General features: G+C 43.7%; 2 protein-coding genes and 1 long non-coding RNA gene across 4 annotated transcripts; all 3 read left to right on the forward strand.

The window, feature by feature from the left end:
• The first annotated feature begins 11,302 nt into the window (after positions 1–11,302).
• Positions 11,303–32,075, forward strand: LOC113017354 (uncharacterized). 2 transcript variants are annotated; one of them, XM_080296507.1, is made up of 4 exons: positions 11,303–13,068; positions 20,130–27,473; positions 30,020–30,616; positions 30,942–32,075. In XM_080296507.1, exon 2 carries the CDS (start codon positions 23,636–23,638, stop codon positions 26,129–26,131), a length of 2,496 nt encoding a protein of 831 aa, XP_080152633.1. In that variant the 5' UTR covers positions 11,303–13,068; positions 20,130–23,635; the 3' UTR covers positions 26,132–27,473; positions 30,020–30,616; positions 30,942–32,075. The 2 variants fall into 2 exon arrangements, with proteins under 2 accessions (XP_080152633.1, XP_080152639.1); XM_080296513.1 differs by having other exon boundaries at positions 31,278–32,075.
• An 8,688-nt stretch (positions 32,076–40,763) lies between these two features.
• LOC145423987 (uncharacterized) lies at positions 40,764–45,144 on the forward strand. The gene is made up of 3 exons (XR_013904931.1): positions 40,764–43,330; positions 44,288–44,408; positions 44,493–45,144. It is a non-coding gene; the product is annotated as an uncharacterized LOC145423987 (long non-coding RNA).
• A 1,965-nt stretch (positions 45,145–47,109) lies between these two features.
• On the forward strand, positions 47,110–66,672 carry LOC145423750 (protein NLRC3-like). The gene is made up of 5 exons (XM_080296500.1): positions 47,110–49,183; positions 50,111–50,284; positions 52,377–52,550; positions 62,651–62,697; positions 62,846–66,672. The coding sequence occupies exons 1-5, from the start codon at positions 47,292–47,294 to the stop codon at positions 63,385–63,387; spliced, it is 2,829 nt and encodes a 942-aa protein (XP_080152626.1). The 5' UTR covers positions 47,110–47,291; the 3' UTR covers positions 63,388–66,672.
• Positions 66,673–72,089: the final 5,417 nt, after the last annotated feature.

Here is a 72,089-nt window from a genome sequence, read left to right on the forward strand (position 1 = left end):
CAGTGACGGAGAGAAGAACTGAGACTGAGAGACATACAGCTGCAGGTCAAAGGTCAGAAACGCCCGCTCTTTGTACGGGTCAGGAGTTAGTACTGCAGAGGTCAGAGGTCAGCTTGCTGACAAACCATTTGAAACAGTTTGGAGCTAAAAGCACAACAGCAGAGGAAAGAAGAGACACTGCAGAGATGATGCAAAATATTGTGTTTTGTTCTCAGCTGTCAAAAAGTGTAACACACGTGTTCCAGCACAGCCTTTGTGTACTTTCACTTCTCCATACTGTCCATTGGAAATCCTGTTTGTTACTTTTTGATTTCAGTCCATGTGTCCAAAGCAAACTTCTGTCCCACACTTTCTCTGCTGACTCTTCACCGATGCTCAGATGATCTCAGATGATTTCACCAGAACTCATCAAAATTCGGGCTCCACAGAAACCCAGACGTCACTAAACAAGCGTAACAAGCAAAGTGAAAACTGGTCGTTCAGCTTTATTGACCAAAGATAAGCTCACATGTCACCTCATGACACAGACACTTATTTCCACAGCATGCACGAGGACTGACAATAAGTGTCTATAAAGCCACTTCTATCTGCCACACCTGTGCTTCTGTCATGGTTGCTCTCCTCTCACTCTGTCATTTATCCACAGTCTGCCTCCCTCTGCTCCGTCAGCTGACGTCCTCTCTACACCACCTGCTGTGTTTTATCCTGCAAAAACACATTTAAGAAGCGTTGCACCGAGTAACGGGAGGAACTGCTATAAAATCCATTTAAAGGAGGTGGTGCTGAGTGCTGTGACTGGGGTCCCACCACTGACATCACGGGTGGAGGACATGTTGGAAAACTGCTACAAAGTGCTGTGCAGCCAGCAGAGCTTACAGTCTGTCCTGTGTGTCATACAGGCTCTCACACTTAGTGTTTCTGTGACACATTGAAGAGAAGTTTGTGTTGTTCACAGTTGTGCTTGTACTGAGTGACAGCTGACATGACCTAACAGGAATAATGTGTCTGTGCTGAATGAGAAGTAACACACAATGAAGTCTTGATGCATCTCAATCATCCAGGAAAGTGAGTCTGTTGCTTCTGTTCATCTGGACGCAGCGTTTTGTGGGAGAAACGTGTCGTCATCATCAGGTGACGTCTTCAGTCTCAGCTGCAGGTTTCAGTCTTACAAACAGGACATTTGCATAAAGACTGAAAGCAGCTGCAGGAACGATGGGCTGGGAGCTCCGTTCCTTCATCTTAATTATGCAGATTCTCAGGACCATTGATCAACAACCACTGATCCATGTCCATGAGTCCCATTCACAGAGATGTGGGAATGGCTGCAGTCACAGCATGTAAGATGGAAATAAATGAGAAGTATTTAGCTGAAGTGGATTTGATTTATGTTACTTCTTTTTTAACTTGTAGTTCTACATTGGAAGATTATTGTGATATTGAAATATAAAAATACATTTATATTCTATTATTTTCTCAAAATAAGCATCACACTCGTGGAAGCCGGTGTAGCCGCCGAAACGCCTGCATTTATGGAGACTTTCAGCCCCAGGTAGGCCAGTTATGGATCTTGGGATCCACATTATGTCAGCAGCTGTTCTCCACCGTGAACTGTGTTCAAACAAACACGCTCACGCCTCACAGACGACAGCTTACAGTCCTGTAGAGATAAAGTGACTTCGTACAGCCCCGTCTTCAGTCTTGTGGAGATGATCTCGATGCTTTGGTGGATGTTACTAGCTCCTGTGCAGTATTTTGTAAAGACATGATTATACCCCGTAAGCGCGTTAAAATTTACGCTAACAATAAGCCATGGGTCACTAAAAGTGTCAAATCCTGTTTAAGGAAAAAGAGACAGGCCTTTAAAGAGGGGCTGTTACCGATTTTCAGACAGCTACCAAGGAAATGAAAATCGAGATCTTGAAAGCAAAACAGACAAAATCCTTCTTGAAAGCAAATTTGCTGCAAAAACTTTTGGGTCTGCCTGGACTTGTATGAAAACCATAGCAGGGTTTCAAAATCCCCAGAGCAGCAGTCAGGTCATTTTAGATGTTTTAATTCAGACAGAGATTTTCAAATGCTTTAAACATGTTTTATGCTCGTTTTAGTTCTTCTGATTTCAGCGAGGATATTTGGGAACTGAAACAGAAACTGAGAGATACTCAGCACTTTATCATTGAACTCAGCGATGTTAAAAAGGCCTTTCATACAGTCAATGTGAACAAGAGCCAGGTCCTGATAATATTAGTGGCCGCCTAATTAAACCTTGTGCTGATGAACTCAGGCCTATATTTCAGGTTATTTTTAACAAATCCTTGCAAACACAACATGTGCCCTCTCTTTGCAAAGAAGCAGTCGTGGTTCCTGTCCCTAAATCTAAACGACTTCAGGCCTGTTGCCTCACTTCAGTTGTCATGAAAGTCTTTGAAAAAATCATCAGAAATGTGATTATGAAATTGATCTGTTTCTTGACAACGTAACTCTTCCAAAATTACTAGACAGTCAAGCAATGGAATTGGATTCGCCACTGACGCCAAGTGAACTCCAGGAAGCCCTGATAAGTATGCCCAATAATAAGGCTCCAGGTCCAGACGGCTTCCCTGCAGAATTCTACAAAGAATTCTGGACAATTTTGGCACCAGTATTCCACAGCATGTTGCAGGAAATCGAGGAAAAGGGCAGACTACCACCAAATATGAATTCTGCCAACATTAGTCTCCTGCTAAAACCAGGCAAAGACCCTTTATTTCCCTCAAGCTATCGTCCAATTTCTCTTTTAAATGTAGACCTTAAAATAATCTGCAAAGCTCTCTCAAAGAGATTAGAGAAAATGACCCCCCTCTTAATTCATCCTGACCAAACTGGTTTCATAAAAGGTCGGCACTCCTCAACAAACACTCGTAGATTACTTAATTTAATAGACTACTCATACGATAAAAACATCGAAGCCATAATATTATCTCTAGATGCAGAAAAAGCATTTGACAGAGTTAATTGGAAATTTTTATTCGCAACTTTACACAAATTTGGTTTTGGAAACTCTTTCATAAACTGGATAAGAATATTATACAATTCCCCAACGGCTCGTATCAGAACAAATGACCAGACATCCTCCAGCTTCTATCTCCTGAGGGGCACCAGACAGGGATGCCCACTCTCCCCCTCACTTTTTGCAATTTTTATCGAACCTCTAGCAGCAGCATTTAGACAGGCTACAACAATTAAGGGCATAAAATGTAAGAACATATAACATAAAATCAGTCTCTATGCGGATGATGTGTTGCTTTTTCTGCAAAACACACAAACCAACCTCTCTGAGGTAATTACTTTAATAAACTGGTTTTCAAGAGTTTCAGATTATTCAATTAACTGGCCAAAATCTACAGTTCTCCCCATTAACTGCTCCTTCCATAATTCTTCCTCTGCCCCACTGCAATCCGGAAATATTAAATATTTAGGTATTAATGTCTCTCCTAAGCTTTCAGACTTAACTAAACTAAACCACATCCCACTTCTAAAGAAAGTAGAAGGCGATCTGACTAGATGGAAATCTTTACCCATATCACTCATGGGAAGGGTCGCCACTATAAAAATGATGATCTTGCAAAAAATAAATTACTTATTTTTGATGATCCCTAACAAACCATCACAAGATTGGTTCAGATCTCTGGATTCATATATTTCCAAATTCCTTTGGAAAGATAAACCCCCGCGTATTAGCTTAAAAACGCTACAAAGAACCAAGGATAGAGGAGGATTAGATCTGCCTAATTTTCACCAATACTTCTTAGCCAACAGGCTTCAGTTCATCTCAGAATGGTTAAAACATACCTTCTTAGTTGAGCCCTGGCTAGATGTTGAACAGGCACTATGCAAGGATCTAGAGATTTCAGACCTACCATTTATTAGCTCAAACATCAAAAGACATGAATGCTTTAAAAGTATCAACATCAGCTTTTCTCTAACAGCATGGTGGGAGTTTCTAAAAATAACGGAGTCTTCATTAATCCCATGCAAACGTACACCTATCTGGAATAACCCTGACATATTACAAAACAATAATATGATTAATTTCCCAGAATGGAGTTGTAAAGGAATTAAATACTTAGAACATATATTAGAGGGAACAGAATTTATTCCATTTGACAGACTAGTTGAACAATATGGGATCAACAAGACAAGGTTTTTAGAATATCAACAAATTAAATCCATAGTAAAAAAGAAATTTAACCTCAGTCAAGTTGAATTACAAACACCACTAAGTGCGGCACATTTTCTTACTCTTAAATCCCCCAAATTATTATCTAAAATATACAGAACACTTTCTAAATTAGATGAATCAATATCCCTTCCTACTGCAAAGTGGGAAGCAGATTTATCAGTCAACCTAGACCAAAACTTCTGGTCTCAGATTTGCTTAAAAACTTTTAAATTAATTAAAAATCCCAGTCTGCAATTAATACAATACAAAATACTTCATAGAGTGCACTATACAGGTCATCGGATGTTTAAGATGGGCTTTACATCTTCCAACAACTGCTCACACTGTCAAGGCAATACACCAGACAATTACATCCACGCTCTTTGGTTCTGTCCACCAGTGCAAAAGTTTTGGCGCGAGATATGTGAAGACTTATCAAAGTGTCTGAAATGTAACATTCCAACTTCCCCCTTAGTGTGTTTGTTGGGCAGCTTAGATAATGTCACTTCAGAAAAGAATATAGCCCATATGATCTTCACTGCCCTATGCATAGCCAAGAAAACAGTCCTCATGAACTGGAAAAATAAAAATAATCTTAATTCTAACCAATATAGAAATTATCTATTAGATTACATTAGTCTTGACACAGCCTCTGCCACCACATCAGATCAATTGCTCTGGGCCCCTTTTATCAGCTCCATCACCTAGTGGGGGTGGGGGGTCATAGTTTGGTCCCGCCTTCACTGTTGTGATTGGTGAGGGGGTAGGGACAGGCTTAGGGCGTCGGGGGGTTCCCCGGAGGCATCTTCCTTGGGGGGCTCAACCCGGGGTAGCGGTCACGTCCGGTTGAGGGCTCTGTTGGCTCTCAGGTGACTGTTTCCTCGCGGCTGCGTGCAGCGGGGCTAGGGGAGGGTCTGTGCTGACGGACGTGGGTTACTGACCTGGCAACCTGGCTGCCCCTGGGTGGGTCCGGGATGGGCGTGAGGTTCTGGGGGTGCTCCGTCTCTGGGCGGGGGCCCGGGCCGGACCTCGGGGGCTCGGGTCTTGGTTGGTGTGTTGCCGGGGTTGTGGGCGGGTGGGTGCATGGGGGCCCGGCCCTGGAGCAGGGTGCCGCCGGTGCATCGAGCCGCCTGGGGGGCTCTTCAACTGGTGGGGGGGATGGTCACATCTGGCAGGAGCTTTCTTCTCTCAGGAACTCTCTGCAGGAGGGGGAGATACAGGAGAGGTGGAGGAAGATCTCAGCCTGGGCGTTTACCGTCTTATGTAGTCTGGAAGATGTGTGGTTGGTGGGGTGGGTGCAGTTTTCTCTGTGGTGGGGTTGGGTGGACTGTCCAGGGCTCTGTGGAGCCGGGGGGCGCTACTGCACTGGGCCCCGGTCTGATGGGCCTGGGCCCCCCTTCCCTGGCGGGTCGCGGAGGGTGGGAGTGCCTACTGGGGTCAGCGGGGGAGCTGGCCCCAGGGAGGGGTTACCTGCCCCTCCCTTCCTTCCCTCCCCATCTCCAGCTGCCTCCCTCTTCCCGCTCCTCCACAACCACCCACACATGCAGGGCCTTGGAGTGGGGGTATGTCACCAGGGTGCAGAGGAGGCTACCCCCCCCCCCTGTCCCCTTCTGGCTGCCTCTGCCTCAATTTTATCCCACAACTTAGACATTCACATTATTCACACTCTCATTACACATACATATAGGATCTTGGGGGTGGGCACAATCACGGAGTCCAAATCACCATCAGGGTGTATACCTCACCCCTGACGTCGTTGCCCACCTCTCAATTTTAAATACACTTAGTCATTGAGGGCTAGCAGGAGGGACCATGCGCTTACCTGCTGCTCCTTGGCAGGTAGCTCCATGCCCTCCTGGGTTTTAATTGCACCTTAGAACACATATGCATCAACACTACAATGAGCGGGTGGAGGGAGGTTTGGAGTCTTCTCCCACCCCCATTCTCTGCGGCCTGCTGGAGCGGGGGGGCTAGTAGGAGGAGTTGGCCGTCCGACTGCGGTCTGGGGTGTGGGGCCTCCCTGCTGCTGCGGAGTTGGGGTGGTCTGCCTCTCCCCACCGCAGGGAAAAGGGTAACACCACCTGGGTCTGGGTGCAATTCCCCCCTCCAGGGGCAAGGGTACCTAGACCCGGTTTGTAGAGTACGCTTGGGGAGTGTGATTGTGTGTACAGCGTCTCTTTATGTCTGTCTCCACGTTGGTTGAGTGTGGAGTGAGTGCATATGAGAGCATGAGGGTGGGAATGGATGTTTGTGTCTGTGTGTGCCTGTATGTCTGTGTCTATATGTCAGGTTGGGTATCAGACGCCACCTCTCTGGGGACACCTCAGGCCCTCCAAGGTTTGGAGGCCTATCTCCACCCACCACCACTTCCCCTGCCGGTGGCGGACTCCCTCAGGTGTCGGTGTGTTGGTGGTTCTTTGTGTCTGGGGGTGGGCGTCCGGGTACACACCGGCTCACTCCTTGGCGGCCGCTTGTCGGGGCCTGGGGCCTGGGGCTCGCTCGGGCCCCTTTGGAGGTGGGGTGCCCCCGGCCTCTCGGCCTAGGGCTCGGTCACTCAGGCGCAGCTGGGGGCCGGCGGAGCTCACGGGCGCGTCACTGCAACCCCCCCTGGCTTCTGCTCCGCGGCTGCTGAGTGAGCCCTCATCTGGGACTCTCCTCAGCTCTTACTGGAACAGTGGCGCGGCTGCCCCTCTGTTGGTCTTCCATGGTCTCTTGTGTTCTGGGGGCCTCTGGATGTCTGGAGTTTTGATCTCCTCCATACCCGCTTCACACCCTGGAGGACGGGGCTGTGGCCCCCCCACACTCCCTAGCAGATCATTACATGGAGAAACCTTTGGAATGCAAGCATGCTGATCCACACAGGTATGCACACATGGGTATTCACAGACGCGGACTAAAGCTTTCTTGGCTGCTGCCTCAAAGCACACTGTGCGCTGTCTATCTTGCGTGCTGCACAATATCGTTTATTACTTAGTAAATACTGATATCTATGACTAGCTAGTTTATTGTGATGGTGCTTTGTTTTCTCTATTATTATGTTGCTCTTTGTTGTTTGCTGTCTCCTCTGTTTGTTTGTTTGTTTGTTTGTTTGTTTTTTCTCCATACAGGTGACCCAGGAGTTTTTTTTTTTTTTTTTTTGTCTCTCTTCCCCCCCCTTCTCACCGTCTCTTCTCCCCTTGGGTTTTCTTTCTTTCTCTCCCCCTCTCTCTCTCATTCATTCCCCCTGTCCTATTTATTAAAAAAAAAAAAAAAAAAAATGACAAAGGATGAACTGAAGCTCTGCCATCACGTAATGTCGCATACTGCTGTTTCTGATGTCATTTAAAAAAAAAAAAAAAAAAAAAAAAAAAAAAAAAGAAATGTGATTATGAAGAGACTGAAGGTCAGCTGGATCCAATGCAGTTTGCATACAGGCCCAACAGAGGAGTGGAGGACGCACTTTTGACTTTACTAAATCTGATTCTTAAACATGTAGAGAGTAAAGGGACTTTTGCAAGACTTCTTTTCATTGATTTTTCTTCGGCTTTTAATACAACACAGCCCCATATTTTAATTAAAAGACTTTTAGAACAGTTTGAAATCAGGAAAAACCTGGTGGGCTGGATTTTAGATTTTCTAACTGACAGGTCACAAAGAGTGAGAATAAATGGGGTTCTGTCTGACCCAGTGTTCTCCTCCACAGGTTCTCCTCAAGGCTGCGTCCTATCGCCCTTATTATTCACTCTCTATACAAACATGTGTCAGGGCAGACATGAAAACAGGGTCATTATTAAATATGCAGATGACTCTGTTATTGTCAGCTTACTGAAAGAGGGTGAAACTAACCACGGCCCAGTCATTGATGACTTTGTTCAGTGGTGGGAGGAGTCTTATCTCCAGCTGAACATATCTAAAACAAAAGACATGGTTGTTGATTTTAGGAAACAACAAAATGGGCAAGCAGTCACTTTAATTAAAGGTCAGAAAATAGAGCAAGTACAATCATATAAATATCTTGGGACCATAATCAATGAAAAACTGAACTTTGATCAAAATTGCAAATCAGTTTGTAAAAAGGGTCACCAGCACCTTTATTGCCTTAGGAAACTTGTTCATTTCCACATTGACCAAAAATTTTAACTTTGTTTTATCGTTCTTTTATTGAGTCTGTTTTATCCTTTTGTTTGGTGGCATGGTTCGGTCAGACCTCTGTCACAGAGAAAAACTCTCTGAATCAGATAGTGAGATGGTCCAGTCGTCTGATAGCTGAGCCACAGTCTTGTTTAGCCTCCCTGTACTCTGAGCAGGTACAGAGGATGGCTTTATCAATCCTTAAAAATGGTTCCCATCCTCTAAGGGGTGAATTTCAGCTTCTTCCCTCAGGACGGAGGTTTCTATTTCCGAGATGCAGGACAAAGCGTTATAAAAACAGCTTTGTCCCCGTTGCTGTCACTGAATTAAATAAGAACTGTTTTTGATTCGAAATATTAAAGTATGTGTCACAGTGAGTTTTATATATTTACTAGGTATGTGTGTTTTTAAAGGGATGTCAAATGCTGCCATTTTTCTGTAAAGCAAATTTACCTTGCCTTTGGGTATAAATAAAGTTACCTTACCTGCAGACGCTGTGCGCAGAGGTTCAGGAGCAGAAGTCCCGTTGTAAACATATCACGGCAGACCCGACGATGTTTGCATGAACGCGCTTTTTTTAAAAGTCAGGTCAAGGCTCCAAAAGCCCAAAGGCGATATAACAGTTTGTGTTTGCTACATGGATCATTGTAGTTCAGCTTTCCTTTGTTATATTTCTTTAAGAGCTCAAAATGTGTTCATTACATAAATCAAATGTAATTTTCTCTGTAGCACTTCATGGATTTCATAAGCAACACACTGTAGTTGTTCACACAAAGCATAAAGGTAAAAACAATATACACAGTGTTATCTTCATTTTAGATGTCACAAAGTATTTGCGGCTCCCAGTGTTTTCCCGAACCCTGACCCTTTGCGTGGAAACCGGGTCCAAAAGGCTCTTTGGGTGTTAAAGGTTGCTGACCCCTGCACTAGGCCCAACTGACACATATATTTGATTCCAAATACAAAAAATAATGTGTAACCTGCTGGAAGAATGTAGGAGGTTGAGACAGGATCTCAACACTTGGTGTCTGCAACAAAAGACAACAATATGTGGGCCGATCGTGGCTCAAGAGTTGGCAGCTTGTCTTGTAATCGGAAGGTTGCCGGTTCGAGCCCCGGCTTGGACATGTTGTGTCCTTGGGCAAAAAAGCACTTTGGGGTCCTTAGGGACGAGTAAAGCGCTCTACAAATACAGGCCATGTAATGGCAGAAACATTCTCTAGTGTAAATCCTGACTAGTTCATTAACTACAGATCAGTTTCAGTGAACATTATTCACAGAGGGATCTGAGTTCCTTATACCAGACTCTACAGAAACTGTAACACTGTACAGCTCTGCGACTCAACAATATGACAACAATGTAACACACACTAGAATCATCAAATAAAGCCCCACTAACCACTAGAACTAACTAACTAGCACTGGACACTTGCATATTAGAGATTTCTACCACCATAGGAGGCGAGATATCATCCTTGAACCAGAGCATCCAGCCCTCGGACATAAAAAGCGACGTGGCCAGGCATGATAACACTTTGACTGAACTGCAGGACTGTGCCTCGAACCACTCTGACACCATCGCCACTCTCCAGGCCACTGTGGAGCGTTTGTCTGCGGAGGTAAAGAAGTTAGATGAGAGATGTGGAGCTCTTGAGGCACTCCAGGAGGAATCATTTAAGAACTGCAGGAATACCAGAAGGCACAGAGGGACCCAAGATGACTGAGTTGGTTCACACCTGTTGGCGGAGGCGCTATCTCTCGAGGAGAAGCCACTCATCGATCGAGCACATAGAGTGAATCGCCAGCGTCCCAAACAAAGTCATCTTCCTCGGCCCATCATCTTGAGATTGCACTACTACCACATTGGTGAGGAAATTCTGCTGAAAGCTGCAGAGAACAAGAACCTGATGTATAAGGGTTTTTAAAATAAACATCCTCCCAGATTTCCCTCCTCTGTTGGAAACGCAGAGCCGCATTTGCAAATATGAGAGGAAGACTACGTGGGATGACCGGCGTCAGGTACAGACTGCTATACCCTGCAAAGCTGTTAGTGACCCATGGTGATGTGAGGAAAAGCTTTAGCGATCCCAAAGAGACCGTAGACTACGCGGAGAAGCACCTCTCCCACCCACCTTCAAATGTATTAAAAGCAAGGATATATCTATATGTCTAACGCTGACACAGCACTGTGTTTCTTCTTTTCCCTTTATATTCCATGTAAAGGTGAATATGGAGCGTTTATGGAGCTCGTTTATTGACCAGCTGTCAGTTAGAAGGTAAGAGTTACTAGGTTAACAGAGGTTAGCAGTAACAGTACGGGGAAGTATATTGTGTTGTTCTTTTGTTGTTTTTTATTTTATCGTACTTTACTTTGTTATTTTGATTTTACCTGTTGTGAGTGCTTCCCGTAATTCTCCTTTTTCTTGCGCCGCTGCGGACAGAGTTCACAACATTACATATTTTTGTATCTATAAACAGGAAGCTGACACTCTCCAGACTTTATCAAAGGTGTGAGCGTCACAGCAGAGGCCTTTGTGTCAACGTAGCTGAAGACAAAACACAGAAACACATGAAGGAGATTTTCCTGGCCTGGATTTTATACAAATATTCTGCAGTACATCAAAAATGAAAGAAAACCATTAGTCAACATATGAACATCACCTCTGAAGTTACAGAGCTTTGATTGGAGACACAGCTGAGCGTTTTGCATTTTGCATAATTAATTACATAATTAATTATGTAACCATAATTAAATGGTTACATCATCTTTAAAGTCCCCAGAGATCAGGAAAAGGGCCTGAGGGTGCTGTGTTTGGAGTCTGCTGGTTACAGTGTGCAGGACCTCACAGGCTGCTGCAGCGTTAGCAGAGGGCGGGACATACACAGCTATCATAATCACGTGTGTAAACTCTCGTGGTAGATAGTACGGTCTCATGCTAACCGCTAGCAGCTCAATGTCCTTACAGCGTAGCGTCTCTTTGATAGAGAAATGCCCAGAGTTACACCATCTATCGTTCACAAACACAGCCAGACCCCCTCCTCCCTTCTTACCACTCTCCGCTGTTCTGTCATAAGAGGCTCAGCAGCTAAAGCAGCACACCTGGGTCTCCCAGCCTATTAAAAGCAGCCCTTTGCTTCACCTGCTTCACTAAACATTATTATTTTAAGCAGAGTGGTGTGATTTATGTAGGCATTGCTGTGTGACAGGATGACTTTTCTTGCACACCCACCAAATGAGGGCGCACATGCTTCCACGCCCACTGGTGACTGCACACATCCTTTCAAGGAAGCATTTCATTCATCCCTAACAAATGGAAGAAAACACTGTGCAGCGTGTTCAGGTTTGAACGTGGCCCTGGCCTCTCTCTGCATCCACCTGGCACATGCAACACACATCCACTCCCTGCTGAACTGCTTGTATTTGATGTGTTGAAGTTTTGGTAAAGTTTGAATAAATTCCACTTTATTTATAGGAACATTTCATCTGTGGACTCCTGCTTCCCCTCTCCTTGAGCCAGTTTGTGACGGGAACATGACATAAGAAAAGTAATTTATCCCTTTTTGATTCTGTGTATCTGGCGCTCATCCAGTGAGTTCACACTTGGCAGAAACAGACTGAATTTGTCTGGAGAACTTTGGCTTCAGCCAAGTTAGATAAACACACTGTGTCTCTGTCAAAACAGCAGTGTAGTTGTGGCACCCCTGTGAGGGAATGAGCACATGAATATTATTTTGTGTAAAACACTCATGTAACGGGACATTTTTCATTGCTATATGTATTTATTTTCAGTTTCTTTAAGAGGATAGAAAATCCATGTAACAGGGATTCATTTTATGTTAGAAAGCAGTGAGGGCGGAACTTTGGTGCTTGCTCCGGGGTTTCGGGGAGCAGTAAGTGGAGCCCACCTTCCGCTGCTTCCTCAGACACGTTCTGGAGGAAAGCAGAGATGCATCGTGTCTTCCTTACTCTGCTCTTCACCTGCTTTTACAGGTCGGTACACGGTGCTCGCACCGAAAATGTTGTTTATTGTCACCATGGTTACCCACGTTAATGTGAATGGGAGAGTTAAGGCGGTCCGCCAAAGTTATTTATATGTAAACACGGGAGAAAACCAGAGGAGTGTCCCGCGCGACCGCACCGCGAGCCCGCTCGTTAGGTGGAGCGCTCGTGAAGCAGAGTCAGTGCGCTCCTATGCTCTGTGCAAACGTGTTGTAATGCTCCAATCAAATCAGTTCTGTGAGATGTGAATGTTAATAGTTCTGTTAAAGTGACTGAGTAGATTAGCTAGTGTAACACAAGCACTCTGAGCAACTCTGTGTAGCTAACAGAGGCATTCATGGGTTGATTCAACAAGCTGTGTTTCATGATGCACTAAATAGTGATTTTGCCAGTAAATTACTGGAGGGAACAAATGTAATGTATTTACCAATGCTGTTATTGAATAGAACTGTTTAGCCAGTAAGACACTGCAGAAGACAATGTGATGTGTTTATTGATATGATAAAAGGATGTAGCTGTTATGGAAAGAAGTGTGAACTTGAGAAACTGAACCAGTTAAAAAGAGTATATTTCACTGATGTTGTGAAATAAGTAAATGTAATTGATGTGAATGAGGAACCAGCTGAACAGTATATTGAAAGCTCATGTTTAGTCTTTTATAGCATTTATTTGTGTGAAATAAATCAGACTCAGACACGTTCTGGAGGAAAGCAGAGACGCATCGTGTCTTCCTTACTCTGCTCTTCACCTGCTTTTACAGGTAACATGTTTGTCATCGAGGTCTTCATCCTTGGGACCCGTAACATAGTAACTTCTTCATTGTTATACTTCTATAGTTTTCCCATTTTGTGAGCTGTGGATGTGGAAAGTGTCTCAGTGACACATCCACATGAAAACGGCGTTACCTTCGTTCATTTGCACGTCAAATGAACGAGCTGTTTGGACTTTAACGTCACAGCTGATGCTTCGATACTCGAACTCAAGAGTTCAGCTTCCACTCAGAGGTACAAGTACACACAGCAAAGATAAACGTGTACACAAGGTGGAACCCACAAGTGCACAGCTCCAACCAGAGATGGGCAGTAATCCGATTACTTTTTTAAAGAAACGAGTAAAGTGAGGGATTACTATTGCAAAAAAGGTAATTAGATTACTGTTACTTTGCCGTAAGCACGCTGCGTTACTGCGTTACTAAAACCGCAGCTGTGTGCAGATGAACAATGGATAATCTATCGAGTGTGGAGAGAGTGTGAGCGTGCAGCGTTTAAAGCGTGGAAGCACTGACCTTACTTTGAGTTTGACTCTGTAAAAAGTGACAAAAACATTAGCATCCGCTGTTCACTGCGTGGGAAGACAACATGCTCACTCACTATGTGTTAATGGGCATGCTTATTTATAACTTTGATAAAATGTCATAAAAATAATTCCATGCCAGCTCACCATTGGTGATCAGGTAGTTTCTGTTCCAGTTCCAGTCCCATAAATCATGAAGCTTGCTGCCAGAAAAGCTTCAAATCTCCTTTGAAAGCTGTTTGTGGTCTTGATTGTGGGAGCTTCAGTTGTCTGACTCCAGCTGCCACACAGTGCTCACTGATATCATTTGCAAAAACCCCAGTGTGACAATATTTATCAGTGAAGCAGAAATCAGGAAGTGACGACTTTTCTTTGAACATTTGCTAAGGCTAAGCTGTGCTTTCTACCACAGTTGGGAATTTCCTGGTTTACAACAAATTATTGTGTCAACACCGCATAAGATTTCAAACTACAGGAAAATCACTGGAGTTATAAGAGGCAGACAACGACACACACACCACATGCATGCTGTTGCTATTTATTGTGGATTAACCTGTCAAGGGCAAGAACAAAATAATTCTGCCTCAAATACAGGAAATCATAGCTTTCCTGTATTTCCTCCATTGTTGGCATGCTGGTTAGTGCTGTTGCTCCACAGTAAGAAGGTCCTGGGCTAAATTATCCATGAATGTAAACGGCTGTGTGTTTCTATCTGATAGACTGGTGAGCTGTCCAGGGTGTACCCTGCCTGGTAACCTATCACTTCAGGGTTATTTCCCAGCCCTGCTGCAACCAGGATAGAGATAGGAGGATGGTAGTTGTTGTAGACCCATTCAATTTCAATTGAAGGATTAAAATGTTCCAGGAGCTCAACTTACTCCATCTGAACATGTTTCAATCGTGTTTTATGAACACAACATGCAGGTTTACTGAATATGAAAAGGTTGTGTTGATTTAACTCAGTTGTTTAAGTTTCTGCCAAAGCAAAACCTTTGTGTGCAACCAGTGTCCACTATTGAATCAAGTAAATCCAACATGTTTTTGTCAGTGCAAAAGGAGTTACGGTGCCTGTATTCCTGCACAATATTGTCCCGGGAGAGAGGAAAACTTTCTGGTGAAGTTTTGGTTGATTTTTGGGTTTTGCTTGACACTAGGTTGATTTTATCAGTGAGGTTTGGATTGTTTTCTTTCTCTAAGAGAGAGAAAGATGGTTTTATGCTTGGACATGTTTGCAATGGGCCCCAGTATTGGAAACAGTGGCAAAGTGTTTTTCTCCATGATTATAATGGGCTTTGGAGAAATTCACTTATATGGGACATTGATCACATGAGAAGTCCTGAGCCTAAAAGGATTGCAGCGAGTCAATCCAGTCCAAAAACAAGGAACTGTTTTCCTTTAAAATGATGACGTCATCTTGCTGGTGATGGAGGCTCGAATAGGCTGCGCGTGAGACTCCATTATCAGCAATATCTGGTATGAATGTGTGTGGATGTATGCATGTGACTGGACTGTGACGGACTGACGACTAAAAGTTTAACTGACTTGATACTGAGACAAAAACGGTGCCGACTTTAGGATTAGTGAATGTCCACAACAATTCACCCAGCCTGTAGAAGAAGGGTGGAGGTTTTGTCTTGCTTTGTTTGTGCAGGAGCAGAAGGATGACAGAGACTAAAGGGGGAGGCTGTAGCTTCACATGAGTGTGAGCTGCAGACTGAACCCTTTGGTTGCTAATGTTGAGTCACTGATGTTTGCATTAAGAAAATTGTGTTTTATTAGCTGTGTTTTAATTAAGGTATCACATTATATTGTTGGGAATGTTAAATGCTAAAGTGAAGAAAAGCTTTGATTTCACTCATGACTGAACATGTTATTATTAACCATAGCAGGCCACTGTAAAGAGTCAATTAACTGTTATAGAGGAAAAAAAGGCCAAAAACTCTGTTAATACCTATGAATAACAGGCAATGATAGACTTGTCACATTCAAAATAGAGATATGTAATAACAAACACGGGTCCGTGTCATTTAGGTTCTCCATTGAAATAGTCAATCATTTAGAAAAGTAGAATATATATATATATGTCTCAACGTTGTTTCTCAATAATATTAAAAACCTAAAAACTATTGTTGTGGAAGATAGAAGTCACTGTGACAGCCCTCTGACTGTGGAGGACGTTTGTAATCCTATTTCTGCACTTAAGGCCAACAAATCTCCCGGCACAGATGGTTTAACTGCAGAGTTTTATGAATCATTTTCTAATCTCCTGGCTCCGTTCTTACTGCAGCTTTTCATAGGAAGTGTAGAGAATAACATCCTCCCTCCTACTCTTACTCAGGGTCTCATAACACTTATTCCAAAGCCAAACAAAGACTTACTTCTTATTGATAATTGGAGACCCATCTGTCTGCTCAATGATGACTAGGGATGGGTACCGGTGTCCGGTGCCATGATGGCACCGGTTCTGACATAAACGGTAGTAACCAGACCGAAAAGCAGCGCACATTTCGGTGCTTTATTTCGGTGCTTTTTTTCCTGAGCCTTGATACACTTCTAGCCAATCATTTTATGTTTCCGAGGATAGTAGGCGGGGCCAGGTACGTACGTTCTGTTAGAGCAGAGCTACCGATTAGAAATGCCCCAGACGAAGCGGTCAAAAGTCTGGCTGTACTTCACAGCAAAATATGCAAACTCAGCAGCCTGCAACAAGTGCTTTAAGCTGATACTGTGATACTGTCAAAGAAGGTAACACCTCAAATCCGATGAAACACCTGGCGACGCATAGCGGGTTTTTTAAAGCCGAGAAATGCACCGTATTTGATGGCAGCAGCAGCCGTTCTTCTCTGTTGTTCGTGTGTAATTTACGTTGAGTAGGCTAACCACGTTATTACATTAATGCATGTAAGGTGAACTAGCAAACATCATCATAGCTACATGCGGCTGTCTTCTTGTTTGATGGCAGATACTCCCTTCACCCTGGCCAAAAAGGCTAAAATGACCAAAGAAAAAGAGGGAAACAGTTAAACATGAGAGGTTTTTGGATAAAGTTTGTATTTTTTCCATTGGTTAAGCACTGCTTCCAGCTAAGAGTGATACCATATATGCCCCATAGCTGCAGAAAAGGCTAACATTGTTATCTTTTTACACAAAACCAGCTGAACATGAGAGGTTTTTGGACCAATTTTGTGTTCTCCATTCTTTAAGCACCGGTTTGAGCACCGTTTGAGCACCGGCACCGTTTCAAAAGTACCGATTTGGCACCGGTATCGGATAAAACCTAAACGATACCCATCCCTAATGATGACTATGAGATTATGGCTTTAGTACTTGCTAACAGAATGAAAGAGTTCTTGGACACAATTATGGATGAGACACAATCAGGCTTTATGAGAAACAGACACCTTTCTAAGAACATGAGACTGGTTTTAGATCTACTTGATTACTCTGATTTGGTATCTGACTATAGCTTCATTCTCTTCCTGGATTTTTAAAAGGCTTTTGATACAATTGAACATCAATTTATTTTCCACTCTTTGGAAAAATTTGGCATTTTTCTGTAAAGCTATCAAAACCTTGTACACGAATGGCAATAGCTCAATTAAAATGATTAAGACTCCACCCCGAGATTTGACCTGTTATACAAGGAATCAGCACAGCTGATAAGGAGCTCATCATCAGCCAGCTAGCTGATGACACCACACTCTTCTTGAAGAATGCAAATCAAATCCGTCCAGCCCTTAGTGTTATTAGTGATTTCTCTGAGGCATCTGCTTTATGTCTAAATCTAAAAAAATGTGAATTACTAGCAATTAAAGGCTGCACTGCAAATGCTCTCTGTAACATTTCTGTTAAACAAGAAGTCACATATCCAGGACTGTTAATATCCAAAGACCAAAAGTCAAGATGCTCGTCAAACTTGTCAAACAGTGTTGGGGAATTCTCAATGGTGCTTGGTGCCATACCCTCAGGGACTTTAATGTTATATAAAAACACTGACAGCTCAATATCTGCCTCAGTCACTCTCCCTGATCCAGCTGAGTCAGCAGTGGGAAAAATCTGCTTTTCACAGGAACTTGGTAACAGCAATAAGAGAATACGTAGTTTATTATGGCGGGGAGTCTCTGGCTGGCTGCAGCGGCATCTAATAACCAACTCGCAAAACAAAATAAAAACAACACAACAAACCGATATTATGATACAGACTTATAATCTGCACCGATGTTTTTTCTAAATTATATAAAGTGAGCGCGAGAGCCCTCGGTGCGCCTGCGCGCTGCTGAAGTCAAAGTAAACTTTATTGTCAAAGGAGCTTGCATAGAAAAGCGTCTGGACTTCTTTAAGTTACTTGAAGACGTTTCACCTCTCATCCGAGAAGCTTCTTCTTTTGTCCCTCTGTGGGGGGTCACTCCCACTAGGTTTATATCTGGGACTCTCCACCATTTGACCTTAGAACTGAAGAAGCTTCTCGGATGAGAGGTGAAACGTCTTCACGTAACTTAAAGAAGTCCAGACGCTTTTCTATGCAAGCTCCTTTGACTACGATGACCTGGATGACTGAGAACCTTCACAGACATAAACTTTATTGTCATCTCCGCTACAGACAGTCCAGCATATCCGGTTGTTCAGTCTGACGTCACTAGCCGTGTCTGGGCCTAAACTCCGCTGCAGGTCCATATATCAAACGATCACTATGGCATTACTGAGAGTTGAAAAACTGTCTAAAGTCTTTCATCTTTAATAAAATGATCAGCGTTCTGCTCTACCAGGTGTAACAATTGAGTTTAACATCCAGGCATCCATGAAAACGGAATTTATGACATTTAACGGAGTTAGAAGTTAGCAGGAAGTTAGCTCGCTAGCTTCTATCTAAATACAATATAGCATGTCCTGACTGCGGGGTTTTGGAAACAAATTCAAACGTACAGCTCTGCTATCACTTCCAGCATAAATGAAGACAGAAAACTAAACAGCAGTGGCGTTTGTAGGGTTACTGAAGTTGGGCTAGCTGGTATATAATGATGTGCTACGTGACCGTTAGCAACACAGCTATGTTAGCATAATATAAACAAGCTAACTTTTTTTCCACTCGATAAAAGTTAACGTGAGTGTTCTCGGTGGTCAGGAACAAATGTAATCGCATGGCAGGATGCTGTAAAAGGACCAAACTTCAGCCAGGAGAACAACTGAGATAATCCATCCACAATACGAGGTTAGTCATTCATATACTGCTGCATGGGCTGGGCTGTAGTTACATCCTAAGGTTTTAAAAACTGAGCTTAAATAAATGATTAGCGGTAATAAAAGCCGAGGGAGGTCAACAGTGATCGCTGACTGTTTTAGGAGCTTTTTGAGATCAAATAGAAGAAAATACATAACATTAAACATGTTAACAACACAAAGCTATATTAAACGCAGACTACTTTAGGCCCGGAAGTAGGATTCGTCTTGTCATCACTGAACAACCGGATAGAGAGACGAGACGACGAGGCTGCAGTTACAGCGGTGCAAGTAAACAAACAATAAATATAAGAAGAGTAAGAAAATAAATCTACACTTTAGGACTCGGGGTAAAGGATCAATAACAATTTAATTTATAATTTACAGTTTGATGATTTAAAGTCTCACACAACCCGTCAAAAGGGGCGGGGCCGGCTGCTTCCAAGTAGAGCACATTTCATTTATAATGATGTAAATCCAAGCCCATCATGGATTCACGATCTGAATCCTGGGTTGTGTGAAATCCCAGAAATCAACCTTAGACAAAGTGAATCTGTGAACTAAGGTGTAGGTCTGTTAGGTTAATTGTGCTGATCCTCGGGTTGGGGGATTTGTGTTTGTACTGGAGCGCAAAATTCAAACCAATGGAAGATGGACAACAAAAGTTCAAAGCCATCAGGTGCTCAGTTTATGTATTTATTTTTGGCCTACATCAGTAAGAAATGCCAAATTATATACACAAAGTTACAGGAATCACCACTCCTGTTATTCAGTCTTTTCTCTGCAAATGAACATTTTCAGCCAATATAGGTAATACATCAACATGGCTGCCGTGGCTAAGTTAGGAATATTTATAATGTCATTTCCAAAACTTGCATGTGATCTGCAATTTGTAGCAGATCTACTAACTGTCACAGAGCAGCTGGAGCAGTCTCAAATGCAGGTCAGTCCACTGCTGCCCCCTGTGGCCAAGTGCCATAGCTACTGCTGGATGAACTCCTGACACATGTGCACCTGTTTCTATGAACACATTGAGTCTGAGTGGCTGCACTTACACTGGTGCATTCAAACATATTGAAAGATGCCAGCAATGTGGATTGTCAAGACTCAAACCAATCCACATTGCTGGCGTTGCATCTTTCAATGCCAGCAATGGCAGGTATCAGTGCTCAAACCTTTTGTGTTTGTTTCCAACAAGTTGCCCACCTCGGGAAACAAAAATGTGTTCTTTTACTTGTCAGATGAACATATGAGACACTTTGACTCTTCAGTGCAGTGTGGAGCCTAACAAAGATCTGTTTTGTGTCCCAGCTGATCAGCAGGAGGAGGAGAGTCTGACGGAGCAGCAGAGGAACATTTTCAGCTACTTGGACTCAGCTCAGCCACTACAGAGGAAACAATGAGCTCAACACAGAAGGTGACAGACAGAGCAGGACCATATGACCAAAGATATTTATCACCATATACATTTGAACATTTGCCATAACGATGTAGCTGACGATAGAATTGACACCAGACAAAATACTTTACAGCTGCACAACTTTATTAAAAACCCATCAATGTATTTTCACTGAAACAAGCAGCTGTTGTTTATGTGCATTAAAGTTATATAAAAATGTAACAGTGCAAATGCAAATTCCTCGCTGACAGTTTAACCAAAAGGCGTTTCCAGTGGAAACTGGCCGACACATCCTGAGCATAACCATGTATAATATGCACTAAACTTCAGAAGAGGTTATACAGTCGTGGCCAAAAGGTTTGAGAATTGCATAAATATTGGAACCTGGAGAAGTTGCTGCTTAAGTTTTTATAATAGCATTTTGCCTGCACTCCAGAATGTTATGAGGAGTGATCAGATGAACTGCATCGTCCTTCTTTGCCATGAAAACGAACTTAATCCCCAAAAAGCCTTACCGCTGCATTTCATTGCTGTCATCAAAGGACCTGCTGAGACCATTTCAGTGATCGTCTTCTTAACTCAGGTGAGAATGTTGGCGAGCACGAGGCTGGAGATCATCATGGCTGTATCCCGATTCAGGTTCTGCAGCTTTAAAGTCCTCAAGGGCCGCGTACTCAAAGACCGCTAAGGCCGAAGTGCGAGGCTCGTAGGCTCGTGAAATGGGACGTCTAGCCTCCGTCGCGCTGCCCAGGTTGCCTAGCAACCATGATACTAACAGCTGGAAACGTTTCATACAGCTTTGTTTGACAGAAATGAAGGAGAACATATTTAGTTCATTTGTTTCTACATGAGCTCTGTGTGATTTGATGAGTATCTGAGGCTGAGACCACAGGACTGTGAAACATGATTGTTGGGCTTCATTTCTGTGCTGAACAGTCGTTTAAGATTAGCTGTAAATAACAATTAGCTGATGTTGTTCATGAGACTAAAGTCAGTGTAAATATGATATGGCCAATATTATAGTTATCATATTAATCACTTCACTCACAGACAAGTATCTGTGACAGTGTGTATACAGATGTATCATATCTATGTATCATGTCTCAGTTATGTGTGCCTTTACTGTATTTAACACACACATAAGGCGCACTGGATCATAGGGCGCATACAAGTACCGTATGCGTATTTAAAAATAAAGCAGGAGCAAACCTGAGTTCGGTACTCACATTTTTATTACCAGTAATCGTCATCATCAACAACACACAAGCATACAAGTGTGCGTATTTAAAAATAAAGCAGGAGCAAAACAAAGTTTGGTACTCACATTTTTATCATCAATCAAACCCATCGAAGTCCTCATCCTCTGTGTCTGAATTGAACAGCTGCGCTAAATCTCCATCACACATGCCAGGTTCACTTTCTTCACTGTCAGTCACTTTCCGTGCCGTGCGGCTCCTCGGAAACGATGCCGGCTTTTGCGAAAGCTCGAACAACAGAGCCAGCAGCCATGTTAGCCCAAGCATCTACAATCCATTGGCAAATTGTGGCGTAACTCGCCCGGCGCTGCCTTCCACTCTTGGTGAAACTGTGGTCTCCATCGGTCATCCATCGCTCCCAGGCCGCTCGCAGCCTTACTTTGAACGGGCGGTTCACACCGATGTCCAGCGGTTGGAGTTCCTTTGTCAGGCCTCCCGGAATGACAGCAAGCTCACAGTTCATTTGTTTCACTAGTTTTTTCACATCGGCTGTGAGATGGGCACGCATAGAGTCACAGATCAACAGCGATGGTGATGCGTGGAAAAAAACCACCTGGTCTCCTTACATACACCTCCCTCAGCCAGTCTTTCATCATTTCCTCATCCATCCAGCCCTTTTCATTTGCCTTAATGATGATTCCTGCTGGAAACTTCTCTTTAGGCAAAGTCTTTCGCTTAAAAATCACCATAGGCGGCAGTTTCTGTCCATTAGCATGGCAGCCAAGCACAACAGTAAAAGAAGACTTTTCATACCCCGTTGTGCGTATCGCTACCGTGCTGGTCCCCTTCTTCTCCACAGTGTGACTCACCGGGATGTCAAAAGTGAGCGGGACCTCGTCCATGTTTGTGATGTGGCTGGGCTGGATGTTTTTGTCGCCGATGTGTTTGCTGCAGTAGGAGCAGAAGATGGCCAGCTTTTCCTTATAATCCGCTGGAAGTTGCTGCGCTACCGTAGTCCTGGTCCGGATGGAAAAATGGCACCGTTTCATCAAACGAAAGCACCAAGACGGGCCTCCTTGGAAATGTTCAATGTTCATCTCTTCAGCTAGTGAAACTGCTTTTAGCCGAATGGTGACCGTCGAAACGCTTCTTCCGCTCGTTCTTTGCTCGATGATCCACCGCTCGAGTCTTTCCTCCAACTCGGGCCTCCTCGCCTTATGTCCGCGGAAACTCAGCTGCGTTTTCTTGACCTGCCGGAGCTTGTTTTCTAGCTTCCTCCATTTGCAAACCATCGATTTGTTAATCTTAAATTCTCTCGCCGCTGCTCGATTTCCATGTTCCTCCGCGTAGCTGATGGCCTTCAGTTTAAACTGTGCTTCGCAAGCGTGTCTCTTTGGCATTTTCAGGGTTGTTAAAACAACGATGTTCTGCATAATGCACATACCTGTTCTTTTATACAGGTATAAAAGAACAGGTATAGGGCGCACTGCGCTATAGTAGGGCGCACTGCGCTATAGGGCGCGCCGTACTTTTTGAAGAAAATCTAAGACTTTTGGCCTTATGGTCGTGAAAATACGGTATGTGTAAAAAGCAAACGTAGGAGCTGTGATAACTGTCTTCTTTTTTTTTTTTTTTTTTTGTCCCGTTTGGATCTATAGCCATCAGAATTGTTGTCTTGAGGCCAAGAAAGATGCCAAGCGGATTTATTTTACCAAGTGGATCATCATTGAATTAAGATGGCGCCGGTGAGGTCGGCTGCCGTCACGACTGCTCCGACCACTTTTTCTTTGTCTTTGTTTTTTTAAGTTAGTTTTCAGTGTTTCTAAATCGGCAAAATCATCACCATTGGGTACATTAGGTATGACAGTGACACTCTTGTTTCTATTGGTTTACAATGTACTCACAATTCGAAGTTTTTAACTCCGGATCCGAGCTGGCCGAGTGAGATCTCGAGGGAGAACAAAGGGAAGCGGCGGCGGCCTAGAGGGAAGCGAGCCGGCGTCAGGAACAGGCTGAGAGCTCGTGCACACCGCACACCTCTGCCTAGCATCCTGCTCGCCAACGTCCAGTCACTGGAGAACAAGCTTGACGACCTCAGGGCCAGGATAAAGTTCCAGAGAGACATTCGGGACTGCAATCTCCTCTGCTTCACCGAGACATGGCTGAACCCAGAGGTGCCGGACCACGCCATCCAGCCGGCCGAGTTCTTCTCGGTTCACTGCATGGACAGGACACGGGACTCGGGGAAGTCAAGGGGAGGCGGCGTGTGTTTAATGGTGAACAACAACTGGTGCAACAGTGCGAACGTTGTTCCTCTCACACGCTCCTGCACACCAAATCTGGAACTACTGTCCATCATGTGTCGTCCTTTTTATCTACCTCGGGAATTTACATCGGTCATCGTAAGTGCCGTTTATATTCCACCACAAGCGGACACGGTCACCGCCTTATGCGAGCTGCATGAGGCACTCACACAGCACCAGACACAACACCGGGACGCTGCGCTTATTGTGACGGGGGACTTTAATAGCGCCAACCTCAAACGCGCAGCGCCGAACTTTTATCAACACATCACCTGCCCCACCAGGGGTGAAAGGACACTGGACCACTGCTACACTACGGTCAAGGACGGCTACAAGGCACAATCCCGCCCCCCGTTTGGCAAATCTGATCACGCCGCCATCTTCCTCATGCCAAAATACAAACAAAGGCTGAAACAGGAAGTTCCGGTTCAGAGGAAGGTCGCGCGCTGGACGGATCAATCGGTGGCCGCGTTACAGGACGCACTCGATGACGCAGACTGGGGCATGTTCAGAAACAACTCCGACGATGACGTCAACGTGTTTACGGAAGCGGTTGTGGGATTCATCGGGAAACTAGCGGATGATACCGTGGAGACAAAGACTATCACAACGTTTCCCAACCAGAAGCCGTGGGTGGATAAAACCATCCGCGACGCTCTGAGATCCCGCACCGCTGCCTACAACACGGGACTCATGACGGGGGACATGGACCCGTACAAAGCCGCGTCATATAACGTGCGGAGGGCGGTGAAAGAGGCGAAGCAGCGCTACGGGAGGAAACTAGAGTCACAACTCCAACAGAGTGACTCTAGGAGCCTGTGGCGGGGACTAAGGACAATAACGGACTATAAAGCACCAACAACCGGTATGACGAACGCGGCCGTGACTCTGGCAGACGAGCTGAACACTTTCTATGCTCGCTTCGAGGCTGCAGCTAAGGTCTCCAACAATGCTTGTGTTAGCGGCGCTAACGGCTGCAGACAGGAAGATACTGCCAGCACCGGAAACGTGCTCGTCATCTCCGAGCATGAAGTAAGGAGAGCCTTCAAGAGAGTGAACACCAGGAAAGCAGCAGGACCAGACGGCATCCCAGGTCGTATCCTCAGAGACTGCGCATACCAGCTAGCTCCTGTGTTCACTGAGATATTCAACATCTCTTTATCTCAGTCGGTGATCCCCACATGCTTCAAAGAGTCCATCATTGTTCCTGTCCCGAAGAAACCCCACCCTGCTTCTCTCAATGACTATCGCCCTGTAGCCCTCACCTCAGTAGTGATGAAGTGCTTTGAACGCCTGGTCAGAGACTTCATCATTTCTTCACTACCAGACACACTGGACCCACTACAGTTCGCTTACCGTCCAAATCGTTCCACAGACGATGCCATCTCTCATCTCCTCCACACATCACTCACTCACTTGGACACTAGAAGGGGGAATTATGTTAAAATGCTCTTCATAGACTACAGCTCTGCATTTAACACCATAATTCCTTCCACACTCACCACCAAGCTGGAGCATCTGGGACTCAGCTCATCTATGTGTCAGTGGATCTCCAACTTCCTAACTGGCAGACCACAGGCAGTAAGGATGGGCGGACATGTCTCAGCCTCCACCACTCTCAGCACTGGAGCCCCCCAGGGGTGTGTTCTGAGCCCCCTGCTGTACTCTTTGTACACATATGACTGTGTGGCCACTACCAGCTCCACCACCATCATCAAGTTTGCTGACGACACCGTCGTGGTGGGCCTGATCTCTGATAACAACGAAACGGCCTACCTGAAGGAGATTAGGAATCTGGAGAACTGGTGCCAGAGGAACAACCTCCTTCTAAACGTCAGTAAGACAAAGGAGCTGATAGTGGACTTCAGCACTAAGCAGGAGAGGAACTACCAGACCCCCGTCATCAACGAGTGCCCAGTGGAGAGAGTGGACAGCTTCAAATACCTCGGAGTTCACATCACGCAGGACCTGTCATGGTCCTGTCACATCAACACCGTGGTGAAAAAGGCCCGACAGCGTCTCTACCACCTCAGACGCTTGAGAGACTTCCAACTGCCCTCCAAGGTGCTCAGGAACTTTTACTCGTGCACCATAGAGAGCATCCTGGCGGGAAACATCTTAACCTGGTTCGGGAACAGCACCATGCAGGACAGACGAGCTCTACAGAGGGTTGTGCGGTCAGCTGAGCGCACCATCCGCTCCGAGCTCCCTGACCTGCACTCAATCTACAGCAGGCGGTGCTGGACCAAGGCCAGGAAGATCGTGAAGGACCTCAGCCATCCCAACAACAGACTGTTCTCTCTGTTGAGGTCAGGAAAGCGATTCCGCTCCCTGAAGACCAACACAGAGAGACTGAGGAGGAGCTTCTTCCCGCAGGCGATACGGTTTCTCAATCACACCACCACACAGTACTGACCCACACATACAGTTCTTACACACACTGGACTTTCTGGACTTTGGTTTTGCACAACACTGGTCACTATATTCTTCATTTCCGGTTAATACTTGTACAGCTGCTGTTATTGTGTATATATTTATTTATATTTAGATTTCTTCATACATTCTTATATAGTTCTATATTGTGTATTGTGTATTTTGTTGTACAGTTATTTTATTTTCAACTTTAATTTATATATTTTATCTTATTCTTCCCAGTTAAATTTACCCTTCATTCTAATTTGTGTTGTACAGTTATTTCATTTTTAACCTTAATTTATATTTTATTCCTTCCTAGTTAAATTTACCCTTTTTAATTTTTCATATTTATTTCCTATCTTATTCATAGCCTTTTCCTTTTTTGTTTTCTTTAGGTCACGAGCAGTTGTCCAAGCATTTCACTACATATCGTACTGTGTATGACTGTGTACGTGACAAATAAAATTTGAATTTGAATTTCATGGCCTTGCCATATTGGTCCATTTGATTGATCTTTATTATAATTATGAATTTATTTTATTTTCAGTTGCAAACGGGACAGACATAACTGTGGGATAGGACAGGGGGAAAGAATGAAAGAAAGAGGGGGAGAGAAAGAAAGAAAACCAAAGGGGAGAAGAGACGGTGAGAAGGGGGGGAAGAGAGAAAAAAAACAAACAAAAAACAAACAAAAAAAACTCCTGGGTCACCTGTATGGAGAAAAAAAAAACAGAGGAGACAGCAAACAACAAAGAGCAACATAATAATAGAAAAAAAAAGCACCATCACAATAAACTAGCTAGCAGTAGATATCAGTAGATACTAAATAATAAACGATATTGTGCAACACTCAAGATAGACAGCGCACAGTGTGCTTTGAGGCAGCAGCCAAGAAAGCTGTAGTCCGCGTCTGTGAATACCTGTGTGTACACCTGTGTGCATACCTGTGTGGATCAGCATGCTTGCATTCCAAAGGTTTCTCCATGTAATGATCTGCTAGGGAGTGTGGGGAGCCACAGCCCTGTCCTTTATGGTATCAAGCAGGTATGGAGGAGATCAAAACTCCAGACATCCAGAGGCCCCCAGAACACAAGAGACCAAGGAAGACCCACAGAGGGGCAGCCGCGCCACTGTTCCAGTAAGAGCTGAGGAGAGTCCCAGATGAGGGCTCACTCAGCAGCCGCGGAGCAGAAGCCAGGGGGAGTTGCAGTGACGCGCCCGTGAGCTCCGCCGGCAGCCAGCTGTGCCTGAGTGACTGAGCCCCAGGCCGAGAGGCCGGGGGCACCCCACCTCTGAAATGGCCCGAGCGAGCCCCAATAAGCGGCCGCCAAGGAGTGAGCCGGTGTGTACCCGGACGCCCACCCCCAGATACAAAGAACCACCAACACACCGACACCCGAGGGAGTCTGCCACCGGCAGGGGAAGTGGGGTGATAACTGTGGTGTGATAACTGTGTCTGATAGAATGAAGAGTAGACTGATATATGAAATATTCCTTTATTGGGTGAGAAAATCAGACCATGTCATAACTGCTGTAAGTCACACAGAATAGATATCAGAGCCTTAAACAGGCTGACTTCTGCTAAATGGGTCAAACTGGGCAGAAAGTCTACAAACACATAACATCCTTATAGAATATGATGTAACACTATAGATCAACTTAGCTCAGAATATATAAAGCATATAAACAGTTACAGCAATATGATGCAACAAACACAGCAGCTACTGATCCAAAATACTCAAAGCTTCATAGAACTGAAACCAACATTTATTTTTAGCTCCATCCTGCTGCTGATACAGACTTTAGGTTTCTGAACATTAAACTTGTTGCTGCCTTTCATAGTGTGTAACTTGAAGGCCCTGAGTACTTTCTCCCACACTGAAAACACTGGGATGATCACATTATTTGAACATTACCTAATAAGACTGATTCAGCACAGACAGTTATGTTAAACTTTCCTAGCAGTCCTTCACAAACAGGGAACAGTCTGTCTATTCCCTCCATCTGTCAGCAGCTGCTGGCTCTTCCTCCTCCTCTTCCTCACACACTGCTGAGTTTGTCCTGGTGGATCATCAGGGGTGCAAAGCCTCACAGATGATGTGCAGCAGTGGCTCCCTCAGTCTGTCCTCACTCTGGACACTTGCAGTCGTCACACATGGAAATCAAATGTGTGATAAGCTGCAGGATTCAAACACAAGTGTAACTTATAAACACATGTTCATACTTTTATTCCACAATCAGAGAGAAAGAAACAGAGAGAGAGTGCAGGACAGACAGACAGGTGACAGTCTCAGGTGTACACACTGCTACACAACAGCACCAGAGAAGCAGGATTTAGTGTTTGTGTTATTACGAGTGTAAACAAGAAGAGTTCCAGATGGTGCAGTGGACACATGTGTGACTGCTGTGATTAAAGCATCTTTCTTTCAGCTTAACGAGTGAACCGTCAGCTCGTTCAAACACACGTTAAAGTGCGTTTGGCTCGACACCACCGAACAGAGGCAGCAATATAACACAGCTAACATTAACAGTGCAGTGAATCCTGCTTGTGCCGTGATGTTCAGGACTGCAAACCGAGCAGCATCACTGACTTTCAGCTTGTTGTGTTTGTGGATATATGACTGACTTTAATTATCCACAAAATCATCACATTCTCTGTCAGATTAAGGTCGACTATTGAACGGCGTATATTTTAAAGGCTTTAAAACCAAGTTAACGCTGAAAGTACAAACATCACTAATGTCACATAACTCTGCCGACAAGGCATAGCTATGGCTATGAAATGCTCTTTGTGTATCACTTCTTCATTATGAAAGATGTCATTAATGCACTAGTAATGTCTCATCTGCAGTATTGTTCAATCATTTGGTCAGCAGCTAATAAGACAGATCTTAACAGACTTCAGTTAGTCCAGAATAAGGCGTCCAGATTAGTGTGAAGATGTTCATACTATACTAATATTGATAAAATGCATAATAACCTTTCTTGGCTTCCTGTACAGGCTAAAATATTCTATGGCTTACTTGTAGTTCTAAAGAAAGCAATTCTGTTAAACACACCACATTTATTCTGCTCAGCTGCAGTATCCAGATGAAATACATCATCATATTACACAGTTTTCAACAAACTGCAACTTAGTAAATGCTCGAGTTAAAAGTAACGTTTTGTAAAACTGTTACATTTAGAGCAACTTTTAAGTGGAATAAGTTGCCTTAAAAAATTAGAGAATTATTCAAAACTTCAATGAAGACTTAAAAGCCGATTTACAGAGCTTTTAGTTGTTGTAAATATTGTAAGACATGATTTGTTTTTGAAATTTGTGTAATGTGCCTCAATGTTATTGATATTATTATTATTATTATTGATTGCTTATATTTGAACAATTGTGAAACCTCACTGTGGATGTAAGAGTGAAATTATGTGGATATCTTGAATCCACTTTATTGTGTAATATTTTATGTGAGTATTTGACGGAAGACGAGCAACATCTGTTGTGGAAGCTAACGGGGTTCCTTTAGAATAAACAAACATAGGATTTATTATCACTGAATAATTCTGTATAAATCTATACAAATTATAGAAATATGTAATAGGAAACAACAAAATAATCTAAATTATAAAATAATGTGTGTGTGTGTGTGTGTGTGTGTGTGTGTGTGTGTGTGTGTGTGCATGATTTTAGTGTTTGAACAGTCATGAATTATCTTTAACAGCAGGTTGGATGTAATGTGTTAGAACTACCAGCAGGTGGGGATAAGAGACCTTTAAGGTGTTTGGTGCCACGCTCCACCTTCAGGTTTAAAACTAGTGTTAATGGAGTTTGAAGGTTGAGTTTGTTCCACGACTGCATTTCACTCACTGCCTCTGTTTGTATCTCTGTCACTGCAGGACCAACATGGAGCCAGAAGTCAGCGCTCTCAGGAGGCCGACAAACCTCACAGAAGAAAGGGAGAGAAAAAACACACCTGTGACGAGTGTGGGAAGGGTTTTACTGAGAGGGCTTCACTAAAACAGCATCAGGTCATCCACAGAGGAGTTAAAGCGTACAGCTGTGATCAGTGTGGCAGAGCTTTTACTCAAAGTAGCAGCTTACAGAGGCATCTAGTTACCCACTCTGGAATTAAGGCATACAGCTGTGATCAGTGTGGCAGAGCTTTTACTCGCAGTAGCAGCTTACAGAGGCATCTAGTTACCCACTCTGGAATTAAGGCATACAGCTGTGACATCTGTGGAAAAACTTTCAGCCAGAGAGGGTACCGAAATACACACCTACGCATTCACACCAGACATGATGTGTACTGCTGTGAACAGTGTGGCAAAGAGTTTACAACAGACGCACACTTACAACAGCACATGTTTACCCACACTGAGGAGAGACCTTATCAATGTGACCTGTGTGAGAAGACTTTTAAAGCTCCACATCACCTGAGACAACACCAACAGATCCACACCAGAAAGAGACTCTACAAGTGCAGCTACTGTGAGGTATGTATTTATATTGTTATCTTGTCATTTTAGCCTGACTGTTTGGAACAACTCTGCTCATTAAACTGTGTTAGCATGTTAGCAATTCTACTGCATGGAAAAGCAGCTCTGAGTGATTATTCAGATTTTCCTTTCAGTTATGATTTTAGTATTACTGTAGTATTATGGTGGTAGTATTGTAGTTATTGCAGCCCAGTAAACTGAGTGTGTTAACTGAAACAGTCAAATGTAGTTGGACGTCTGCAGAGATGCTCTTTATTTCAGGCGACGTTCAGGATACAAATGTTGAAGGACTGACTTACACTGTCTTTGTGTCTTTGTTTAGAAGCAGAGCGACACAGATGGATCCAGTTCTCAACCCTGTCATCACTGTGGTGGTGGGAAAGACTTTCATTGTGACCTCTGTGGAAAAACTTTCAGTTGGCAAAATACCCTAAAAGTACATCAACGTAGACACACTGGAGACAAACTGAAATACTGCAAAGAATGTGGGAGAAGCTTCACCACACCAAGTGATTTAAAACAACATGAACTGATTCACAGTGGGGTTAAAAAGCACCTCTGTGATCAGTGTGGGTCATCCTTCACCACTGAAGGTCAGCTTAAATCACACAAAGGAGTCCACACAGGAGAGAAACCACACAAGTGCAGACACTGTGAGAGAAGCTTCTCACAGTCAGGTAATCGTAACATTCATGAACGTGCACACATGGAAGGAAACTACAGCTGTGACCAGTGTGACAAGAGCTTCAGGAATCTCAGTTCATACTCTGCACACAAACGATCCCACGTTACTAATAAACTGTTTCACTGTTACCAATGTGCCCAAACATTCACCTCATTGTCTGCTCTGTGCAAACATCAGCGCGATCACTCAGGGCTGAAATCACTCCCATCACTGGATCACAGTGAATCTGAAGACACAGAAAGATCCTCTGGTTTCTGTGTCAGACTCAAAAAGCTTGAGATCAGGCTCCACAGAGTTCAGATAGAATCATTTAAACTTGTGTTGAACTGAACTGGTTGCTGGGCTGAACTTCTACATAATACAGATCTACATGGGATCTTCTTTTCTGTTTTTTACTGAGTCAGTTTTGTCCTTTTTTCTCTGTCCTGGTTTTGCTCGTCTGTAAATGATTGAAACTCAGTCAAATAGTTCATTGTTCTCCAGCAAAACGTTTTGGAAACTCATGTTTAACCTTTAAAACTCTGACATGTTTTAGCACACAAGGCTTCATCGGGGAGTTCACTCATGATTGGACCATGAGAACAAAGGTTTTTAGTTCTTTCAAAGAGAGTCTTGGAGATGTTTGATGTTTCTGTTTTTCTGAAACCACCTGAAAGAAAAACAATTTTTCTTGCTTTATGTAGTGTGGAAGTTTTTAATGTTTCTTCATCTGTGATGTTCTTGAATGTGTTCACGTGAAGATGGTACAAATAAACTGTCCTTTCAGCTTTAGCTCCTAATTTATTCATTATTTATGGATGTAGCACAGCAGCCGTCTCTTGATTAACACATGGAGGGCTCGGGATCTGATGGTGTCGTCTCCCTAATTTGCCCACTCAGTAAATCTCACTCATGGCCAAGAAATTGAAATAAACCTTGTTTCCCTGCTGGATAGTGATCCACTGTAACTCTGCTCCTCCTTCCTGTTTAGGATTTCTGTGGCTGAAGTAAAATTCCCTCCATCCATCACTTATCCCAGCTAACCCAAAGTGAAATAAAGTTTTGCTGGTCTTAAAAAAGCATTACAATAATGGGCATTACCAATGCAAACTGAATGATACAGAAGATGAAAGAAGAGACTTTGATCAGTTAATAAAGCTCATGATCTGGATTCATTGTGGCTGCTACACAGATACTTCTGGGTCACTTCTCTCAGTTAGGAACCTTCCTCACCAAACTGACTGTTGGACCACACCCCTGGTTTCATGAGAAATTGTTTCAGCCATGATTTCTCTTCCTGTATTTCAGAGTAAAGACTGAAGTGACAAATGGAAGCATGTTTAAAAAACACAATGTGAGAGAGACGTTGAGGTCCTTAGAAGTTACCCTGGGTTTTTCTGTCACCCTGCTAGATGTTACACACCTTGTTATTGGACTGATTTCTACTGCTGGACTACTCTTGCGGAGAGTAACAATACTCTTACTAATTAGCTCCCTTTCACAGCTTTGGGGATATTTATTTTTGTGTTTGCAGGGCTGTGAGCCAGAACAGCGAGAGAAAAATCTGCAGCAGCGACGAGCCGAATGCTTACGTGAATCGCAGCAGCTGCACATGTGCTACGCTGAATTAGAGGATATCTTTGCTCTGGATTTCTATTTCTACTTTTTCATTTCTATATGATTCTTCTTGCATCTAAACAAAGATGATTCAATTTGCTAAATGTTGATGGCTCTTCGTGCTCAGGTGTAAATGAGACGTAATATTTGCTCTTGGTTTGGTTCTCCTGTACAGAACCTTGCAGTACAACAGAAACCTAAAAACATTATTTGTAGTTGTTATTCTTAGTTGTTCTGCTGCCTAAATACCACAGGGTCTGATTATGAAGTTATTGAGCTGCACATACTTTACGACCTGCTTAAGTTCGAGGTCACAGCGTCTGTAGAGCAGCTGGAACATAATGAAGTCTACAAGGTTAAAGTTTTCTCTTCAGTTATTGTTCTTTCTGCTGCTTGGTTTGATGGATCTGAGAGCTTTTGTTTTTATTATTGTTATTATAATTATCATTAATATTTTACTCTCTACAAGCTTTAAAATAGTGTTTGTGTTTGAAAAAATTGATTTAAGAATTGAACAGAAACATCTGTCCTTCTGAAAATCGCCCAAAGGCACGGAGACAAAGTCAAAGGATGCAACCTGTAACTTTCTCTTCCTTCATGTCAGGACCATCATCCATGATTTATATAAAATGCATATAGCAACAGTAGCACTTTAGTTTGGACTTTATGATTTCTGTAACTGGAAAATATTATTTTGTTTAAAGACAGAAGAGACCGCATAGTTGCAACATCAAAGGGAAATATTAATTAATTAGCATCAAGTATATTTGTTGCTTAAGCGTTTGCACTATAACTTAAGTAGGATTATAACTTTTAAGGAAGGAAAGATTTCAGATATTTAGTTCACTGTTTCAGTTATTTTATATGAAATTAAAACATTTACGTTGGTCAAATATGATGCTCTAAATCAAATAAAAGTTTGAAAATAAATGATGTATTTTTAAATGCTGCAACAAATGTTCACAAAAAGTAACTATAATTAAAACCAGTTAAACAAAATCAAATGTTTGAATCATGCTTAACCAAATGCCAGGCTGGAGAGCTGAACCTAAAGTATACGTAGAAAGATTTCAACATCTGAGCAGTTTTTAATGTTTTTATCACATATAAATGTCACAGCAGTGGGTCCTGGCCCAATGCTTTGTGTTTTTGGTTTTCTTTGACTCTTGTTTTTCTTGGTTTTTGTTCTTCTTATTTATCAGGCTCTCAGTAATCTTAGTTCTCCCTCCCTCAGTGTTCATTTCAGCCTGTGTTTAGTTTCTGTTCCCGTGTCCCACGTTTCATCGTTTCATGTCGAGTCAGCCCTGTCTCTCTGTTTCCTGTGTCTCCCCAGTCAGCCCCGCCTCCCTCGGGCACTCATGTGTGATACAGAGTAATAAACTTAAATACTTATTTTCCACCCTGATTTACGAATAAATTCATACCAAATCCTACCATGTGAATTCATGGATTTTTTTTTCACATTCTGTCTCTCACAGTTGAAGTGTACCTCTGGTGCAAATTACTGACCTCTGTCATCATTTTAAGTGGGGGAACTTGCACAATCGGTGGCTGACTAAATACTTTTTTGCCCCACTGTACAGCTGATTATGATGCATGTTTTACTATTGCTATGTTCACATCATCTGCTTGGCTTTATTACTGAAAGCCTGGAGATCCTCTGACGTGTGCATGGCTGATGTGAAGTATGATTAGTCCTACATGACATCAACAACAGAGGCAATGAAAGCTTTGTTGTTAACAGGTTGTAGGTAAAGTCAAATGTCTACTTCTACACTTGTGTTGGGTAAAGTTCTTCTCACTGCAGCAGATTTATATCTGTGCTTTCACAGGGCGTGATGTGGAGCTCAGCGCTGAGGTGCAGGTCTCCTTGGAGACGGCATCCTGGCTGAAATATTATCATGCTTCCAAAACATTTCAGCTTTTATTTTGAAAGAAACAAGACTTGAAAACGAATCCCCTTCTTCCTCTTTGTCTTTGTTCTTCAGAGGAGTCACCTGGACAAACTCAGGGCTGTTCTAGAGCCTTTCTTATTATTTGACTCCATAGAAATAAAACTGAATCGAATCAAACAAAAACTCCCAAACAGCTAAAACACTTTGCTTTATTCTCTTTTTTAACAAATACGTTGAAGTCCATCCACAACAACACAGCTGAGATCTCCTTTGTAATCAAGTGTTTACATCCTTTGTACAGATCTGCATACAAAACAATCATTTACGTCCCACAGAAGTCTAGTTACACGTAACTCTACAAGAACTGGTGAATGACAGAAACATGAGACACATGATCACAGGTGATAACAAAAAGAGAAAGAATTCATGTGTTAGTGATGTTTTTCAGCCCTGATGGCTCATGTTGGAGAAACAAGCTGAGGTACGTGGAAAGTTCACACACACAAGTGGGCGTGAGCGCACACACAGAGAGAAACACAACTGAAGCATCTGTTTGCTGTTTCTGCTTTCATCATCTCTGCTGCTGTGTCAGGCTGGGGTCTCTCAGTGACGTGGTTGAGGTGAAGTATGACGAGTATCCCTGATTCAGTCCATCGAGACAAAGGGCAAAGAAAGCTGTTGTTAACAAACTCTATGGTGATGTGGCATTTAGCTCTGACTCTACGCTCTGCTGAATCCTTTGAACCTGCTGATCAGTAAAGCTCTACGTGCTGCAGCAGATTGACCTCATCTGTGTTCACAGGTGTGGACCTCAGCGCTGAGGTGCAGGAGACTTTCATTCAGTTCTCCCTGCAAACAGCATCCAGCCTGGAAATACTGTCATCTTTCCCACAAATGGTGCTCTTATCTCAGAGAAGAAGTCTGATGTAAATAACTGCAATCAACAGTGATGTTCTGCACAGATCACTTTTCCATTTTGCTCTCTAGATGAGTCCCAGCTGCCTGACCTTGTGTCCAGGTGATCGTCTCACTGAGGAGCTTTTGTTCTGAAAATCTCACGTCCATCACCTGTTTCCTTTTTACTATCTCTGCTCTTTCTTTATTCACAATGCTCATAATATCACACAATTATATTCATCACCTGCATGTTTTTATCCAGCTGCTGTTAGAACCAAACAAATAAAAAGGATGAAAAGCCTAAAATCCTTTGATTTATTACATTTGAAACAAATATGAGAGCATCCCTAACAGCACAGCTGAGACCTTTGTTTTAATCAAGCCTTTGTATCGACACACTTGTAAAGATTCATATACAAAACATAATAGAATAAATCAATATAAAATACACATAATCACAAAAATGCAGCCATGTTGTGAGTTTGCATCTAAAACATGCATGTTTCCCTTTGTACAGGCAGATTTACAGCAGACAAAGCAACACGCTGATCGACTTTGACCGCTGCAAAAACAAAATACCCACCAAGTCTGAAGTCGATCAGAGGAACTGTTGACAGACTGACAGACATACAGATGCTTGATTCATTAGTGCGATTAAATGTTCTTCTTTAGCAGCATCACTTCATGTGTTTGTGTTCCAGGAATAAAGGTCTGTTTAAACTGGACGTCTCCTCAGCATCACTCGTGCTGTCGTGGTTTCAAAGCTGTGCAGAAAGAATCTGAGGGATGATACAGAGGTGACCAAAGTTACAAACATCCAGCTGTGCTGCAAATGTTTGCAGAGCTCCAAACTCTTTGGCTTTCTGCAGAGCAAGTATGGAAGAAGCACCTGAGCTAACTTCAGTTTAGACGATATGAGGAAAAATGCTGCTTCCCAAAGTTTCCTACAAGTATCCAGTTTATATTTAGAGAAGCGAAGGCTCTTTATCCTGACAACTACTCCCTGGTGGATCCCTGTCCTGTGACAGCAGCAAAGACTGTGTATCAGTATCATCAAAGCCACTTCAATAACCAGTGTTTAAAGCTCTCTAGCAGATGGACTTCAGTGGCAGCAGCCTCTGTCTGCTGTGTACAGAAGGTTCTCTGATGAAGCACACAGCAGATGCTGCACTACAACAGCAGCAGCAGCTCAGCTTCAGTTTGCTTCGACGCCCTTTTTGACCTGTGAAACAGCAGAAAATGAAACATTTCAACACCCGTTTGTTAGCGTGAGCTATTCTGCTGTTTTTCATCATTTCACAGGTGAAATAAAATCACATTTACTTCCTGTAGGAGTGATCGTGTCCAGCCTGACTGAGACCATGTGCTCCATCCTGCACAGGTAATAAACCTCTGACATGAAGGGCTGTCAAGTAGTTTTAGACAAATGGGGGTAAAAGAGACGTTAAAAGCTTAAAGAGAAACTACATTTTCTAAGAACTGTCTGACGTTCACCTCTCACACAGTGGATACGATTCTGCCGCTGCAGGAATAATCTTTGTGCTTATGAAACTGTCCGTGTGTTTGCAGAAAATGTCACATGTTCAAAGCCATCCCAGCACCTGGGGTTTGTATAAGTGCAGCTGCTGGTGGGGAGATAGTCTCACTCTTCTATATAAAGAGTCAGCAGGCAGCAGATCTTCATCTGTGATCTCCTCCATCATCACGTCTTCACTCTTCAGCAGCTATGGCTTCACTTCGTGCCCTTCTGGGAGTGGTGCTGTGCTCCTCATGGTTTCTGCTTCTGCCTCAGGCCGACTTTGATTTACAGAGTCATCCATAATATTTTTTATTTTTTATTTTACTGCCCATCTATTTTCATACAAATGTCTCCGTCTTATGGAAAAGGGGTGGAGCTTATCCAACGAGGACAGGCAGGGCCCCCCAGACAGTTTAGCCGTCTATACAGGAGGCTGACCTTTGCAACATGTACTTCTATAATGACTTCACCATTTAGGTTATTTGGTTATGTTTCACCCTGGATTTTGTGTGATAATATTTATTTTGTCCACTGATTTAAAAACAACAAACTATATGAATATAAAACAGAGTGAACAACAAAACATCAGCTTTGGAAACTTTGATGTAAAATTCTGCAGTTGTTTTCTCAGATATAGCATAAATCAAACTAACATACATCAGTGTATTATTAATGTGCACACACACACACACACACACACACACACACGTGTTACAATAAACAGCTCTTATGCTTCTGTATGATTCTCAGTGCTTTCCATTTGCGTGTCCACAGGTTGCTGTAAGTGGTGCTTGACTGCAGTTTGCTCTCATTTCAAGTGGTTTGCTGTCACAAAGCCAACAGGAAGTCCGGCCATGGTTGAGCCAACTGAAGATGGGTTGAAGGTGGCGTCCTCGTTTCCTCTGTGAGTGCGAGAGGACAGACAAAGCAAACACCGTTTGGACAGCATTAAAATATTTACACTGATGATTAATGTTGTGTCTTTGCACCTGTAGCGATACATGTTGGAAAATGGAGACTTTAGCCACCAAGACTGACGTGCCTGGAAACTTCCCTGTGAGTACGCCCACAAAGACAGGAAACAGTTTAGCCACCGCGGTTAATCCTCCATCATCATCATCCAGTATTTTTCACATCTTTTCTTCTGCTGTTTCCCTTGTTGTCAGTCACGGGTTTGTGACTGAAATGCGTGTGGTCGACGGGAAGCCTGACGAGTACGGCCTGAATCATTCCATCAACACCGGACGGAGTGAAACCTTTGTTGAAAACAGATTATATGGTAACGTTGCATTTAGCTTCAGTAAACTGTGAAGTTACAGCAGCAGATTTACATCACGTGGCTTCACAGGAAGTAGTCTGGACCTCAGCGCTGAGGTTCAAGCAGCTCTGCTTGCAGACGGCATCCTTCCTGAAAATGTTCTTCATCTTCCTAAAACCAGAACTTTTACATTGGTGCTGAAGTTCTATATAAAAACAGCCTGAAATACAAAGTGATGTTGTGCACTGATTACCTCACACTTTCCATGTTTCCTTCTACAGAGGAGTGTCCGCCTGAGTGTTTTGTCTGATCTGTTGTTGATCGTCTCATTGACACTGCATGCAGATCTGACACCAGGGCTGGACTGGGACAAAAAATGGTCCCGGGCATTTTGACTGGAGACCGGCCCCCCAGGTATTAAAGGAAAAACCATGAAGCCTTTGAATGAAAACAAACGCTGTTGTCACAGTGATGGACGCTGTCTTGTTGGTATACATGCATCAGTCTAATAAACTTAAACCTGCACCATCCTCCCTGTCCTGCTATTCTAAACAGGAAGTAGACTGTTGGTCGAGTTAACCTCCTGAACATCTACAACACACGGTGGAAACCTGACATTAAGACAGAGACTAGAGGTGAGACATGATCATTGCTGATTACTGATGACAGATTTAGATATGTTTTCATAAACCTTTCATTTGCCACATCAATAAACAGCACGGCAGGGCAAAATATGTTTTCTAACATGGCAACCTTTAAAAAATGAAAGGAGACAGAAAGACAGCTGAGAAAGAATCAAACGGACTTTTTGATGCATTTTACACACAGTACTGGTGCAGAATCTAGAAAATGTGGGAAACACTGGCATCATATGCAGTACTTACTTCTGAAGAAATTATGATGGGACCCTAAAAAATGACTATGTACAATAATGGATTTCTATACATTTTACATCAGATGAAAACGTTTGTTGTAAGATTCAGATAATTATTTATTAAAAGTGAGACATTTTAAATGAGAACAAGAAAGAAAAGTATGTCTTTGTGCCCCCCTCTCCCTGTTAATGCCCTACCTGCCCCCTGGCAACACTTTGCTAGACCCGCCCCTGCACAGTTACCAGCTGTCAGCTACACAAAAAGGATCCTGGTGTTATTTGTCTCTCAGAAACAGTTCATAACTTCAACTCATTTTTGTTTTGTCATGTTTTGTTCTTTACATTGTCTTTCTTCTATATAATTGTTAAACATTTAATAAATATGTCTACAAAAAGATTTTAAAAACCAGACATTTCACACAGACACCCAAATGATTTCTGACTGATGAAGGGGGCTGAAGGTGCCCTGCTCTTGCCCAGCTTCTGCTGCTCTCTCCCTGCTCACTGTCAGCAGCTGGCAGCCTCGGTCCTGCCTGAGACTCTTCATCTATCAGTGCCAAAGAATATGGGAAATAGCAACGCACAACATGCACATTACAAAACAAGCACATGAATCAGCATTACATTCATTAGTGAAGTGCTGACGTTCGTTCCTAAACTTTGGGCCTTAATTAACATCACTGTGAACTAATGTTTGCTTTGCTTCTTAACCAGTGAAGCAGCGAGGGGCTTTCTGAGGTTCCTGCTCGTAAATGCCCAAAATGAGTCGAGTATTTCTCTGCAACTACAAACTCTGCTTTCATCAGAGGTGTAAATATTACAGCACTGTGTCAGAGTCACTGAGGCTGGAACACAGAAAAAGGAAGTAGATGTATTTATTTTTAGGCTTTATTGCCTGGAACCACTTTAAAAATACGCTTTGGGTCACAATTAACTGCAGAAAACCAGGAATCCACATATGAACATTATCTGTGCAGAGATTTATGCTTCTGAAGGTAAACAGTGAAAACTTGCAGCACTAAATGCACAGATAGCCAGGCGTTTCACATTTTGGGACCATCTGCCAGTTTTCATTTCTTAGGTATTGAAGAGCAGAAATGATTGAATTTTATTTACATGCTTAAAAATGTTTGCTTTTGAATATTATTTGAAGAATTACCCACACACTCAGGCACTGTGGGCCTGTTTCCCTTTGCACAACCGAGTGTTGGAAACGGGCCTTTTCTCTTTAAACTCTGAGGGGCTGTAACTTTGGCTTCTATTGGCAGATTTGCATGATTGACCCTCTTTTTAAAATAGTTTTAGCCAAGAGAATCAAGCTAACATCACTGTTTTTACGTCAGCTCACGTCACACGAGCTGTTTCTTGCACACCCACTGTTGTGTGTGACCTGCTCTACACATCCTGCACTCTGTGTCACTTCACAGGGGCTGATGAAAGTGGACACAGTAAAGGGAGAGCTGGACCTGCTCTACACATCCTGCACTCTGTTAACAGACTTTATTCTGCAGCATCAACAGATAAAAATATATGAAGATATAGAAACGTTTAACATTGTGACTGTTCACATTAGTGAAGCTGTTACTTTGCTGCCAGGTGGGAAAAGAAGCCTAAAGCTGAGTCTGATTAAACATCTGCTGCACCAGAGAGTTTCATGGCCCTGCTTTATCCTGTGCTTGCTGACCACCTCGTCCTGAAACCTCTTCATCATCCTCACAGTTGTGTGAAGAAAGAGGGAAGCAGGTGGAAACCATCTGTGCTGCTGTGTTCACTTGTGTGTGTGCGTCTATGGTCATATCTAATGTGTACCTACAGACAAACACAAACACCTGGCATTGCACAAGAGTCTCTATGGAGCAACCTGCAGATGTCAGAGATGTGATTAGAGGGTAAAGTGGACTAGTGAGAGCATCTATGTTGTTGTTGTCTGCTGGGGGACAGCATCAGCTCCAGAGATGCATCAGGATCAGCAAACTAATCTGCAAGGCTGCAAGTGTCACTGAAGGAGTTTGAGTCAGTGAGGGACTCAAACTCACACAGCTGGTCAAGAAGGCTCAGCAGCTGCTGTATTTCCTGAGGAGGCTGAGGAAATTTGGTATGTTGGCCAAGATCCTCAGCAGGTTCTACAGCTGCACTGTGGAGAGCAGCCTGACAGCTGCATCACTGCATGGTACGGCAGCACTACTGCAAACTGCAAACGCCTGCAGAGAGTGATAACAACTGTGGAGAAGATCATCAGGACCCCGCTGCCCTCTCTGCAGAGCAGCTACCATCACAGAGTCCAGAGGAGAGACACACCTCTGCCCTCGAGACGAAGGTTCAGAAGTGTGAAATGTAGAACATCCAGACTCAACAACTCCATCTTCCCCACTGCTATCAGACTCCTGAACAGCTGACCGACCTCAAACTGCAGTTTGCACATCAGGTCACTTTGCACACTAAGTTCATTTTGCACATTAAACTCCATGTACATCCATGTACATCGACATCTGCAGACCACACGTGTCTTCAGTTACTTATTTGTACTTATTTGCAGTTATTTATCTTTTTATTTTATTTTTTTAAGTTATTTTTTATCCTTATTTTATCTTTTTATTTATTCTTATCTTGTTCTTTTAACCCTTATCTAACTTGGCATTGTGCACGGTGTGTTTAGATTCAGTTTAAATTCAGGGACACGGAGCCCCTGTTGATCCTCTACCTAATCACACGAGCCACGGTGTGAAAACGGGTGTGGGTCTCAATCAGCCAAGGTTTTGGGTGAACCCATTGTGAGATCTAGCCCCACGCTATCATGTGATTTCCTGTGATCAAATGTCCCAGGATGTGAGTGGGCGTTAAGACGTCCATGTCCCTCTTCAAGCAACTTAAAGAAGTCCAGACGCTTTTCTTTCCAAGCTCCTTCAACAACATCATTCATAGAACAACTTCCAGCTTCTTTTGCTCGGCTACAGTTTGGATGGATTTGCATTTAAAGATGCAACAAGACTAAAATGGTTAGGGTCAGGAGGTCAAAGGTCAGAGCTCCTGTGGGTCTGAGGGCGGCCTCACGCTGGAGAAGGATGAAGGAGTCTGACCTGAGCCAGTGTTTGACATGAACACATCAGCACTGCTGTCAGTGAGCCTAACGACAGCCGTTAGCATCATTTCAGTGTTTCAGTCATAAAAACACTTCCTGTCACTGTGGTGGTTACAGTGACATCATGCAGTTTGTGCTTTGACCTCCAGAGGGCGACAAATCAGCACAGACAGAGAGCTCCATTCAAACTTTGCTGCCATCAGGAATAATTCTTCAAATATAATCATCAGTGTTTGAGCAGTTATGATATCAGGGACAATCTAGACATGTGTGACAATACTGAACATGTCACATGACACACCTCAAACATCATGTGATCCACTCTCAGTCTGCACTTTCATTCATGACTTCAACAGGTTGAAATGAGCTTTGAAGAAACATTCAGTGAAATAAATCTTTCATGGATTCATGTGAGCAGCAGATGAACTTTGTACCAACAACATCTTCAATAACAGAGTCTGAATGAAGCTCAGGTGTTGATGCTGCTCACTGATTGGACGCTTGCTTTCAGCTCTGCTCTCAGTCTTTACTGCACAGGTGAAGGTAGAAAGTGTGACTGGATCTATAGACTGGAAACAGAGAAACATGCTGAACATTTGAAGCTTTGCAGCAGAAATGTTCATGTTACAAATACAGCAGAGCTGATCTGGGATCAGTGTGTTCACACCTGCAGCTACAACAAGGTTTCATGTCTCCACACGTCAGCATGTGAACTTTACTCTGACTCAGTCTGAGCAGTCAGACGGCATATTTTTAAAGTTAACACATCAGCACACACAGAGCTGAGCCCCTCCCACCTGTGCTGAGTTTCAGGTGGAGCCCCGCCTCCTTCCAGGAAGCAGCTCACCTGTGTGTCCGTGTTTAGTGTCCAGGTGTGGAGTGGAGCTTGTTGTTGGTGTGAAGAAACTGTAAGTTTGCTTTGTTTCCTCCTTTAACAGTTTGTCTTTAGGAACTTTACTGTTTGTTCAGCTCGTGTTTGATTTCTTCACACAACAAACTGTGTGTGTTTGTATTTCCGGTCTCTCCATTAAAGTCAGTGTGTAATGTTTCCTGGCTAACATCAGCTGTGTGCAGCTTAGTTCAGCACAAATCTGCCGCTCCATAGTTCACGGTAACGGACTCACAGCTGGACCAACGAGGCCGAGTGTGTCCGCCACTCTGAGCTACGTTCGTGTTTGTGTACTTGTAGTTTGTACTTTGAGTTCACTCAGAGCCCACAGAGGACGCAGCGTACGTGATGACGTCACAGCCCTTTACCTCCTTTACTGTCACTGTGATTAATATTTACACACGAGACACCTGCAGAGCTCTGACGCTAAGCTAGCACACAGCATGCTAAAGCTAAGCTAACGCTAAGCTAACGCTAACAGTTCTTACAGACACGAGTTAAAAAGCTGCTTTTAGTGTGTGATCAGAGTCCAGGACTGAGAGCAGCAGCAGAGCTGATGGATGATGAATTACTGGATGGAAGAAGCTTCTCATTAGCAGTGAATCAGTGTGTGTGCAGTTCTCTGCAAACTCAGCAGCAAGAATTAGTGTGAAGCTTTAACTCTGCTGATCCTCTTTGAATCCTGGATCAGCTGAAAGGTTTAAAATGTTGTTCACACGTGTTGGACTGACTGAAGCTTCCAGTCACAGTGAATCAGTGTGTGTCAGTGAATGCATCGTGTGTGCTTCAGGCTCCATCTAGTGGACTGATAGCAGAGCAGCTGATGGCAGCTTCCTCTGCCTCACACTGCTGTCTGACTGCATCCAGCTGACACTGAGATGAAGCAGGAAAGAAGCAGCTGATATTTGGACAGCACACATGATGAAAGGAGGATTTCAGCTGATGTGCACATGAATGATTTGTGTTTCCTCTGCAGGTAGAAAGTGTGTGTGAGCTGAATTGAGCAGCATGGATCAGTGTGAGGACAGAGAGGAGGGAGTCCCTCCCTCTAAAAGCACTCTGTGTGGGGAACATGAGAGCCAGACCAAAGCTCAGAGGTGAGATGACCATCTCTAACTGTCCATGACTCTTCTCCATGTCACAGCTCAGCACTCACATCACTGCTGCATCATTATTCACAGGAACCAGCCTGGACCTCCACCCAGCTCTGTGTCCTTACAGAGTGACTGGTCTGAAGATCGTCTCATTAAATTTAAATCCCAGCCTGTGTCTGCTGCAGAGAGGTGAGCTGTTAGCAACATGAACTCTTTGATTAAACTGCTTGATGTTGTTGGATATAAACTACAAACACGTCGTTCCCTCAGTCCCATTTAAACTGTCTTTTAAAACAAGCCTTTGGTTTCTAAACAACTGAAAACCCACTTCAGCAAACAGGAAGTGATCAGAGCGTCCGTCCACTTCCTGTCAGGCCCTGCAAACATTTCATATTGAAGAAAAGTAGCTGACATCTCACATTTTTACTCCACCACATTCAACCATTTTGACATTTTACAGCATGAAACTCTTGTCACATGACTCCTGTTATGTTATAGAGTCATGTGACCACCAGGGAGGGATTTGTATGGATGAAACACATTCAAATCAATCTGATTCATCAATGGAAACATTTTTGGTGTAAATGCAGCAACACTGAAAACGCTGAAGATAAAAACACAACAGATGAAATATGAACAAATCGAGGCTTTGAATACACGTGTGTGTGTTTGAGACACAGAGATAAATGGATTGTGTGTCTGTCCTATTGCTGCGTGAGGGTTTTATTGTAGATTTTGTGCGTGTACACTTTTGACCACGAAGGTGTTGAAAGGGCGTAAAACAGTTGGAGGCACCAGAGTGAACACTAGTGCTGTCAGTAGATTAAAAATGACTAATTAATGACACAATCTTCTGTCATTAGTCCTGATTAATCACAATTACTTGATCAATAGCTGCAGTTACATTTTCCAACTTTATATTTAAGCCTGTAACAGACGTTTACACCATATAATGAAGTCAATGCAGAATAAACACAAAGAATGTTAAACGCTTCAATTCAAAGAGACTTTGAATAGTTTTCAGTCTTTAACTCAGCTTCTCTGCTGTAAATACAACTTTGTAACAAACATATATACTAAAAGCTAAGTGTGCACTAATATATAATAATATATAATCTATATTACTGCTGTTAATGAAAATGTTTAATCAGACTCATCACAGGGTTACTGTGGATTAATTTGGATTAATCACCATTAAACATCATTTTTAATGTAAACGAATCAAAGTTCATTTCATGAGCAAACAGACTCGAGAGAAAAGGGCAAATTTACACACTTAACATGTTTATTGAACATGTAAACATTGATTAACCTCCTGAATGAGCCGACCCCCCCAGGGACAGTCCTGCATGCTAATGATGGGCTCTGCTCTGTACCTGCAGGATTCTGTCAGCCACAAACTCCTCAGCTGATCCTGAATCTGAGCCCATCTGTCAAACAATCATTTTCTTCACAGGTCTGTGGAGGTGGCACTGATCCTGCAGCAGTCTAACACTCTCTGTCACTCTTCTTCAAGTCTTTGACACGAGGAACCAAAACTATGTTATTAACAACACTAACAGGTCTGCAGTTTGTCCACTTGGCAGTTGTGTCATCAGTGCTTTGCATCGTTGTGATATTTTAAGCTGGAAGTGCTTCGGTGAAAAGAAAATTCCTTCTGTCACGATGTGCAGAATCCTTCATGTTGGTCGGCTGGTCCGTCTTGTTATTTTTTTAATACTCAAACTTTCCATCGAGAGGTCAGTGTGTGTTTGTCATCTTCCATATTGAGCTGATTGGTTCAGCTTCCGTCACTAACAGATGTGCTGCACATCTGCACATGTGTTGAAGTGCGTTGATAGAAACATTTCAGGGATTTTGAGTCGTTCTGCTCTCCAGATGTGTCGTGTTAAAGGTTTTTATCATGTTAATCATGATAACAGATGAACCCCCAACCCTAACCCTACATGTTAATTTTGACAGCACTGGTAAATCCTTTTTAATGTTCTTCTGTCAGATCATTGATTAGACTCGACTCCAAATACGAGACTCAGAAAACTCAAATGAAAACTCAAATCAAAGCAATGAGAAAAGGACTTCTTGTGTTAGAATGAAAACATATGGAAGTGGTCAGGTTTCAAACACTCGATGAATCTACTGCACAGTTACATTCAGGGACCTTTGGCCTCCTGAGAGCATTAGTTGATGGTTCATCACAGTTTTACCTTCCAGTGAGGGAATTTATCAGTTTGATGAAGTCTCAAAGTTTCCTCTGAGCTTCTGCAACATCATCACTTCCATCACTGATGAAAGAAAGTTCATAGAAATCTTCAGAATCTGAGAGTCTAAAACTTGACAAAGTTGATTCAGATGAAGTTATTTGAGCAGAAACTCCTGGATCTTTATCCTGTGTTGATCTAATCCTTCATGGTTCCTCCACAGAGTGGACCAGCAGAGCTCAGAGGTTCCCAGTGGTCAGTCTGCCCAGCAGCATCAAACACAGCTGGACTCCATATTTATGGTCTGTACATGTACAACAACTACTGTTACATCTGTTCTGTTCACAGTCATCTCCATGCTGCTCTTTGTAGACCAGTGGATCGTCAGTGTGTCCAACATGGATCTGATGTTTGGCTCCATGATTTCAGTCTGATTGGCTCATTCATAAATATTCTGTTCCAGCTGCTGGAGGACAACATCATCACTTTTGCGAAGAACGAGCTGAAGAAGATCCAGAAGGTTCTGAGTCCAGATTACCCAGAATGCTTAGAGAGTCAGAGGAGCAGCAGCAGAGAGGCATTTGTGAAGATCACAGTGGACTTCCTGAGGAGAATGAAGCAGGAGGAGCTGGCTGACCGTCTGCAGAGCAGTAAGAGGATTTATCTAAAGATTTAAGCTGCTGGATAAATGAACATTTTCCAGAGATGGAAGATGGAGCAACATGTTTTAAAGATTAGTTCTTTTTGGAAATTGAGTGTTTATTTTTCTTCTCATTCAGAACTTCAAGCTGCTGTTTGTCATCGTAACCTTAAATCCACCCTGAAGAAGAAGTTCCAGTGTGTGTTTGAGGGCATCGCTAAAGCAGGAAGCCCAACCCTCCTGAATCAGATCTACACAGAGCTCTACATCACAGAGGGAGGGACTGCAGAGGTCAATGATGAACATGAGGTCAGACATATTGAAACAGCATCCAGGAAACCAGACAGACCAGAAACAACCATCAGACAAGAAGACATCTTTAAAGCCTCACCTGGAAGAGATGAACCAATCAGAACAGTGCTGACAAAGGGAGTGGCTGGCATTGGGAAAACAGTCTTAACACAGAAATACAGCCTGGACTGGGCTGAAGACAAAGCCAACCAGGACATCCAGTTCATATTTCCATTCACTTTCAGAGAGCTGAATGTGCTGAAAGAGGAAAAGTTCAGCTTGGTGGGACTTGTTCATCACTTCTTTACTGAAACCAAAGAAGCAGGAATCTGCAGCTTTGAAGACTTCCAGGTTGTGTTCATCTTTGATGGTCTGGATGAGTGTCGACTTCCTCTGGACTTCCACAAAACTACAATCCTAACTGACCCTAGAAAGTCCACCTCAGTGGATGTGCTGCTGATAAACCTCATCAGGGGGAAACTGCTTCCCTCTGCTCGCCTCTGGATAACCACACGACCTGCAGCAGCCAATCAGATCCCTCCTGACTGTGTCGGCATGGTGACAGAGGTCAGAGGGTTCACTGACCCACAGAAGGAGGAGTACTTCAGGAAGAGATTCAGAGATGAGGAGCAGGCCAGCAGGATCATCTCCCACATCAAGACATCACGAAGCCTCCACATCATGTGCCACATCCCAGTCTTCTGCTGGATCACTGCTACAGTTCTGGAGGATGTGCTGGAAACCAGAGAGGGAGGACAGCTGCCCAACACCCTGACTGAGATGTACATCCACTTCCTGGTGGTTCAGGCCAAAGTGAAGAAGGTCAAGTATGATGGAGGAGCTGAGACAGATCCACACTGGAGTCCAGAGAGCAGGAAGATGATGAAGTCTCTGGGAAAACTGGCTTTTGATCAGCTGCAGAAAGGAAACCTGATCTTCTATGAATCAGACCTGACAGAGTGTGGCATCCATATCAGAGCAGCCTCAGTGTACTCAGGAGTGTTCACACAGATCTTTAAAGAGGAGAGAGGACTGTACCAGGACAAGGTGTTCTGCTTCATCCATCTGAGTGTTCAGGAGTTTCTGGCTGCTCTTCATGTCCATCTGACCTTCATCAACTCTGGACTCAATCTGCTGGAACAACAACAAACAACATCCAAGAAATCTAAATTATTTAACAAACTAAAACTTCAATCTCTCCACCAGAGTGCTGTGAACAAGGCCTTGCAGAGTCCAAATGGACACCTGGACTTGTTCCTCCGCTTCCTCCTGGGTCTTTCACTGCAGACCAATCAGACTCTCCTACGAGGTCTGCTGACACAGACAGGAAGTAGCTCACAGACCAATAAGAAAACAGTTCAGTACATCAAGAAGAAGCTCAGTAAGAATCTGTCTGCAGAGAAAAGCATCAATCTGATCCACTGTCTGAATGAACTGAATGATCGTTCTCTAGTGGAGGAGATCCAACAGTCCCTGAGATCAGGAAGTCTCTCCACAGATGAACTGTCTCCTGCTCAGTGGTCAGCTCTGGTCTTCATCTTACTGTCATCAGAAGAAGATCTGGATGTGTTTGACCTGAAGAAATACTCTGCTTCAGAGGAGGCTCTTCTGAGGCTGCTGCCAGTGGTCAAAGCCTCCAACAAAGCTCTGTGAGTAAATCTGTGATCATGTTTATTTTTAAAATGTTGATTAAAAGTGGTCATAGATTTCTTCCATGACAGATCCATGTCCTAAAACCATGAGCCAGCGTAGTTGTATAGTATAAAAGAAAAAAGGAGAACTTTTGACCACAATATTGTAACTTGAATGAACTTTTGATACAGCCTTTAAACATAAAATTTATGAACAGAATCAGTGACAAAGGGCAGCCCTGGTGGAGCCCATCACCCACTGGACTTATTACTATCCAACGTATTGCCGGCTATGCCAACCAAGCTCTTGCAATGGTTGTAAAAGGATCGAATGGCCCGTAGCAATGGCCATGAAATGTTTCTCAGTTTTATTATTTTCAGTCACATCTGTTTTTGATTATTAACTGAATATTTTAAAATTCAGGCTTTTTATGTTATACAAAACATCATATTTTCTTATGATGTCTTGTATTGATTCTGAAGGAATAGTTTTCATCAGTATCGCAGATACCAGCCTGAATTTTACTTTGTATTGGATCAGGAAGGAAATCAGTGGCATCACACATCACTTACAGCAACTTCAGTACCTCTTCATTTTAATAAACTGGGGGGAGGTGAACCAAGATTCAGTATGAGATAAAGAATTATTTTTAACTGTAAGGTTGGAGAAATCTGTTGTTGGAAATTGGAAGAACAGGTCATCTTAAAAATCACTGCATTGTAGTTTTATTCAGGCCCCTTCAATCTGTGATCGCTGTTGCTTTGCATTGTAAATGCTATTATTACAAAAGTCACAAATATTAATGTATGTGTGTGTTGTTGGGTAATAAACCAAAAGAACAGAATCTACCAGCACCTCACTGATTTCTGCTTAAAAACAACAAAAACAGCAATAAAGCTCTGATTTGTTTGGTTGATCTTGTCTCCCTTCCACCTTGATTTCAGACTGAGTGGCTGTAACCTGTCAGACAGAAGCTGTGAAGCTCTGTCCTCAGTCCTGAGCTCCCAGTCCTCCCGTCTGACAGAGCTGGACCTGGATAACAACAACCTGCAGGATTCAGGACTGAAGCTTCTGTCTGCTGGGATGAAGAGTCAATACTGCAAACTGGAAACGCTGAGGTCAGATCAAGCAATATCGATTTTTTTTTTCATCAATTAACATCATTTAATCAATTTCATTTGGAAAAAATTAACATTGTGTGTATGTTTTGTTTTTTTAATGAATCCATGCAAGTCACAGTAAACTGCCACATTTGACTTTTGTAACATGAGGCAATAAGGATTCCAGCATGTCCTGGAAACATACATGCCAACCCTCCCGATTTTTCCGGGAGAATCCTGAATTTCAGTGCCCCTCCCGAAAATCTCCCGGAGCCACCATTCTCCTGGAATTCTCCTGATTTTCCACCAGGAAAACAAAATAGAAAAACCATATCCCAGAATTCATAGCGTGGCCCAGCCAATTCCTTTTTTTTTTTTTTTTTTTTTTTTTTTTTTTTTTTTTTTAAATGACATCAGAAACAGCAGTATGCGACATTACGTGATGGCAGAGCTTCAGTTCATCCTCTGTCATTTTTTTTTTTTTTTTTTTTTTTTTTTTAATAAATAGGACAGGGGGAATGAATGAGAGAGAGAGGGGGAGAGAAAGAAAGAAAACCCAAGGGGAGAAGAGACGGTGAGAAGGGGGGGGGAAGAGAGACAAAAAAAAAAAAAAGAACTCCTGGGTCACCTGTATGGAGAAAAAACAAACAAACAAACAAACAAACAAACAGAGGAGACAGCAAACAACAAAGAGCAACATAATAATAGAGAAAGCAAAGCACCATCACAATAAACTAGCTAGTCATAGATATCAGTATTTACTAAGTAATAAACGATATTGTGCAGCACGCAAGATAGACAGCGCACAGTGTGCTTTGAGGCAGCAGCCAAGAAAGCTTTAGTCCGCGTCTGTGAATACCCATGTGTGCATACCTGTGTGGATCAGCATGCTTGCATTCCAAAAGTTTCTCCATGTAATGATCTGCTAGGGAGTGTGGGGGGGCCACAGCCCCGTCCTCCAGGGTGTGAAGCGGGTATGGAGGAGATCAAAACTCCAGACATCCAGAGGCCCCCAGAACACAAGAGACCATGGAAGACCAACAGAGGGGCAGCCGCGCCACTGTCCCAGTAAGAGCTGAGGAGAGTCCCAGATGAGGGCTCACTCAGCAGCCGCGGAGCAGAAGCCAGGGGGGGTTGCAGTGACGCGCCCGTGAGCTCCGCCGGCCCCCAGCTGCGCCTGAGTGACCGAGCCCTAGGCCGAGAGGCCGGGGGCACCCCACCTCCAAAGGGGCCCGAGCGAGCCCCAGGCCCCAGGCCCCGACAAGCGGCCGCCAAGGAGTGAGCCGGTGTGTACCCGGACGCCCACCCCCAGACACAGAGAACCACCAACACACCGACACCTGAGGGAGTCCGCCACCGGCAGGGGAAGTGGTGGTGGGTGGAGATAGGCCTCCAAACCTTGGAGGGCCTGAGGTGTCCCCAGAGAGGTGGCGTCTGATACCCAACCTGACATATAGACACAGACATACAGGCACACACAGACACAAACATCCATTCCCACCCTCATGCTCTCATATGCACTCACTCCACACTCAACCAACGTGGAGACAGACATAAAGAGACGCTGTACACACAATCACACTCCCCAAGCGTACCCTACAAACCGGGTCTAGGTACCCTTGCCCCTGGAGGGGGGAATTGCACCCAGACCCAGGTGGTGTTACCCTTTTCCCTGCGGTGGGGAGAGGCAGACCACCCCGACTCCGCAGCAGCAGGGAGGCCCCACACCCCAGACCGCAGTCGGACGGCCAACTCCTCCTACTAGCCCCCCCGCTCCAGCAGGCCGCAGAGAATGGGGGTGGGCCAGCCAATTCCAGTTTCCAACAATGGCTGCAGCTACTTAGTTTTAATATTGCTCTTATTACTCTTTCTGGGTCACAAAATAAACTTTTAACATATTTTCAGGCGAGAATGTCGTATGTTTTGTTTTTTTAATGAATCCATGCAAGTCACAGTAAACTGCCACATTTGTCTTTTGTAACATGAGGCAATAAGGATTCCAGCATGTCCTGAAACAGTGTTGAAGTATTGTAAATATAGTAGCTCCTCATGGCACCATGAATATACTTTAACACAAGTGTTTCATGTCTTCTTGTCATCCTTTCTTCAGACTGAGTGGCTGTAACCTGTCAGACAGAAGCTGTGAAGCTCTGTCCTCAGTCCTGAGCTCCCAGTCCTCCCGTCTGACAGAGCTGGATCTGGGTAACAACAACCTGCAGGATTCAGGACTGAAGCTTCTGTTTTCTGCAGTGGAGAGTCCAAAGTGTACACTTGGGATTCTCAGGTCAGGATTCAGTCTTTTCTGATGATGATTTTAAAACCTGAGTCAGGTCGATAAATGGCTTACTCATTTACAACAGACATGATTTGTTAAATCACCTTATATATGTGTGCTTAAGTTCTGTGCTGCTCTGATTTATTGCCCGTGCTGTCTTTCAGTTCAGCTTTGTCGAGTCTCTGGTAGGATTTCTTTTACATGACCTGTGTAAAAACAAAACAGGAAACATATTAAGCTGAAGTAAGATGCACAATTTGGGGGGGGGGGGGTGTAGAGGAAGAACATTATATATATATATATATATATATATATATATATAAACACCCAGCACGCCCCTGCGGGCGGTTTATCCCTCAAGCTCGGGTCCTCTACCAGAGGCCTGGGAGCTTGAGGGTCCTGCGCAGTATCTTAGCTGTTCCCAGGACTGCGCTCTTCTGGACAGAGATCTCCGATGTTATTCCCGGGATCTGCTGGAGCCACTCGCCTAGCTTGGGAGTCACCGCACCTAGTGCTCCGATTACCACGGGGACCACCGTTACCTTCACCCTCCACATCCTCTCGAGCTCTTCTCTGAGCCCTTGGTATTTCTCCATCTTCTCGTGTTCCTTCTTCCTGATATTGCTGTCATTCGGAACCGCTACATCGATCACTACGGCCGTCTTCTTCTGTTTGTCTACCACCACTATGTCCGGTTGGTTAGCCACCACCATTTTGTCCGTCTGTATCTGGAAGTCCCACAGGATCTTAGCTCGGTCATTCTCCACCACCCTTGGGGGCATCTCCCATTTTGACCTCGGGACTTCCAGGTTATACTCGGCACAGATGTTCTAGTCCGGCATCTCCTGGTGTAGGTGTCCTGAAGCGGGGGGAGAGCAATCCTGCAGCAGCGTTCTGCTGTATGGATCACTCTCTGGAGAGCTTTTTGGTCCTTCACACAGCTGTTCCCGAACCACAATGTCATGTTCTGTGTGAGGATGCTCTCCACAGCGCCTGTATAGAAAATCCTGAGGATCTTTGGAGAGACCCTGAACTTCCTCAGTTGTCGTAGGTGATACAGGCGCTGCCTAGCCTTTTTGGTCTTGACCTGAATGTGGGCAGCCCATGTCAGGTCTGAGGAGATGTGGACACCAAGATACTTGAAGGACTGCACCCTCTCCACTGGAGCTCCATTGATGATAATGGGCTTGTAGTCTCTGTGCTGACCCCTTCTGAAGTCCACCACCAGCTCCTTTGTCTTGCTGACGTTCAGCTGGAGGTGGTTGTCCTGGCACCACGATGCCAGATTCTTCACTTCATCCATGTAGGCCGCCTCATCGTTGTTGGAGATGGCACCCAACACCACTGTGTCGTCAGCAAACTTCACAATGGTGTTGGAGCCATGGGTGGCCACACAGTCTGAAGTGTAGAGGGAGTAGAGCAGTGGCGAGAGGACACATCCCTGAGGTGCTCCTGTGTTGATGGTGATGCTGTTGGAGAAGCACCTGCCCACCCTCACCACCTGAGTTCTGCCAGTGAGGAAGTCCAACACCCATGCACACAGATGGCTGTTAAGTCCCAGATCCCTGAGCTTTGTGAACAGTCTGCAGGGCACTATTGTGTTAAACGCTGAACTGTAATCAACAAACAGCATTCGCACATAGTTACCCTGTTTCTTGTCCACGTGGCTGAGTGTGGTGTGTAGGACGTGGGCGATGGCATCCTCTGTGGATCTGTTGGATCTGTAGGCGAACTGCAGCGGATCTATGGTGTCTGGGATGGAGGAGGAGATGATGTTCTTCAGCAGCCTCTCAAACACCTTCATTACTACCGAGGTCAGTGCAACTGGCCGGTAATCATTCAGGGATGAGGGTTTGCTGTTCTTGGGCACAGGGATGATGGTGGATCTTTTGAAGCATGTGGGGACCACAGACTTCACCAGGGACACGTTGAAGATGTAAGTGAACACACCTGCTAGCTGGTCAGCACAGCAGCGCAGCAGACGGCCGGTGATGCCGTCTGGCCCCGCCGCTTTCCTTGTGTTCACTCTCCTCAGTGCCGCTCGGACGTCATGCTCCGCGATGCTGGTCACCGGTCTCTCGCTGATGACGTCACTGTCCTCGGTAGTCAGGCGGTAGATAGCATTAGCCGCCTGGCTAACCTCGAAACGGGCGTAGAACCGATTCAGCTCGTTGGTGAATGCAGAGTCAGCGTTGATCGGCGCAGTGTCCCTGGCTTTGTAGTCCGTAATGGTGCATAGTCCGTGCCACATACTCCCTGGTGGAAGCGGGACTCCACACGTTCCCGGTACCGGCGTTTGGCATCTCTCACCGCGCGCCGCACGCCGTATGAGGCCGCTTTGTAGGCGCTCATATCGCCAGTGGCGAGACCCGCGTTGTAGGAGGCGGTCCTGGCGTTTTCTGCAGTGCGGATCGATCTGTCCATCCACGGTTTCTGGTTTGGGAATGTGGTGACTCTCACAGTGGGGATAATCTCCTCCGCTAGCATATCGACGAAGCATACTGCTACTTCCGTAAACTCGTTGATGTCGACTGCGCATGCTCTGAACATGTCCCAGTCGACGTCGTTGAGTGCGTCCTGTGCTGAGTGCGTCGTGGTCACGTCTTCCCTCCGTATGCTTTGTTTATACTGGGGAATGAGGAAGATGGCGTTGTGGTCAGACTTCCCAAAAGCCGGGTGTGAGACAGCTTTGTAGCCCTGCTTGTATGGCGTGTAGCAGTGATCCAAAATCCGATCCCCTCTCGTTGGACACGAGACATGCTGGTAAAAGTTTGGCATGACTTGTCTGAGGTTCGCTTTGTTAAAGTCTCCTGCTACAATGAGGGCTGCGCTCGGGTCCTTGTTTTGAAGCGAGCTTAGCACATCATGTAATTCGGACAAAGCCATACCTGTGTCCGCTTGGAGTGGGATGTAGACCACCGTGGCGATGACTGAGGTGAACTCACGGGGCAGATAGAAAGGGCGGCACTTAATGCTCAGGAACTCCAGATGTGGCGAGCAGCCGCTGGAGAGAGTAGAAATGCTCCTGGCATCACACCACTTTCTGTTTACCATGAAACACACTCCTCCACCTTTGGTTTTGTTCGACTCTGCCGTTCTGTCCGCGCGGAGCACAAAGAATGAATCCGACGGAGTTACGGCCTGGTCCGGCACGGTGGGGGTCAGCCATGTCTCCGTGAAGCACAGAATGTTGCAGTCCCTCATGTCACGTTGGAAGGTGACCCTTGCTCTTAGGTCATCGAGCTTGTTCTCCATGGATTGTACATTGGCCAGTAGGATACTGGGGCAAGTGGGGAACTAAAAACATGTGGACAGACTCATAATTAGGCCAAAGACACATTAAAGCAATTATTACAGGTTTAGAAACAGGGATGGATATGAAGGAGCTTAGCATGAATTTGCATTGAGGAAAGAATAGCAACGAGCATCAGAGGAAACAGTTAGGAAAACTAAGAGGATGTACTGGCAGGAATACTGCAGTACTTTAGGAAGAACTACACCAGTTAAGAATGTGTGGAGTACAGTAAAGAACATGAATGCAGACAGGAAACAACAGCAGTTTTTGTAAAGTAAATTCAAACTCCTTCATTAAATGCAGCTGGTTGAGTGAAAACAATGGAGAATGATTGTGTTACGTTGTTTATTCTCTATAGAAATGGAGCAGCAGGAGTGCATGCATAGCTGGACGTGGGCTGTATATACATGCGTGTATCTGTGTTGTCTGTGAGCAGAGAAAACAAAGCGCTGGAAATGTCCAGTGTATCATAAGCCAGCCAGTCCTGTTACTGCAATTCACTTCTTCACCAGAAAGTGTCACCATCAGGCTTCAACAGCAGTTTCCAGTATTAATAGTGTTAATGAGCTCTGGGTAGTATGGATGGGAAAATGTAGAGATGCTGGGCCAACAATATGATCAAATCCACAGTGGGAATAATTGAAGTGATGACGGCAGGTGTGAGAGAACAAAAATGAATCATATTGAAATGTTAAATCAGGAAAATCCTGGAGAAGAGGATAGTTCTAATGTTCAGTTTGTAATGTTGAATTCAACGCAGCTCTTAAGTGCATAAAAATGACTTCACCTGACGTCAGACTGAACAATCGGATTAGCTACTGATATTGATTTAACCCTTTAAGACCTACCATAGAACCAAGTCCGCCAGAGCTTATATTATATTTTTACATGCTGTAGAGCCGTTTTTGGGAGCATTTCAAGTTACTATACATCAGTACAACCATTACAGCCTAAATTTTAATAATATGTATGTATTAAGTACATAGTAATTACATAAATTGCAAAAAAGTGCAATAAACTACAAAAAAATTGAAAATCTTTTTTGTTTTTTTAACATATATTTCTAGTTAGAGAAATTTAAGAGGCTTATCCCTCAAAACTGTAAATACAAAAAAGTTGCACAAAATAGTTTCCCACCACAGGAAATTTATTTTGAGTGCCTTCATAGTTTTATTTTTGAAATACACCAATTTTTATATACTGCAGGAAAAACGAAAATAAATATTATACTGCAAATTTGCAAAATAACAGCATATGCATCAAAATAAACTATTTCCAGCAGTGCAATATGAGTCCTAAGTATATGTGGAAGGAAACTGTAACCTAGGACAAGCTGATGGCATAAGATGTAAGTACAACTCCTCAGGTTTCATATGCAAAAAAAATTATTGCGCTAGCTCACGTGGTTACAGTGCTACCGGGATTTAAAAATAGTTGCACAAAACGGAGTGTGCCCACTCTGACCAGTTTTAAAGGGTTAAAGCAAGAAAATATGGTATTAGCATTAGCTGCCAATTCCTATTCACCTAAAATTAGCATTACCTGCTAATGGCAGTCTACTTAGCATTAACTCTTCACTAATGTAATGCTAATTCACATCAAATTATCTTTAGCTTTAGCATTAGCTGCTAGCTTCAGCCTACCTAGCACTAGCTGCTCACATTGTTAAAAGGGAAGAGAAAACGATATTAGCATTAGCTTGTAATAATTATTCACCCCTAATTAGAATTAGCCACTAATGGCAGCATACTTAGCATTAACTTCTCACATCGTCATAATACAAATGATGCTAACTTGCATTAAATTAGACTGCTGTTATTAGCTAATGCTATTTAGCAGTAGCTGCTCACATTGCTATAAAGCAAAGGAAAACGATATGAGCATTAGGTTCTAATGCGTATTTGCCTTAAATTAGACGTAGGTGCTAATGGCGGACTACTTAGCATTAGCAGCTCAGATGTTGTAATGCTAGGAAAAAGAGTGTTAGCATTAGCCGTTCACATTGTTATGAAGTTAAGGGAAATAGTGTTAGCATTAGCTACTCACATTGTTAAAAAGTGTTAGCATTAGTGCATAATGCTAATTCACATCAAATTAGCATTAGTTAATAACGGCAGCCTATTTAGCATTAGCAGATAATGTTGACCTTGGCCCACTGGAAAAGTTCAGAACTAAAGATTTAGGAGTGTTTCTCGATAGCTCTTTCTCATTTGAGAAACAAATGAATTCTGTTATTAAAACCAGCTGTAAGGTTTATATTGTTGATTGTCATTTATGCTTAGAAATATTTACTCATATATGCTTAGAGTTGTATAATCGATTGCATGATGATAGAGGTTTGATCCTCAGTAGTCTGTAAAGACTCTGTGTGCCTTCCAGAGTGCTCTGGCATGCACACACCACTTGGGGCCATGAGAGAGGTCGTACCCTCTCTTACTGATTTATGGTGTAGGACAGGGGTCTCAAACTCAATTTAGCTGGGGGCCGCTGCAGGCAGAGTCTGGGTGAGGCTGGGCCGCATTAGGTTTTCCACAAGAAAGGCATGGTTAAAAAATTCCAATCTTCTCAAATCTCTTTATTTTTATTTTTTAACACAAAATATGAAAAATAAATAAACAAATTAAGAATTAATAAGAAAAAAAATCAATCTGTAATACATAAATAAAATAATAATAAGATATTTTTAGTCAGTGAACTTGTGTGTTTTTTTCAGTCTTCTATATCTGCTGTATTTAGATTGAAATGTCTGTATTAACAGTTCTATAACCTTCTTCTGAACATGAATGGAACACTGTAGAAAATGAACTGTTCTTCTGAACATGGCTTCTCTTGCCTACTCCTTGCTGCTAGAGACCTGGCAGCGTTTCCTCTCGCATAGCCGAGCCAGATTTGGCCTGAGGGAGGAAGCAGTTGCGACCCTCAGTATGTCTTGAAGATGATCATCCGTAAGTCTGGACCTGTACTTGGACTTATTGAAGTTCAAAGTGGAGAAGAGCTTTTGGCACAAGTATGTGCTACCAAAAAGGCACATGGTCCGCTTGAACATTCGGGAAAGCCGAGGGAAACTAGGGCTCAATTCTCTCAAAGATTGTCCAAGCTTGTCTGCTTTTCCACTCACCTCCCTGAACTTTGCTTTGAGTTCAGAGTTGCACTGCAGCTCAATGAGCTCCATTTGAAGCACAGAAGGGGCATCTTGCACATCAAAGGAGAAGGGGTCCGCAAAAATGTGAAAGGTGGCTCTGTGTGTCTTGAAGTCAGCAAATCTGTGATCAAATTCCTCCTGTAGCCTCAAAATGACATCAACATACTCGTCAGCACTGAATGGTGTGCCTGCATCCACGAGAGCCTTGCATGCTGGGAAATGGCAAAGGTTTGTCTGAGAGAGCTGAGCTTTCCAGAGCGCCAGTTTTGTGGAGAATGCTCTCACGTTGTCATAGGCAGCACTGACAAGTTGCCCCTGGCCTTGTAACGTCTTGTTCAGTACATTAAGCTCATGTGTCATATCAACAAGAAAAGCTGAGTCCATGAGCCATTTGGGATCAGTTAGCACAGGAACACTAACTCCATCCTTCTCCATGAAGGCTTCACTTCTGCTCTCAACTCAAAAAGTCTCTTTAATACATTTCCCCTGCTGAGCCAACGTACCTCAGTGAAGTCGAGCACATCCCCATATTCTGACTCCATTTCCTCTAAAAAAGCACAGAACCTTCGGTGCTTTAAGCCCCTGGATCTGATTTGGTTGATGCATTTCACAACAATAGACATCACATTGTCAAACTTCAGGCATTTGCTGCAAAGGACCTGCTGATGGATGATGCAGTGCAGAGCAATGGCCTCCTCCACGCCTTCCTCTTCCAGTTTGTTTTGTGCCACCAGTCCATGTTTCCTCCCTGTCATTGATGGCGCTCCATCTGTTGTTATTCCAACAAACCTCTTCCATGGCAAACCAACATTCTCAATGGCATCACACAGCTTGTAAATATCTGCTGAGCGGTGGTCTGGCCATGCATTGGAATTACTGTGAGCAGCTCCTCCATCACTTCAAAACTGTCATCAACACCACGGACATACATTGGGAGCTGGGCAGTGTCGGTGATGTCTGTGGTCTCATCAAGAGCGACTGAGTATACACTGAAACATTTGGCTTTCTCACACAGTTGGTCATAAATGTCACTTGACAGGTCAGAAATGCGATCTGCTGCGGTGTTGGCAGAAAGGCTGATGTTGCTAAACTGACCTTTCTTTCCCGGACAGACTATATTTGCAGCCTGCAATATGCACTTTTAGACAAATGCACCTTCTGTGAATGGCTTCCCTGCTTTAGCAATCATCTCACTAACCACGTGGCTCCGACTGCTGCATTATTCTCTTTGGTTGCTTTCTTGGAGAAATCTTGCTGCCTCAGTAGATCTGTTTTAAGACTGGCAACCCGGTTCGCTCTCTCGTCTCCCTGGTATTTTGCATCCAGCTCAGCATGTCTAGTTGTGTAATGACGTTTCAAATTGTATTCCTTGTGCAGCGCAACTTTCTCTGTGCAAATAAGACAGGTCGGGGTGCCCCTGTGCTCAACAAAGAAATATTGCATTTCCCACTTTTCCTGAAATTGTCGGTGCTCATCACCAACCTTTCTCTTCACCGCAGGCTTTGAAAAAGACATGTTTGGGGCTATGTGACATTTATAATTCTACTTGGTGTCACTGTCGCATTGAAGTTTCAATCAAGCGTTTAGCCGACGGACGGGGAACGTCTCAACGCGTAGAGAACGTCATTTCTGCTTCTTTTTCTTGCAACCGTAGCACGGCGTGAGGCAGATAAAAAGCCGGTAGCAGTCTCCTTTGTTTTTACGCTCGATGTTCATGTCTTTCATGACGACACGAACACCGTGGCGTTTGCAGATGGTAGAAAGTGCAGGGATAGCGAGCGCAAAAAAGGCGACTGCTCACGGCGCCGGGCTGTTGTTACAGGAGAAAGAAGCGGAAATGACACCGTGACATATAACAAATAACATCAGCTGTTTCTGATGTTAGTTGTTTTGACTGCTTTTACATTATATTGAAATATATGTAATGTTCATGTTTGCTGCAATGCAAACGCAGTGATGCAAATAAAAACATGGAGCCACAAATTACGGTGCGACCCTATAATTAGTCCGGGTTACCGGGGACTGTTGTTGCCGATGAACAGGTGTCGCTATGTGACTGCAGACTAAATTGGGCTGCATTGAGTTCATGACTTTTCTTTTATCCCGCCGCCTACGCATCACTGTGAGAGTTAATATGAGATCTCTCTCTGTGGAAAAATAACTTTAAATCCCACTGACGTGTGTATAAATCTATATACGTATAATGTCCCGCTGGGCAGCAACTTAAAAAAACAACTTTTTTTGAAGTGTTGTGAACGCAGCGCGCTGGGGCGAATGTCGGCGTTTGCCCAATAGAAAGGAGGAAGCCAGCCAGGCACAGAAAGAAAGAAACACTCCAGGGCAACGCTGCTGGAACTTTGACTCATTGAGAAATGTTTCCCTGCTTGCATCAAGCCCGGCTGGTGTCCCCTGAGATCCATATCCCACCCTGATTGGTGGGTTAATTCAGCTCCGCCCACAACACTGTAAAGTGTCATACATTATCAAACTAACATTACATTTTCATATTAAGGTGGGGCCAAAAACTATCGTCCTGCGGGCCGCAATTGGCCCGCGGACCACGAGTTTGAGACCCCTGGTGTAGGAGGACACCTACTCTGTGTCTGGTTAAGTATAAGAGCCCTTTGTTAGGGGGACCGCTGGACTCTTAGCACCAGCTTTGGGGTCACAGGGTCACATCTGGAACACACACACACACACACACACACACACACACACACACACACACACACACACAGACACACAGACACAGACACACACACACACACACACACACACACACACACACACACACACACACACACACACACAGACACACACACACAGACACACACACACACACACACACACACACACACACACACACACACAGACACACAGACACAGACACACACACACACACACACAGACACACACACACACACACACACACACACACACTATGCACAGACTGGTACTCTTTGTTCATACCTGTGTAAGACGTCATAATGAACTTGTGCATATTCATGTAAGCTCAATAAAGAGCAGTGTTACGAGGGAGCAGACGAGAGCGACTGAGGTCAAGTGAAGGAACGGCGCTGTCACAGTTCTCTCCCTCATCAATTGTCTGGTTCCAGCGGTGGGTCTGTGCTAGACGACCCATCACCAGCTTTTTCCACTGGTTACCAGTACGTGGTAGAATCCACTTCCAGATCTGGTTGTCTTTAAATCTGTGAATGGATTGGCTCCATCTTATCTCTCTTTAACAAAAGAATCCAAGTGGAGCCCTCAGGTCTGCAGATAAGCAGCTTCTGACCAGAACTAGACGTAAAAACAGAGGTGAGCTTTATCGATGGCTGCAGCCAAACTCTGGAACAGTCGCCCTTCACATCAGGTCGTCACCAACACTGGACATTTTTAAAAGCCGGTTGGAAACACATTTGTACTCTGTAGCTTTCAATCCTGACCAGTCTTTATAGTCATTACTGTGTATGTTTCCTATTTTCTCTCTACTCTGTGCAGCACTTTGGCTCAAGCTGTTTTTAAATGTGCTGATAAATAAATGTAGATTTCTTTGAATAAAACAGTGGAGCCGAGCTTTGAGCTCAGTGTGTAACAGTGTGTGTGTGAGAGCCATGTAATGTCCATGTGTGCATGCTGACTGTGCTGCTCTGACCCTCCTCCTCCTTTCAGGGTGGAGCCTGCTGGAGTCCGATGGTTGAGACCAGGTCTGAGGAAGTGTAAGTGTGTTTTTAATGGGATTCATGAAAACAAAGCAGCACACATTCAACCATCTTCATCATGTCAGGAGTCATCATCAAAGTGTCAATCAATGAACAGATGATGGATCAATAACTGCAGCTGGATTGTGTTTGTTCTCTCCATCAGATTCCTGTCAACTCACAATCGACACAAACACAGTGAACACAAAGCTCCAACTGTCTGACAACAACAGGAAGGTGACACGTGTGGAGGAGGTTCAGTCATATCCTGATCATCCAGACAGATTTGATGTTTGGGAACAGCTGCTGTGTAGAAATGGTCTGACTGGTCGCTGTTACTGGGAGGTCGAGTGGAGAGGAAACGTTGATATATCAGTGAGTTACAGAAGCATCAGAAGGAAAGGACTCAGTGCTGACTGTAAGTTTGGATACAATGATCAGTCCTGGAGTCTGAGCTGCTCTGATGATGGTCCTCGTTATGTCAGGCACAATAACAGCTACACATCCATCTCCTCCTCCTCCTCCTCCTCCTCCTCTGTCTCTAACAGAGCAGCAGTGTATGTGGACTGTCCTGCTGGCACTCTGTCCTTCTACAGAGTCTCCTCTGACACTCTGATCCACCTCCACACCTTCAACACCACATTCACTCAAACTCTTTATCCTGGGTTTATGTTCTTGTCTCCTGGTGCCTCAGTGTCCCTGTGCTGAGTGGAGTGTAAAGAGTGTCTCCTGTTACAGAAACACTCTGACTGTTGAACAGATAGTTCAGTCTGTACATGTCTGTCTCTTTCACTCACAAACACGTTTTCAGATTCATGGATTCAATCAGTTGATGTTTGAAACTCTTCTAAATGATTCCTTGTAAACTTCTTCAGTCACAAACAAACAGGAAGTGATGTCACATGTGTTCCTGTCCACACAGCAGAATGAGTCTATTGCTGACAGTGATGTACAAACAGAGTGAGCATTTCTGAGGCCCAAAATAAACTGAGTAGTTCACTGAATGAACAATGGACTGTGAGCTCAGTTCCTTCATCATTAGTATGGATTATATATGTATATGTATTATATTAGTATCATATATATCAGGTGCTGCTGCTTTCAGTCATTGTGCAAATGTGCTGTTTGTAAGCTTGTAAAGCTGCAGTCAGCTGAGACTGAAGAAGTCACCTGATCAGTGAGCAAACGTTTCTGAAAACGTCCAGATGAACAGAATCAACCTTTTGGGATCAGCCAGCAATGCAGCATCATTGTTGTTCAGCTTCAGAGGTTTGCAGGAATGAACTGATGACCAGAAACAGCTGCAAAGTCCAAGAAAATACCAGCTGGAGTTCAGCTGCATTTGAAGAAGTCAAAGAAAAGTAAGGATGGCAAAGGGCGACGTTTTCTTCCAAAGAGCTGCAAACATGGTCGACGCCTCATTAGAAGAATCATCTGGACATTTGTGAGGAACTCTAACCAAGAAAGCAACGTCACACAGATCCAACAGACAGTTTCCATGACTGCAAGTGTTGAGTGGAAAAATGCTACATTGCATTATTGCATCCTCTCACCACAGGAGGCGCTGTTGGCACCACTGATTGCTGATCAGCTGTTCTCTGATGATCTGATTGATACTGTGAATAACGGGACTCACTGAACTCTGTGACACAGTGAAGATTACAGAGTTTAACTTCACCCTTTAAGACTGACCACAGAACCAAGTCCGCCAGAGCTTTTGTTATATTTTTACATGCTGTGGAGCCATTTGTGGGAGCATTTCAAGTTGCTATACATCAATACAACTGTTATAGCCCTAATTTTAATAATATGTATGCATTAAGTCCATAGTAACTACATAAACTGCAAAAACAACCTCTGCTCATCCATCTCTGTGTGTATCAGGATACATTTGGTTCATAATACACAGAAAAATCAGCGTTATTACCTGTAATAAATGTGAAAGATTCCTGCAGTGATAACCAGGCAGGACTGAAACACATCCAAGCTGTCACCACGGTAACAGCACCGCCCATCCACAGGTGAGGGGAGGAGCAAAAAGAGGGACTTTGACCATTTTATACTAAAAACACTCAACTAATGTTTCTAATATGAAACAAATAAGCCCACATTAATGTGAGCGTTTATTAAATAATAATAATGATGATTTCCTCCTGATCTCATTTCCACAGCAGAGAAAACTGTGGTGTATATTGAGGTGGAGGGTGTGGTCTGTGGCTCAGGTGTAGAGTGAGGGTGGGGTGCACCACAGCAGCATGCTGGGACTGCTGAGGGTGGAGGAGGGAGTGATGATGACATCAGAGCTGCAGCACAGAGACCAGTGAACACACAGTCTGTTCATCTTTGCATAGATACAATATACAGCACAATATTGAATGACAGACACGCTGTGGGAGCTTCCACAGATACACTGACGTCAGCATCCAGAGTCCTCCTGCTGCTCCCCCCTCAGAGCCCCGTGATCAGCACCAACACATTCAGTTAGATGACAGAGTCCAGCTGCAGCTAGAATCAGCTCCCCTCTGTGAACAACAGCACAGCGTCAGTGTTTCACACTCAGTGAAAGGAGGAAACAGCAGAAGAACACCATGTGTGCTACGTTTCCCAGGACACACTACAAACTGCACAAATACAGAGCAGCACGTGGAAGGACCTGGAGCTGCATTTACAGAGCTGCAGACAGCGTGATGTCCTGTATGGACAGGTGGAAGGAACCAAGTCCTCAGCTGGAACACTCGTGTTTGTCCACAGACAGGAAACACAGCAGGAAACTTCCTCACAGAAGTGCAGCTCATGGATAACACACTTCCTGTCAGTCAGAATGAGGCTGCAGCCAAACACAGAAAGGTGTTTTTGTCCAGATGAGCCCAGAGAAGAAACACGAGTGTTCACAGACATCAGAAGCTCAGAGAGGTGAAACATGAGGTTGGAGTCCTCGTCAGCATCCAGAAGAGCTGCTGTGAAACCCTGAGTACTCATGACAGACTCTGATGGCACAAACACATCATGATTCAAACAGAAAGACAAACATGGAGCTCCTGATCCTCCTGCATGAGAACAAGCTGACATGAGCGCTGTGTCTGAGAGGGTCTCCCTGTCACAGTGACAATAACACAGCTGCTGCTCACAGTCATTAAACTGACCTGAGGTCAGCTGTGCTCCTTACATATGAACCATGTGACCTCACATCAGTGCTGTGGATGACTGTAGTCATAGAAGAGTAGAGCTGTAGCAGGTGGTGTGAGGAGGAGGTGGTGTATTCTAGTTAACGCAGTACTGAAACACTCCAGCAGAGGGCGCTGTTAAGTCCTTATTGTAACACAGTTACTGTGTGCAGTTAGACTTCATACATAATCTGCACTTATTTCCATCAGACATGCTGTCAGTAAATGATTGGTTTCTATTGATTCTACTTCCTGTTGACTCGTTTGATGACAGTGAAACAATCACAGCTGATTGTGTGATGATGTAAACTGTCACTGTTACATTCAGTGTGTGTGACATAATGTTAGTGCAGGCTGATAACAGCCTGGTTCTGTTAGAAACACATGAACGTGTCCATAGATCAGTGTGTGTTTAACATGAGAGCTTCAGCCCTGCTGATGTGTTAAATAAAGACATGCAGGAAAACTGATGAGACTCTGAAATAACTCTTTATATTTATAATGTAACTCTGCATCAAAAGAACAACAAAGGATCCCAGACAGGTTTCTGTGAACAAAGACCATTCTGATGTTTCTGTGTTTCTAACACTTTGACATTATTAGTAAACAGACTGCAGTGAGCAGCATTTATAAAGAGCTTCTATATAAAGATATGACAGCTGTTTGACAAGTTTATCACTCTGTGTTTGGACCTGATCAGTCCAGCTGTTTACTTGAAACATGTTCATTTACCTGTTCTGTTATATTCATGTTCTTGTCTCTGTTGAAAACACATTTTAATGTCCCTCAGATTTTTCTCCCAGATGAATAAATATAAAAATGACACAAACTGACTGCAGCTACTTTTTGTCCTTTCTGTCAAAAACCTTCATGTGACTCATGAGAGACACGTTTCAGCTGTTTGTGACAGATCAGAGGCCAACAAGTCATTTATAACACTTTCCATCATTGTTTAAAGTTCTCAGTGTTTCTGTGTTGCTGCGTATAGGATCTCCCAGCATCATCACTGTGCTGTCCAATCATTGTGTGCGAGGTTACCCTTATAGTGCGATGTGTGTTTGCACAAAGAGAAGCATGTGTGTCAAATATAAATAAGCACAGAACAGAAACAGCTGCTGGTTTCTTCTGTTTAGAGTCAAGTTAGTGTTTTGTGTCTTTGTTTGAGGCCTGATGTCGAGCAGAGGTGTGTGTAACTGCACTGCTCTGTTATATGTGTGAAGTGTGTGCTTCTCTTCAGCATCATCTTTGTCACTGCTGATTCCTTTGTGTCATCATGTGTTGAGAAGAGAGAACAGTTATAACGGAGGAGCAAAAGGAAGCCCTGAAATCTGCATCAACAAGGAAGTGTTGGCTCACCAGTGATCCCAGCAGAGCCACTGGTTTGGCTCCAGTTGTTCTAGATTCAATGATGTTGTTGCTACAGATACATGTCAGCATCTTTATTGAATTTAATATGAAGCAGAAATGGTGTCATTAGGAGAAGAAGAGGAGAACAAGTCCGGCGAGGAGGCAGCAGCTCTTAAAGATGAAACAGCAGCTCAGCCCTGAGCTCAGAGAGCTGCACATGAAAAAGCTCCTCAAGCAGATCCTGTCAGAGGTTTGTCATCAACAGGAGGAACTGTTCACATCATAGGATGAAGATGCTGTCAGCTGGATGAAGAAGGTTATTTAATGCAAACGTTCACACTGAAGTCAAATTGTTGTCGTGTTGAACAGATTCATGTACTGATCGTCTCCAGAATGTTAGAAGAGCTTCAATGAATCATTAGAAACAACTTACAGCTGCACAGCTGTGTCAAACACATCTGTGTGTCATTGTGGGATTGTTGTGTTTCTACATGTGACACACGTCTAAAACATGCACACAATCTGAACACAAACAGGGACTCATGTGTTCCCACAGCCAGATGCTGAGAGCCATTTCCTTGTAGTCCTGTGTCTACATACATGAACCATTAGATGTTATTGGAATGATTGTCAGCTCTGATAGTTTCATGTGTGTTTAGCTGGACGCTGTTTGATCCTCGACATGTTTAAAGGTGTCCAGTCCTGAGACACTGGGGCTGGAAACAGCTGTGATGTCATTGGACTGTCACACAGACAGAAGTGCATGAAGTGAGCAGCCGAGGAGCCGCTGATGTTTTGGATTCAACAGCATTTGAAAGGTCGACACAGACACATTTGCACACAGAAAGCTGAATCTGTCATATGCCACAGTGAACTCACTGTTCAGTGTTTTTCAGGAAGCTTCTTAACTGCCTCTGCTGCCAAACAAGCAGCTGATGTCCTTGAGAAGAAGCTGAAGAAGTCTTCAACAACAAATACAGGAAGTGGACTTTCAAATACTAGATTCACTTTAGACTCACAGAGAAATGACTCAACCAGCTGTGTTTGACTATATGAAAGGTCAGTGTGTGTCTGCACACAGACTGTTGTGTTGGACTGTTATTCAGTTGTCTGCTGAATGTTTTCAAATGTCTGCATCTCAGCTGTGATGAGGCTGGGGGTCATGGGAGGCCACCGTAGCAGCCTCTTCAACATCATGACATCATCATAAATGCTGCTGGACTGTCTGATGGGCTGACGGTGAAAAAGCCGTCGGGAAGGAAACAGAAGACATTTCAGAGGCTGCAGCAGATTTCTTTGATTCGGGGCCTTTTTCAGCTTTATTGGACAGAGCAGTGAAGATAAGTGACAGCAAAGCAGAGAGAAAGGGGGCGTGGCCCGGGTCAAAGCCAGGCCAGCTGCTCTCCACCTCGTGGTCACCTGCTCATCCTAGTGAGCTCCACCAGCAGCCCTTTCACACACTTTACACTGTCAAACACTGTGTGTGGACCTCAGCTAACAACAGGCTACATTTAAGTCTGGACTACATGCTTTTATATTGTTTTTATTCCATCAGCAGCTCAACATCATGAGCAGCTTTGACATAAAGACATCAAACTCAAGCTGACTTTAAACTACTTTTAATACAGGGGCTCAAAAACAACAACATCTTTATTATATATCAGGACACAAAGTCATTTCATCTCAAAGGGAAACAGCTTTATTTGGAATAACCAGCACTATCAACTGGTTTGGGATCTCCACCAGTTTCATGTCTTTGCAGCTTCTCCAACAAAGTTCCTGTAAAATCAGCATGTTTGTCTTTATTGGTTTGATAGTGATTGATTATTCAGTCCCAATCTGCTGTCATCTAAAGAACAAAATGATGTTTCTATGAGTCACAAAGCTCCAGATGTTGTCGGCTTCACAAAGAAAACAAAGAACTTAAACACAAAGTGTTTGGAGCCAAAATGTTCCCAAGCTGCTCTTTTTGAAATGGCAGAGGTACAGTGGTGTCTAACAGCACACTGTGGAAGGCAAACATGTTATTGTTGGATGAAACTTCATGAATCCTTTGTAGATTTGAGCTGTTGGAGCCTTTCTTTTCTCTTCAGGTGTACAGATGCTGAGGAGGCAGGTGAAGCAGGTGGAGCTGTTGTGATGCTGGCAGAGGGTGTGTCTTAGTAACTCTGTGAGGCAGAACTGGATCCAACATTGTGGATGTGTTGATGTTGGAGCCATTAAGAGTCTCTGGCCACACTGTAGGATTTCCCTTTGATCCACTGTGGGGGCATTTTGGAGTCTGTCAGTGAAACTCTTCATGTTTGTGTTTGACTCCAGTTTATAGAAACAGAGAAATGTGTCATGCTTTTGTTCGGCCTCCACAAATACACACATTTGTTCATTGGTTGGACTTTTTGGAAGGAGACACATTGAAAACCATGTTAATAAGATCTTGTTGTTTCCTGTGGATCCGACACAGAGAGTGGACTTCAGACAGAAAGCGTGGAAGAGATTTTAGAGGCCATGTGTGGCAACAGGAAGTTTCTGTGTGTTTGCTGATCTTACATGTGGAAAACAACACGTGATGTTTGTGAAGTTCTACAATGATCATTGTTCTCACAGCATTTTGAGTGGGAACAGTTCAAACTGGGAGTAGTGGGAGTTATTTACTGATTGAAACAAGCTGAATGTTTCTGTGACGATGAAGATCAGCAGCTCAGCTGATCAATGAACTGACATCTATCAGTCGTTTCATGAGATGAAGTCATCAGCAGACATTTGTTCTGACTGTGTGATGAATGTCAGAAGGTCAGGGCTCTGCTTTAGTCACTGCTTGATGATCATTGGCTCATTGTTGAATCCAGGGCCCAGTCTGACCTCTGACCTTTGCTGCAGGTCTTCTGTGTTATCTCCACTTTCATGTCTGATCTTCTGCTGTATCGTCCAAAATAAACATCTGGATCATTTCCAACACTTCAGCAGATCTTTAGTTTGGGCAGTGCAGCACAGAATAACACATATTGTACTATACTGCCCACTTCCTGATCTTATTGGATCTGTGTGTGAGGTTGGTGAAGGAAACACATGTTTACTGAGTGAGTCGCTGCCATTAGGAACTAGTTTTTATATCACAGCCTGGAAATCACACAGGACCATTTCTGCAAGTGAAAAGTCGTCATTGGAGGAAAATGATTGTGTAGTTTGTGCGACTGAAGAATTGTCCCAACTACATGTGCTGCTGACCTTTGACCTTTCCTTTAGGTGCACAGAGGAGTCTGTGGGAACATCCAGAACTGAGGCATCTTGTGTACAAACGTGTTCAGACCAGATGTCAAATGATGTCAGATGTCATCCGTGAATGGATGCAACTGTGGATCGTTCCAATAAAATGAGGCAGTTTTGTAAGTACAAGCCCACTACAACCCATCATCAACATTTTAAATTACATTATACATCTTCACTGATATAAAGCACCACTATTTTAACCTGATTCACTTTTTCCACCCTAACAGTTCATTCCTCAAATCAAACAAGATATTTGACCCTAAAAAAATGCATCAACAAATAATTTTGTAATAAAATATTTATTCTTCAACTTTTACAAGTGAAATCAAACAAGTGTGTTTAAGAGTGAAACCAGAGTGGAAGCTGCTCATATAGAGTCCAACCCAGGCTAAAGTAAGCTGAGTAGAGCAGCACCATCAAAGTGTCGGCTCTCTGAACACGGTGCAAGATCGCCATCTGCAGGACAAAACTAGTTTTTCTCGCCCTCCTCGTCAACATCAAGATGATGTCATCGTACAGCAACTGATTCCCTGTCCGTCTGGAACAAAGCATTTACATTAAAAAAGACATTTACAGAAAATACAAACACCAACAACACATCTCATCATCACATGATATTTTATTATTTATTATATTATATATTTTTATTGTACCATCAACATCAACAAACACCAGCATATTTTCTTTGAGATTGAGTAGAGTGAACCTTTCCCTTGGTTCACTTCCTGCTCGCAGCATCAGCTGACCTCTGACTTCCTGGTTAAGGTCTCTCAGCGTTGACTGGAATATCAAATCGGACTCACACCATGTTCTTGTAATGTGGTCATGTCTGTCCGCTGTTTGAAGAGCATCTCTGGCCTAAACACAATAGGAAGAACAACAACACGGCAAAAAAAACAACACATTTCCATATTAGATGAAGGGCACCGTAACTGGAAATGGTAACATTCATCTGATGCTGCTTTGGATTTATCTTCTGTTTTAGATCAACTTTGATCACTTCGAGCCATCTTAAGTCCGTTTGTTCTTCTCACTCACTAACGTCTCGTATGATTTCAGATCCCTGCTGTTCCCCAGCTGCCCTGTAGGTTTGTGCTTTGACCTCCAGAGGGCGACAAATCAGCACAGACAGAGAGCTCCATTCAAACTTTGCTGCCATCAGGAATAATTCTTCAAATATAATCATCAGTGTTTGAGCAGTTATGATATCAGGGACAATCTAGACATGTGTGACAATACTGAACATGTCACATGACACACCTCAAACATCATGTGATCCACTCTCAGTCTGCACTTTCATTCATGACTTCAACAGGTTGAAATGAGCTTTGAAGAAACATTCAGTGAAATAAATCTTTCATGGATTCATGTGAGCAGCAGATGAACTTTACAAAGAATCAGTGGATTTATCTTCTGTTTTAGATCAACTTTGATCACTTCGAGCCATCTTAAGTCCGTTTGTTCTTCTCACTCACTAACGTCTCATATGATTTCAGATCCCTGCTGTTCCCCAGCTGCCCTGTAGGTGGCCTCAGTGTGTCTCACACCATTTACAGATGATTACAGGTCGTTTACAGTTCAAACAGGTCCAACATAAGAAATATGCAGAAAATATCCTGCTATAACAGTTTG

The sequence above is a fragment of the Astatotilapia calliptera genome, chromosome 3, assembly GCF_964374335.1.
Source record: "Astatotilapia calliptera chromosome 3, fAstCal68.1, whole genome shotgun sequence".
NCBI lineage: Eukaryota > Metazoa > Chordata > Actinopteri > Cichliformes > Cichlidae > Astatotilapia > Astatotilapia calliptera.

Coding starts and splice junctions, on each gene's coding strand:
- LOC113017354 (XM_080296507.1), top strand. CDS start 23,636: ATGGACAGGACACGGGACTCGGGGAAGTCAAGGGGAGGCGGCGTGTGT.
- LOC145423750 (XM_080296500.1), top strand. CDS start 47,292: ATGAACATTTTCCAGAGATGGAAGATGGAGCAACATGTTTTAAAGATT. Junction 50,285..52,376: donor TGCAAACTGGAAACGCTGAG/GTCAGATCAAGC, acceptor TCCTTTCTTCAG/ACTGAGTGGCTGTAACCTGT. Junction 62,698..62,845: donor GAGACCAGGTCTGAGGAAGT/GTAAGTGTGTTT, acceptor TCTCTCCATCAG/ATTCCTGTCAACTCACAATC.